The sequence below is a fragment of the Melopsittacus undulatus genome, chromosome 1, assembly GCF_012275295.1.
Source record: "Melopsittacus undulatus isolate bMelUnd1 chromosome 1, bMelUnd1.mat.Z, whole genome shotgun sequence".
In the NCBI taxonomy this organism is placed as follows: domain Eukaryota; kingdom Metazoa; phylum Chordata; class Aves; order Psittaciformes; family Psittaculidae; genus Melopsittacus; species Melopsittacus undulatus.
This window is the reverse complement of record NC_047527.1, coordinates 113296527-113368097: the sequence shown is the minus strand read 5'-3', so window position 1 is coordinate 113368097 and position 71571 is coordinate 113296527. Positions and strand designations below refer to the sequence as shown.

Genomic DNA, 71571 nt, shown 5'->3' with positions numbered 1-71571 from the left:
AGGACAGTTGTTAAGGAAGCATTGCAGTAAATGGGAGAACTGTGCCTGTTTCTGCTAAGAAATATGGTGATGTCAGACAGAAGGAATGAACAACAAAACCCTCCCAAAAATGAGAGGATCATACAGAACTGCAGGCAGTCCAGGTAATAAAATGGAGGAGCATCTTGATTTTCCAGTGAAAGAAATGAAATCAGCTAGTACAGAGGTAACAGCAGCAGGAATGTCATCTGTGTTTGTAGGGTTGATAACGAGCAGGAAAGAAAATAACACCAGGAGAGGGAGTGGAAAGCTTTCCTCACTTTGGGAATGGCAAAGAAAACAATTATCTGTGTAAAAGTCAATCTGTTGAACTGTTGTAATAAAGTTCTAGCAGGGCAGTGTTAAGATTCTGTTATAAATTCCTTAAGGTCAAGTTTGCACTGATAGCACTCTCCAGAGAGGGGGTAACAATGACAGTTTTGGAGACCAGCAGGGCTTTTCCTCACAGACTTACAAGCCAAGGTGCAGACCAGGGTGTGACACCCCTCCCTGCTCCCCTGAACCAGAGATCTGCCTGCCATGCAACTGCAGCACACATACCCACATCTGCCAGGTGTATGGGTGGGCAGTGCCATTTGCCCGGTCTGGATGCATGACAGATGCACACTGATCACATAGGAGGGAAAAAACACAGAGCCCTTGGTAGCCTGAGCAGCAGGGAATGGGCCATGGGCTGGCAGGGCAGTTCCCTGTCCAGGTTAAGTGTGGACAAGTTTACAGGCTGCGTGTTATACAAACCTCCACCAAGCGGAAGCTGCAGACACTGTTTGGAGAAACATCTCTCAAGAGAAAGAAAAAAGGTGTGGAAAGGCTCCATCCCTAATGGGATGATGTTAGTAGCTGAGTGAAGGTTTCAGGTGTAAGCAGGAGTCTATAGAGGCTGGGACAAGGGACTGAGCAGCTGAGGTCGTATCTCAGAGTGCCAGGGTAAAGTAAGAGCCATCATGAGGCAAGGCAAATCAGTAAAAGGACATCAAAACAAACAGAAAAAGTATGTCTTGAACGAAGTGGTGAAAGACCTCACTGCAGGAGCTCTTCCTCTTCTGTGCAAGGTCTGCTGCAGGATGCAGCAGTGCCCAGGGTGTTGCAAAACCCTGCAGCATTGTACAGACATTTTCCAAGACAATGTTTTTACTACATCCTCTTAGTTTCTCCTTAGTTCCAGTTTTCCTCCAGTTTCTAAGGAAGTCTGGGCATAAAGTAAAAATAGCCTTTAGACATGATCAAGGCTGGCATCAGCTGATCAGGTGCTGGACTTCAGTTACTATGTCCTTTTTAGGATCTGGCTCCAGACACCTTCCTCCTTTAAGCTTTCAGGAAATCCCCAAACTAGAAGGGCTGAAAATTAAACTGTCTCTGGTACTTCTGTACTAGAGTACAGAAAGGCACCTGAAAATGTAACAGAAAAAGAGCTTTTCTCTATATTCAGTTAAGTCTGAAAGTGTTTAAAGAAAACTTTCCCCACTGCTCACTCATTCCTACACTGATCTCGTGCACAAGGAAACATCAGCCTGAGACGGACTTTTCCAAGAAAGTTGTCAAGGGGATGCAGAATGGAAACAGGGAAGCAGCCCCTTGCAGCAGGGCCCACCTCCCTTTCCCTGCCTTGACATGGGTTCATGGTGCCTGAAGGGGGTTGGAGCCCAGGACAACTGAGTCACGGGTAAGGTGGGCAGAACACCAACACCCTGGTGCCCAAGGGTGCTCACTCCAGCTACCAGGAGAGCAACAACCAGCAGCAGGGAGCAAAGGGGACAAAGCCTGGGTCTCATTGATCTGTGCAGGAGAAGGCTGAGAGAGATTGCAGTGACGTGAAGACACCGGATGAGCCAGATAAAGTCATAGCCAGGGATGATGCTCCGAGGGTGGCTTCCACCATGGGGGGCATGGAATAGAGCCGAGGCAGTGGCCAGCTCCCGTGCTCTTCCGACGCAGCACTTCCCACTGCTACCAGTAGAAACAGGAGAGGACTCTCTGCTGCCGGTGCCCCAGCGCCGGGGTGCTCACTGTGCCTGCAATGCACACCCCTGCTCTGTGGTCCTGCTGTATTCCAGTGCTTGCAGCAGAAGTCCACGTAGCTCATGTCCTTATGGCCAGTTTTCACAGCTGGTATCACTCAGCGGTGGCATTCAGGCCTTCTCATGTTTCTTTATCCACCACTCCCGTTCCTCCTGCTCCAGGGAGTAGGGAGGGACAGAAGAGCTGGGGGAGTTTCTGTGAGGAGTCCTTTAGCTTGTGTTATGCAGAAAGTTAGACAAGATGATAAATTATCCCTTTCACTTTTAAGGTTTTTCAGGGTTCTGGACTTTTAAGGGGTTTGGGTTTTATTTTTGTTTTGTTGGTTTTTTTTCACTCTAAGATTTTTAGGTTTTCCTGTCTCTATCTCACACATCTGCTCTGTTAATTTTACCCCACACTAGAGCTTTCCCCTCTGCAGAGCTGGTCTGCAGCAAGGTCTGATCCCTGGGGCATCTCCACCAACCCTGCAGGGGCTCCACAAAGCCTCGCTGTGGTAAGCACCTCAAAGCCTGGGGAACCACAGCAGGGAAAGGCACAATACAGACTGGATCCTGTTGCCAAAATGCCAGCCCCAACCGGCGGGGAGCCGCATTCCCTCGCGCCGTCCCAGGGGCCACAGCTTTCCTCGCCATGAGTGCGGCAGGCTGCCAGCTCTGGCTCGCATGTGGACACACTACTCTGCAGACATGAGCTCTTCCTTCCCACGCCCCGTGAAGGGTGAGAGAAGCTTCAGCCACAAATAAACAAACATCATACCATGCTTGGCTCTCGACAGCAAGGAAATAGACTGAGGGCTCCAGCACACATGGCTGAGAAACCACCTACCAACAGGGGAGACAGGCTGTCCCTGGCAGCACGCCCATACAGTCAGTGGCGTGACACCGGGAGTCAGCTACGCACCAGGAGTGAGTCTGTGGGAGTTGTGGAGGTTGTGAATAATCCTGCATGCACCACCCTGGGATGGAAAGATACGTGAAGCTCATCACTACCAGCAGCATAGCTCCTTAAAGATGACTGCCTGTTGTCCCAGCAGGTGAGGGACAGACATGCTCCATATGGGGTTTCTGAACTTCATGCCTGGCACTACACTATCAGCTGCTGAGAAGGAGGTGGAGATAATTGTAAGGACCCTGTTGTAAATGAGTAACTCTGAGCTCAAGTGTCTGAGTGACAGGAGGCAGCTCAGCTGCCATGGCTGGGGCTGGAGCAGGAGCAGGCTCACTGAATGCAGGCAGCTTTCCTGTTTTGCTGGCTAGGTATCTCCCTACAAACTGCATGAGATTTGAGCATATGAAAGGCTGGGGGTATGAAAGCATCAGCCTAGCAAAGCTGAGAGCAGGGTGGCACAAACCAGACTGTTCCTTTACATAGAGGACAGGAGGGGTTTGAACTCAAAAGCACCAGCCTGCTCAGCAAGGTGCAGCAAGAGAGCTGCTAGCTAGTGTCCTGCGAAACAGATAGGAGGGTGCTTGATAAAGGCCTGGAAGAGACTTATTTCAAAGAAGAAACCATGTGTGCATGTTATGGATAAATGCACTAGTCAGATGAATATGGTCAGACTACATCCTGTGTTTCTGGTCAGCTTCTGCATCCCCAGTGCCTTTTTGGTGCATGCATCATCCTACAGCTTTGATTCATGAGTTGGCAGTAGAAATGCTCTGGATTTACTGTCTCATGTCCTGAGAGGAGACGAGTGGAAATAAACTTTAGCTTTTCTGCTCTGTATTACAGCAATACCGCAGGGCTCCTACAGGAGATACACTGGGTGCCATGCTCTGCAACAGCCTGTGGGTAGCACAGGACCCATTCGCACAAGGGTCAGCTTCTCAAAGTGCCCGACACCTGAGCCAGATCAGCACTGCCAGCAGGCTGGCTCAGGGCAAGCACAGTGTACAGGCTACCTCTGCTCTTCAGCACGTTCTGGTGACAGTGCAGCTATGCCAAGTATTGTCCCCTGCTAAACACTTGTACCCTTCCAGGCTTCCTGCCTGGCTCCTCTCCCAGAAAATTTCCCCTCTCAGGCTGGCAGGAGAGAGGAGAATAACCCTCATATCACAGCACTGGTGCTTAGATGGACTTTTCTGCTCAGAAAGGCACTAAGGTCCTGGTAGTTCTTCTCCCAGCAACCTTAGAGGAGATGGGCCAGAAGATGACCAGGCCTACTGGGGTCTGGTGGAGCTGCTCTGATAAAGAAAGGGAAGAGTGGCTTTGCTGGGAGGCTTGCCAGACTTGTCAAGGATGCTTTAAACTAGTTGTGTTGGGGGAGGGGAGCATCATTCCATCCCAACACACCCAGTCAGTTGCCAGCCCCTATAATAAATGCTCTGAGCAATGTAGTAATATTCTAGCCGCTCCAGCCACTGAGCCGGCTTCATTTGGAGCTCGGATCAGATGCCTCTATACAAATGTCCGTAGCATGGGGAATAAACAAGAGGAATTAGAGATGTGAGCACATCTACGGGGCTATGATATAATAGGCATCACAGAAACATGGTGGGATGGTTCCTATGACTGGAATGTTGGAATGAAGGATTACAGGCTTTTTAGAAAAGACAGGCCCGGTAGGAGGGGAGGGAGAGTTGCCCTTTATGTTAGGGATAGGCTGGAGAGTATGGAACTCTGTCTGGGGACAGGTGATCAGTTAACAGACAGTTTGTGGGTCAGGGTTAAGGGGAAATCGGTGATGGGACACATTACTGTGGGGATATGTTACAGACCTCCTGATCAAGAGGAACCTGTGGATGAAGAACTCTACAGACAAATAGGAAAAGCCTCACACTCACAGGCCCTTGTTCTCATGGGGGACTTCAACCACCCTGACATCTGTTGGGGCGACGGTACGGCCCGGCACAAGCAATCCAGGAGGTTTCTCGATTGTGTGGAAGACAACTTCCTTCTGCAAGCAATAGAGGAGCCGACGAGGAGAGGTACCCTGCTTGACCTCGTGCTCACCAACAGGGAAGGGCTCTTTGGAAATGTGACTCTCCAGGGAAGTCTTGGATGCAGTGATCACGAGATGGTTGAATTCGAGGTCCTCAAGACAGTGAGAAGAGCGTGCAGTAAGCTCACTGCCCTGGACTTCAAGAGAGCAGACTTTGGGCTCTTCAGGAACCTGCTTAGCAAGGTTCCATGGGATACAGCCCTAGAGGGTAAGGGGGCTCAAGACTCTTGGTTAATATTCAAGGATCACCTGCTACAAGCTCAGGAGTGTTGCATCCCAACCAGAAGGAAGTGCAGCAGGAGGGCCAGGAGACCTCCTTGGATGGATAAGGAGCTGCTGAGAAAAAATCACAAGAAAAAAGAGGCTTATAAAAGGTGGAAGCCAGGACAGGTGGCCTGGGATGAATACAGGGATGTTGTCTGGGTAGTTAGGGACCAGGTTAGGAAAGCTAAGGCCCAATTGGAGCTAAACTTGGCAAGGGATGTTAAAGATAATAGGAAGGGATTTTATAGGTATGTAGTGGCTAAAAAACAGACTAAGGACAATGTAGCCCCCTCCGGAAGCTATCAGGAGAACTGGCTACACAGGACTTGGAAAAGGCTGAGGTTCTGAATGGCTTCTTTGCCTCGGTCTTCACTGGCAAGGGCTCTGACCACAGCACCCGAGTCTTGGAAGGCAGACACAGGGACTGTGAGAATGAAGACCTTGGGCCTACTGTAGGAGAGGACCTGGTTCGAGACCATCTTAAGAATCTGTAAAAATACCAACTTAAAAAGGCAACTGACCTTATTAATCACTTGAAATCGTGCATGCAATCTTATGCACCCAGTTGGTTGCTTGTGTTTTCAAAACTCTAGTCTAAAACTGTTATGTCACTGCAAGTGTGTGACTTCAGAATAATCACAGCCTCACAGGACTTGGAAAAAGAGCACCCAGCCCGGAGTGTTACAAAGATGAGTCAGCCTCAACAGGCCGATGTTTAATGGCTGGACATATTTCCCTGGTGTCTAACCTCTGCCTCATTTCATAATCTTTCAGGGGCAGAGGTGATGTTCCCTGAGATGACATTTGCAAATAGAACACAGACAATATCAGTCTGGAGAAGATGATCTGTCTTCATGGCTTCTGGTACTAATTGCTTCTGCAAGAAGCGTGACTCTCCCATGACGACTTTTCACCTACCAGCACTATCCAGTTCACTAGAACTACTTCTTAAATGTAAATAAGACCTTTTCTGATTAAAAAGGCACAGTGAAGTACTGTAATCATCATTATTGCAATATCTTGAAGAACAGTATCTACTGAAATATAAAGGTTGGGCATGCAAGCCAATAATATCTAAGGGAATGCAAATTCCAGTTTAAAACAGCTGGAGTTAGCTGAAGTTTGTACGGAGCTGAAGTTTGCAAGGAGCACTAAATTTCCTTGCCTAAACCCAGAATTTTCCTCCATTCCCCAGCAGCTGGGGGATGCAAGGTCTCTGTTGCTGATTGTCCTCAGCAGGCATACCTACCATGCTTGTTTCATCTCCTACATGTCCTAACAAGTGGTCTGGAGGCATGCATAGAAAGTGGCTCTTGCCCGAGACCTGCTTATGGAGGGGTTTGATGGGTGGGCCCTGCTGTCCTCTGGCATGCCAGAGCCCAAGGTGTGCTGGGATGCCTGCTGACAGGCACGTGAGCTAATTCTGGCTTCAGGTGTCTGAATGCACAGTGCTACCCAAGCACCTGCTTGTTAAATTAGCGCTGGAAGTCACCCGCTGCTTCATCACGGGTGAAGGAATGCTTCTGGCCCTGCTTACAGACTTCACAGGGTGCAGGAGGAAACACCACACCTCTCTGTGAGATGTGCACGCTCAGGGACACACCTTGGGGCCTCCTCCTTCCACGTCATTTCTGAATTCTTATAAAATCTGCACTTATTCATGTGCGCTACAGGGGAGGATGAGAGCAGATGCCGCAGTTAATACCGGAGCCTTGCTGCAAGGCTGGAGAACACAGCTAACTGGTGTAGTAGTTGCATAAGAATGCAGAAAGGGAGCCAGACCTTCCTGAACATTTTTGTCATTATTTGGGTCATTTCCCTTCCCTGAAATGTTGCTCTTTTGGCAAGATGAGTTACTGATGTGTTGCAGCCAAATACGTTCTCATATTTCTGGGGAGGAGTCAACCTAACTTCAAATGGTACTCCTTGATTGCCTGAAAAGATCTTTTCTTACACAGGAAATGGTTCAGTTTTCCCTGAAAATAACACAATGTGCACATGAAAACACCGATTGGCTAACTGCCTGAGACAGTGAAACATGGTTCTTTGCTCTTTCAAAACCAAGTACATTCAAAGCCACATGGATGCAGCATACATGTCCCTCCACTGCAGGTCTGCAGGTTGAGCAGGGAGCCAGTTAGACCAGAAATCATTGCACAGCATTTTCAGCTATTTTTCATGCACATCCCTTAGTGGAAGCCTTTGCTGGCATCCCTGGTGCCCTGGTGTTGCCATCTCTGTATGCCAGAAAGTGCAGCCGTAGTCCTCGCAGGGCTCACCTGGTGGATGCTCCAGGTGTCCAGGCCGTCCCTGGGCCACCAAATGAACAGGAGAACAGCACCACTGGGCTGCTTGCATCCCTGCAGCATGGCCATGCTCCTGGCCCTGCAGCAGGGTGTGCTGTACACATGGTGACTCGCAGGGACCAGACAACGTTGCATAGGGAGAGTGAAAGCTATGGGATAGGTGGGAAGCTGGCACGGGTGATGGGAACACCAAGTTTGGCTTGGAAACTACTATCAGTATGGACAAAAAAGATGCACAACCACTCAGTGGTTGAGGGAGTGTTTACTGCAATGGTGGATAAAGGATCCTGAAGCAGCACCTGTAGTGATGGTGTGGTACAGGCTGTTCTCAGGGTTAGCTCTCCCATAAGCATACATGTACCAGGATCATACACAGCAGCTCCTCCTCAGTTGCAGTTTAGACAAGCAAGAGAGGAGCTGCCAAAGGGAAAAGACCTACCCTGGGAATTTATGCACCATTTTGAAGACTTCCTCCTTGGAAAAACTGTGGGTTTCCTTTCCGTTTCCCTTTCCCTTCCCTTCTTTTCCTTTTCTTTCCTTCTTTTCTTTTCTTTTTTCTTTTCTTTCATTTTCTCTTTTGCTTTCTCTTTTCTCCTATTTTCTTTGGGGCTTTTTTCATTTCTTTTCTCTTTTTTTTCTTTTTATTTTCTTTTTTCCTTTCCTCTCCTTCTCTCCTTTTTCTTTTTCTTTTCCCTTTTTCTTTTTTTTGGGGGGTGAGGGGCAGGAAGAAATGTTGACCTTGGCTTACTGTGAGCGTGAGTCGAGAAGGCAGCCCCTTGCATTTGACAAACTCCCAGGCTGCACATTGGCTCCCTGGCACTTGGACTATAGAGGGTTGATGGACACCTTCCTGCCAGCCCCTCCTCTGAGTCTCTGCACACATCTTGCCAAATCCCTCCCTGCCTGTCTTTCCTATCCATCCCTCACCCTTATTTGGCTGCATATCACTTCAGCATGTGACTTGCTATCATCAGCACCAGGAAGGATTTTAAACTTTTCAAACCCCCATTTATTTGACTTCTTCATGTTGGCAAAACTATGGTTGGTGTCATAGCCTGCAAGTGGGGCATGGTCCCTCTGTGCATGGACATCCTCCTTCTGAAACTGACTCCTGCTGACACCTGAGACCCAATTTAGGTGTGAACATGGCCCTGCTATTGTATGTAGCTTTGACAAAGATCAGCTATGCACACCCCTTTTCTCTTGCACACCTCACTTTGGAGCATCCCCAGCTCTCCTCCTTGTGTCAGCCTCCCTCGTGACAAGTCTACCTTGTCCTGGGCACGCTCAGATAGACCCCATGGCTGTGCCACCCTGCTGCTCAGGTGGCACGTGGTGAGGACAGGTAAGCAAAGGCTGGCGGCTGTGGCAGCAGCTCGCCTCCTCCCCAGTGAGTCACCGTGCCCCAGTATCAGTCGGCAGGGTTATGTCTGGTGGCCAGCCAGTGCACCAGCACGAGTGCACCCATGGGACTGTAATGAGCCACTCCCAAGGTCCAGCTGGATTTTTTGGGCGTTGCTGAGTTGGTCAGCATGCAGTGTTTATGAAGGACTTGTTTTCCCTTTGCCCAAATAATTAGCTTTGGATGGTGACAGTTTTAGGAATGGGCCTTGCTAGGTCTTTTCTGTAAGGAAAATAAAAGGATGTTTGGGATCCAAATAGTCCTTTGATGCTTGTTTACTGGGAATTTGCTAAGTCCGTCCTTCCTGGGCTTGGGATGTAAAGCGAAGTGTAGAAAGCAAAGCCTTCACCCCAGCCCTTCCCAACCAACCTACTTGGTCTTCCCAGCTGCTGCAGAGGTCACAACTCCAGCATCCATTCCCCAGTTGCTTCTTTGATTCTGCCATTTAGCCAGAAGAGCAACACAATGTTTTCCCCAAGGTATCAACAAAGGGACTATGGCTTGGCCAAGGGCCTCCCCTCCCCATCCTCACAAGCATCACACACAGGGAAGGTCTGACAAACTGCTCTGTACTTCTACTGCAGCTCCTCTCAAACTTCATTTGGGTTTACAGGGAAGCTCATTTAACCTCCAGGCAAGAAAACTTCTGGTTGCTCTTCCCAGTCTCTTCTGTCCAATGACATTTTTGCAGGATTAGAAAAACAAGGGCCTGAATTTAGGAGCTAAGAACCCCCCAGGAACCAGGCAGCAAGTGAAACCCTCTCTCTTGCAGGAGGCATGAGACAGGATGGGAGCAGGGGGACAAAGAAGCAGCAGCTACAAAAAAACATGAAAAAAGGGACTTTGACTTCCCTGTCTGCCCCCATGTGTTTTCAAAGGCATGACCTAAACCAGATCTTCCTTCATGAGCAGAGTGAGGATCTCAGCATGTCTTCAACCTCCCAACCCTCTGTTGGCTGCTTACACCAGGAAGCCCTGCAGAGGAGCACGGTGGTGGGCTTAGTGTCAGGGTCACAGGGTGATCTGAGGACAGGAAACCTGCTAAGCCCAGCCCAGGGGGAGGAAAGGCACCTCTAGCTTCCCCATTACATCAGCTACTGCAAGCAATGGGTTTCTCCACACACTTGTATTTTCCTTTGCTGTTAGCGCAACTCACAGTATTTCCCCAAGAGAAAACGAAACTACACACCAGAAACCAACAGAGACAAACCACTTGCAAAATCCCACAGTTTAGCACAGATCAGCCATTCCCCTGGGCCTTGTGCTGACAGGGTTTTCCCCCCATCCCTTTTCATTCCTCCCACCTCTCCAGCCTCAATTGCCCCAATTACACAGCTGCTCAGGCAACCAGATTAGAGAAGCAGTCTTCCCCCATGCAGGTTATTTCTAACCCAGTGCATTGCCCTGACATTGTTCCCCAAGCAGTGGCACAAACAGGTGAATTTACACAATGCAGGGATCAAGTACTGTAGGACACACTTGAGGGATGTGATATTCTCACCTATGATTTATTGCTCTGGAGAGAAATCTCTGCTTAGCTGCAGCCTGAGGCTCACCTGAAAAATAGCCCTCGGCTGTTAGAAAGCTCACAGAGCCGGTAGCAATGCTTGGTGTTCAGTGTACCTGAACAGCTACTTGTTGATTGTGTACCAGTCCTCTGAAGTGGTATTGACATACAACCTCACACTGTTTAGGCCTGTGGATATACCTATGAAGAGCAAGACTTGTCTGGTTCACTCAGCCGAAACTTATCACCCATATCTGGCAATACATAAACTGTAATTACTTAGATAACCTGGTCACTTATTACTTGCTAAATCATTTGACTGGGTGGGCGAGAACAACATGGCATTAAAGGACAAAAAAATAAAAGAAGAACAATTAGTGTAATATTTTTCAATGGTCAAATTCCCATAGCAGCCTGTAGTTTCAACATGGACCTCATTGTTGGGAGTATTTAGGCACTTGATTAGTGGCTGGATGTTATCCAGATACCTTATAGTGGGGAATATCAACTTAATTTCATAGAAGGGAAACTGGGGAAGAGATTTTAAACCCATCTCCAGTTACCTGAAATGTTGCAACCCACTAATTCTATGAATCTCATTAAAGATCAAAAGCCATCAGCAAAATAGCCGAAGATTGAACCCAGTTCTCTCAAGGTGAGCACCCATAACATTTGGTCATGTTTTCTTCCAGTCAGCTACACTAGAAGTCTGATCCCCAAATATCCTGATCACTACAGCCAGTACAAACACAAAGAAGATTCCCTACACAGCTCTCTTCAACACAGCTAATTATCTAGTGATTTTATACAGAGGACTGGAGCACATAGGTTATTCCCAGCAGGATTTTTTTTTGCAGCAATTAACATCAGCACTGAAGTGCTGCATGCACACAACCACTGTGCAACATCCAGGGGGTCCAGAAGGAGTGTTGAGGTCTGAGAAAGAGACCTCAGAAACACTTACCTGTCACCAAAGTCCAAAATCCATCAACACTGACCTTCACTTAACTCCCCAGTAAGCAGAATAATGCATGCAGTGCACCTGGGCCACAGTAGGAGAGGTTGGAACAAATACAGCCACAGCCCCATGCTGTTTTCATAGATGAAAGAAGAGTCACCACTTCTCAAGGCACTGAGCTAGATTTATTCCTCTGACCATATCAGTATCAAACTAGAAATTATCTCTTTAAGATCATGTGTTAGAAAGAAGCCACATTAAATAACAGACATACGAAAAAGAGACTCTGCTTCAGAAAAGATTCAGTGTACAACATACATAGTATGCCATTTTAACACAAATGCTTATAAAGAGTCATCCTAAGCAACAAAGAGAGTTTTATAAAAGTTTACGTTCTCATCCCATGGGATGTACAGAACTATGCAGTTTACATAGTTTTACTATTATCCAAAACATCATGTTTCAAATGCACGAGGCACAGCAAGAACAATATAATTCCATTTCCATAGGAACATGAACACAGCCTGTCACTAGTGACATGCTTTCCAAACTATAGCACTCAGCAGTTATACACGTGTACAATTTTAAAGTATTAAAAAGCAAGAGTCTGGAGCCTGCCCACTGTTACCAATAGGGAATAACATTTGATCTACCTTTGAAAACTAACCAGGATATCCTTGCAGTACCTGTAACATAGAAATTGGGTTGACTCACTGTTGTGCTTTGTCAGGGCCAGCTTGCTGTGCTGTTCCCAAAACTAACTGCTACAGAATTCCCTCCACCCATTGAGAGAAGGACAGCACTCTGCTTAGCTCCAACAGCCCAGGGAAGATGCAAAGCTAAAACACATCAGTAACCAAGTGACGTTTTGGCTCCAGAGATAGCTGATAGAAATTAGTTCAACATAAAGGAGGCCCTGATTTCCATTAAGCATGACCAGCAACTGGCCAAGTCTCAAAGACAGAACAAGACTGAACCACCCTTTGACTGGTTACATCACAGACTATTTTTTTCCTTTGGAAGGTTTTCTAAGGACAGCTCGGAGAGACTGAACCTTACAGCCCACATGTTCAATTGTTATTATTTTTTCATGGCAGTATTTGCAAACATTATATTGTAAGTTTTATGAAAGTGTGAGTCACAGCACAAGAAGATATCCCAGACGAAGATGTTCCGAGCAGTGTTCTTTCTCCCATCTTCTTGTTGGTCAACCAGCAGATGCAAAAATGCTTGGGATCAGCTTATCAGAGCCCCTAAGGGGTTTAGCTTAATAATCTGTGCAATTAAACACTATTCACATTTGACAGCCTACAATGGCAATATTTTTATGTACAAATTTGAAAATCAAGTCTTAAAACCAAGTTTTAAGAGGTAGAGGTCCATTTCTGACCTGCCAACATAAAATGTTACTGGGTCAGTCATATTCCAAGGCTGGTGGTCCCCTAACAATATTGAAGTAACCAGCTAGAGCTCCAAGATCTATGTAGAGTGATCTTTGCCTCTTTAGCAGGTCCGACTCTTCCATGCTCCCAGTACACAGTGAGGAATCTAAAAAGGAAAGAGATAAAGGATGCCATTATTGCACAAATAGCTACATTAGTTCAATTTCATGGCTGTAGACATTACATTGGCTTAAAAAGCTTAATTTTAAAGACAACATAGTGCAAACCTCATATAAAACAAAATAAAAGATAATAAATCAACCCACAGCTCTAGGCCAAAGAAAGGTAAGTAGTTCGCTACTAAAAAGAGCAAGTGTGTTCAACTATTTAAAAAACCAACTCCATCAGCTGGGACAGCTATGCAGAGCTTCCTGCTCCTCTGAGCCATAGTTCTAAAGAAGAGCTTGGTGCAGGGAAAAAACTGCCAACTTTCTACCAGCTGAGAATTCCCCTTCATTACAGGGCAATTTTCCTCTAAACAGATGACGTCCTCTCTGTGTGTAATGATACTGAACAAATATGAGACCATCAGTCTCAGGTTATTTTCTTTTTCTTTTAAATCAAGGTCTGAAGAAACCAGACCTGGTTTGCAACAGCAGAACTCCCCTAAATGCTTGTATAATGAGTGTTCTGGAATCTCAGGCATCTAAAGTTCCAGTTTAATGGTCAAATATTCTTTCATCTTCAAAAAAATTAATTCAGATGGCCTGAAGCAGTCAAAGGATTATGCACCCACAAGGCAAAATCCAGAAGGAGCAATGCCATTCTAGATGCAAAGGCTGTGATTGATTTCAATGTTAAGTGGATTTGTTGCAACACTTATGCATTATGGCACCCAAAACTTCACATAAATATCTTTTCAAATACTTATCACAATCAAATAAACCACTTGTCTGTGGTCAGTTTTTAAATGCCTTTTGTCAGGACCCTCCTAGCATAGCTATAAGTAAGAAAAGCATTTTGAAGTCTTTTAGCAGGTTACTGGCACTAAATATCCCTTGGGCTTGATATTACCTAAGGACAACACTGAGTTTCTTAACTGACTCATGTATTATCCTTCATAAAACACTTATTAATGCATAAGGTGAACCATGTTCTAGCCTACAGTCATTTTTGGTTTTTAAAACAAAGAGCTTGTACTACTGACACTTAGCAACATTACAGTTATGGTTTTACATGTGCCTTTTTCTATAAGGAGGTAAGAAGTGTTGGATTTGGTCCTGATGGTGGTTGTTGAAACTTTTGTTGTTGTTAACAAATGGCTATTATCAATAAAACATCTCTAGTACTGTGGCAAATTAAGGCAATTTGGCACAACAACCTTCAATTCCCGAAGCGCCCTGAATGACTGCCAGGGGTTTTTAATGAGCCAGCCCTTCCGGAGCTGCAGAATTCAGGCTAAGTTCTTCCCCTGTTGAAGTCAATGGGTGTTTTACATAACACTTAATAAGCTCTGGGTCTGATCTCATCTGATTGGGATTTTTACTGGTCTCTTTCAGAAGCTTTTGGAGTTTCATTTGTTTCTAAACATTCACTCAAATCAAGTTTTGACACAAAGTAAAACCTACAAAGCACAAGCTAAGTAAGCCCGATATCATTACCTGTAATGTTTTCTGGCAACTGCAGCTCCTTCCTTGCAAGTAGTCTTTTCCGTTCAAACAACGCCGAGTCCAGACTCTGGCACCGTGGCTGCTCCTCTGGGGGTGGGTGTAAAGCTTCGTGTTTCAGTAAGTCTGCTGCAGACAGCCTATGATTAGGATTCCTTTCTAGAGCTGCTTCTAGCATCAACCTCATGGCAGTGCTGCAGTCTTCAGCAATGTCCTCCAAGGGGGGGGCTTGCTTGTGTATCTGTTGGGGGAAAAAAAAAAAAGAAGACCACTGAAACAGTTATTCCAAAAACAAAGAAAGAGGAAGTCACTGATAACCACATGAGCAGCCTGGAAATTCCCTGCTTACAGCTCTTCATCACCTCCCTAAGCTGCACTGATCAATTAGAACAGAACATGGAGCTGCACAAAATCCACCTTTTCAAAATCAGATTTTATCATAAATCTAAAAACTCAAAGCAACTCCAAGCAAGCCTAAAATCCCATGCAAGGCAAATTCACCAGGTTTCTGTACCACACTGGAAGAACCTGAGAAGCAAATCTGTCAGTTTTTATCTACATTTTCTAAGCAACTAGAACACAGTGGACTTGTTTCAGTCAAGGTTTTCACTGTTCTAACCCTGTTCTTGCAGTAAACCCAAGGCTGTATATTGTCATTCAAACCAACTCAGCTTCTGTCTTCCCCTAAATGATCAAAACCCATTTCTTCCCTCCCTCCCCTGAAGTGAAAAAAAGGATGATATCATCTCTCTGACAGTTTTTATATGACTAGAGCTTTCCCAACAACAGTACCGAAAATCTTTCAACTGAAACCGAGCTACGGCTTCACTAAGGACACTTACAATATAGAGATAGGATGGATATGCAGAACGAGGATATCTGTTCACCCAGGGTGGGATGCCAGTTTGCATATGAATAATGGTAGCTCCCATGCTGTAGATGTCCGCTTTTGTTGTGTGGCCTCTGCAAAGGATAACTTCAGGGCTCATGTAGATCTGTGAAGAACAGTCAAAAGAAAAGATTAATCAATAGGCTAAAACAACAAGCAAAGACAAATTGTGACATTTTGTGATCCAGGAAACTCCCCTCTGACGGGATGCATCACACTAGTACCTGCAGCCTAAAGATGAAGCACCATCTGAAGAATAAGAGTTTTCTGCTCTGCACATTACCACAGCCACGGAGATTTTCTGGTCTAGCACCTGGACAAACTCCCTGGTTTGCCCTCCCCAGACAGGCCACAGCTCAGTGGCTATGGGCTGAGCTGTGAGAGACTGAGATTAAAGCCATGGCTCTGCTCCATTCAGCAGAGTAGCAGGAAGCTCATCCCTCCACAGCAAAAGGAGGTGCCTGAATTGTCAGTTTTGTTTTGTGGGTCTCTGCTGGGACTGCCCATTCTGAACAACATGGGTATGTGCTAGGCTAAAAAGGGAGGGTGACCCCCACTGCTAGCCACCTAGCTGGGCACAGGAGCCCACTTCCCAAATCCCTGTTACATTGGATACTACACAGCACGTCTGAGCAGAATTGATGGATGTATACCTTCCTTTCTTCCTTAGTCTTCTCTACCCCTTAGCCAATAATCTGCATGTTGGGGCATTATCCTAAGAAACGGGATGGTGAGAAACAAGCTGGGTCTAAGGCAATACATTAAAATTAAAAGCCAGGTCTGTTAATTCCTGCTGCATGCCCTTTCCACCAGGTGACCCCCCAGAGCAATTATTAAGGTAAGCATCCCTCTTCCACCTTCTTTTTTTTTTAAACCAAAAATTCTGATCTTGTCTAAACCAAAATACAGTTTCCATCCAAACATTGTACTGAAATGTTAGGATTTGTCAAGACTCTGTAGCAGGATCTGTTGGGAAGCTCCTACCAGCTCCAGGAAGCTTGGCATGTAGCCAGATTAGAACCAGACAGGCAGGATGCAGAAGGCACACCCCTCGGCTGGCAGGAGCTGCCCACACCACTCTGCCACCACCAAGGGAGTAAGTAGGTTTCAACACAACATGGGCACAGCCCACAACACACTAGGTTAGCAAGCCGCCCTGTTTACTTCTGGTTTCTACTTTTCACTCACCCAGTTTCCCTCTAAAGGAGCCAAACAGAACTTTTAATTAGTTCATGTCATCGTGCCACACAGAATCACGTTAAAAGCCATTAACTGACATAAGAGCAGGAAGTTAAGTCACCCCCACATGGTTCGACTACTTATTACTACAGACAGAGAATGGCTGTAGGGCTCATGCAAATTCCAAGAAATATTTCCCAGTAAATCACATACCATTATCTGCAAAGAGAGCTTCCGACTGAAAGTGTGTGCAAAGGTTCAGCAGGGACCTACAGCTGCTACTTACAACCACACATTCCTTTCCTCAGGCCTAAGACAGAATAAGTGTATCTGCACTTGCCACCTTTAAGTTTCATAAGGAGCAAATAACAGAATTTCTATTCTTGTAGAGTCATTAGCAAATAAAGCACAACTTGAGTGAAATCTGTATAAACAAAAAGCAGCTGCCTTCTTGAGGAAAAAAGGATGCTGAAACAAGAACTTGTCTGCAATTTCAGTCAGAGTAAAAACGGTCAAGTTGCACCTTGATTGCAGAGGGACAAAAAGCAAAAATGAGATGTGCACCAAAGCTGTGATTTCAGACTGATTTAAGCTGGCCTAAGACTGTTGTCAACCAAAGTAGGCAGTCCAAGCCCTGGATACCTTCCCATTCTAAATCCCTCCTACTGCTGGGCTGGCACTTATTTGCCAGTCAGACCAGAGACACAACCCAGCTAAAAACCAGTCCTCCTCTTCACGCTAGTTTAGCATTCCTGCAAATGAACCACACCTTCCACATTCAACAAAGCTTAGCAGACAACCTTCTGTCCCCTCAAATAGTTGTAATTGAGGCTTATGTTTTAACTTAAGCTTATATTATACTTTAACAAAGAAACAGAAGCATAGCAGAAAGTGTAGCAAATGCCTAGAAAAACTATTTCCTGAAGAGCAATTTCATCACAACCATGGTACATTGTGCTGCATGCCTTGTACACATACTGTTCATAAACCCCAGGTTTATCACACTATACCAACCAAACAAAAGTATTTTTCAGTCATTCTGTCCAGAATTTCAATAGTTCATTTTCATAAACACAAAGAAGATTCACTATATTCAGACTTTTTGTGCTATAAAGAAGCAAATAAAAATCCTAAACCCCCAGAGGAAAATATGCACAGGAGAAAGACAACTCCAACTGCCACTTCCTTTGTGGGCACAAGACCCTGCCAATACCAGACCTAAGAAACCAGCCAGTTCACGGGCATGATGCTGCATGGCACTAATGGAGCCCTAGCAAGGGGTTGCACAACTACATGCAGGCACAGCACTCCTGGACAACTGCAACACTTCTTAAGGCTGCATAATAAAGGGTGAAAAACTCAAGAAGACTCTGGAAAGTCAAGATCTTACTTTGAAAGAAATCAAAGAAAGCTGGTGTTATCAGACTACAAAGAGGACATTTGTATGTGACTGGATTAGGCACCCCACTAAGCTGAACACAGGCACTGTGGAGAGGAAGATGCCTAGGAGGAAGACTGTGAAAACCTTTAGATTAGCATTCGTCATGTTCCTGTGAGTCTTTGGTATGTGAAATACTCTTTTCCCATCACTCTCTCTGAAACCTTACTCTGGCCTGTGATGCTGCAGCAGATGGCAGGATTGCTGGTTCTGAGGACTGGATACCTCTCCTCTGAGACAGCAAAAACCAAGCAGCACCATGTTTCAGGGTTGTGAGGATTATCTGCTTTTTGAGGACATGACTGCATGTGATCAACAATAGAGAATAATTTTCTTTCTACTAAATGAAGAATTAAGTGCTCTTCACTGTCGTTCTTACCAACGTGAACTTGGCCTGTCCTTCAACACACAGGAGTGGATCATCACCAGCCCACCCCACAGACCTGGAAACTTCCTGTTTATATACATCTCCATCATTGGGAAATACCCTACAGGTCTTCCAACTCATTCCCACCATTTTTCTTATTCTTAACAGCACACAAAACCCTCTTAAACAAACAAAAAACCCTACCCAAACCAAAATAAAACCCCATGAAGCACATACATTAAATGCCTGAAAGCATGTTGCCTCCAGTACAGTAAGCATTTTAAGCTCTTAACTCCCCTGAACAGAAAAACAGTGAAAACAAATGTTCAAGTATTTTTCCAAATATCTTGAAAAAAAACCCAAACAAACAAGTCTGACATTCTGTGAAATCCTGGTTTATCCCACCCTTCCTAAGAGTGAAATGTGCTTCATCAGTTATACAAGTATCTCCTCTAAATACATGCCTATGCTGTGGATGACTATCTGAGTGGTAAGCATCAACATTTCAGCTTAAGTGTTTCACGTAAACAAATTCCTCAGGCAAGGGAGAGCATGCAAAGCCACATCTGCAGCAGCTGTGCAAGCTAATTGCTGCTGCTTGGTTGTTTGCTTAAAGCACCAGCCCTGGGAACACCTTGACATGAGTGCAGCCCAAGTAGCATGAGGGACCTCTGTGCGTATTCAGCATCAAAGTCATTGAGAACATTTAAAATTGCCCCACCTCCACCACTGTAATGCCTAAGCAAGTTTACCAGATAATCATCAGCCATGCCATACATAAGCCTTGAAGGACAAGGGGTTACATTTACATAGGGAGCGGAGCTTAGAAATGCTAAGGGATGAAATCCAGAGTTCTGTACTTTCTGTGGTTTCAAAGGAGGAGTCATAACACTGTGTTGAGCAGGTCACCCCAGTCCATAGATGGTATCTCCAAAAAAATCTTTGCTAGAGGAAAGAATAAATTCCTGTCTTAAGTGTCTCTGACCAGCAGCTGATCCACTACAAGCAACTCTCCTCAGAGTACTGTTCCTTTAACTTCAGTGAACCCCAGTCTCAATTTGACTTGATTTAATAATCGCTAATGAATAGGACTGCAGCGAAGGTGACATGGCTTTTAAAGTGTAACACCTGATTCTCTGTGCAGCAAGTTGAAAATAAAAATATAATTGAGATTATATTACTGTTTGTAACTTTTGGGTAAGTTTATTATAAAACTCTTTTGCCTAAGCTTCTACCCTCAAGCTCCAAATTTGAGCCTAAGCATCACAACCATGGGAGTAATAGAGCAGAACAGCTTTTGCTCCTCCAGCTTCTTACCTCTGTTCCTCTGAGGTCTTTGGGATAGTAAATGTCTTCAGTCATTTGAACACTCAGGCCAAAATCCACCAAAACAGCCTTAGTTGACATAAAGACAATGTTGCTTGCTAAAAGAAAATAAAAAAGTCGATATTTAAGTTTCTAGCACATTCCGCATTTACTTTACAATATGCCTGTTTCACTTGGATGTTGGCCTGAAAAGGGAGATTAGCACAACCTATCTCTATAACCGCCAGTCCTTCTCCTAGCTAAAACCAGTCTGTTAGTGATTGGGTCTAATTTTAAATTGTATCTTAAATAAATCAAACTGGACGGGTTTATGTAAAAGCATAACCAATGTTTGGTCATTTTCCTAGCTGTTAAAAGAGAGAGAGAGAGAAAACGGCTGAGGTAAGAACAAAGGTGGAAGACAGGTAGGCCCCTCAGCACAAGACTTGCTCTGAAGATGTTTAATGTTATTCAAGGTAGAGAGCTTGCTGTGCAGCTCTGGCTATAAACAACGTAACTGTTGAACACCAAGACGTTTCTCTACACTAACAATTTAAATGAAGACAGAAGTAGAGAGTAACAAAGGCCTCTCTACAGCAGCCACACCAGTCTTCTGCACTGCAGTCAGCAAGAACAGCTCAGTGTGATGACAGAGGACAGACTATGGCTGAAAGAATAAAACAAGACAGTTTCGAACTCCCACTGAATTACTGCAGCATGTAGGCAATTTAATTCACTTTCCTTCATAAAACTCTGCCTAAAGCACAACTTTGTACTCAAGAGGCCTTCTTTGAAGTTGTATTTCTGATCAGATATTTATGAAGGTAGTGCTCTGCATAAGCCTTGAGAAATTCTTGTTTGCTCTTTCAAAAGAAGTGGACAAGTGAAGTCCCCAAGTTACACAACAGAAACACATTTTTTCCAAGAAGAAGCTGTGGGTCATTTTCCACCTTGACAGCATCCACCACAACCATCCAGTGGAAAGATGCAGGCTTGATTTCAGCAGCACCTGAAGCAATCCTTCACACTGCTGCCTCCTCACCAGTGCTACAAAATTACATAAATAAATATGTAATTTTAGGGCTACCTTTCAAGATAAGGATTTTAAACACCACATAAAGGATAAGACAGAGGGCCACACTGCCACAGCACAGGAAACTCTGCTGCCTGTTTGGGACTGTTCCCAGCCCAAGGTTCAGCTGGTTTTGGACTGAAATTCTCCCTAACAAACACCCTAATGATTTAACTGTTTTCCAACCAAGGGTTAAAATAAGTGTCAGCACTGAACTGCCTAAGAGCCAACAGAAAGTTATCCTCCCCTTCCTGGCTCAGGGCAATCTTTCTCTCAGTAAAATCCCTACCTCCTCTTGCGTCAGCATGACAGAGACTCCACAGTAGCAGCTGATGCAGTAAAGAATAGATAAGGGATGTTTGGGAAACAGCCTTTCCTATTGATTTTGCCTGTTGGGGAAAAACCCTCGAGAAGAGGACATCTCACTAGATAGAAAAGAAGGAAAAGGCTGGGAAAAAAGCTGAACACACTCACATCCACCATGTTCAACAGCAGGCTGGTTCTCCTCTACACTATTTAGGTGTAGTGGGTTGGGGTTTTGCTGGTTTGTTTTTTAAATGTTTTAATTAATGTCATTGTTACTGCCAATTACAATACACCCATAAAAAAGACCTTACTACAAGAAAGAAAGCACAACTAATGGAAAAATGAAGCAGTTTTATAGTTGTCAGAATCACAAAGACTTACATCTAAAGAACTGACCTACATTAATAAAAAAAAACAAAACAAAATGGAGCCAAAAATTTAGCAATTCCTGATAATCATGTTCTGACAACTGTTTATTGTAACAGCTCAGTTTGAATATTTATATTTTAAACCCTCAGGTTTAGCAAAAATTAACTCAGAAGAGATAACTTCATTAGAAGCAATGTTACTAAAAAGGCAGAATTTATCTGTGTGCAGGGGGAGGTGAAGCTGGGAGAAAAAGTATTTAATATTAAATGTAATGCTTTAAGATTTTAAAGCAATTAATGTATTTAATTTAGGTTTAGTATCAATACCAACTGGTAATACCCAGAGCTTTTTAAAAGTAAATGTACTAAAATTTGCAGCAATTGTTGAAAGACAATGACAGTACAAAATATGTATTTAGCTCCAAAGTATCTCAAACTGAAGAAAAGCCATGCAGATACATAAAACCTAAAAAATGGTGCAAGTGGAAAGCGTGCATGGAAACAGTTCAGGATGAATTTACATGGAAAGAGGGAAACTTCTGTCTTAATACAGGTTAATAATTTTGTTCATTTTCATTACGTTTTTATTTCAAATTGAGTTTCAGAAAAGAAAGGCAAAGGAACTATGGCTTTTGAGACATCCTCTCCCCTGAACTGAATTAATAAATAGTGTAAATAACAATTATATCTAGAATCCTCCCAGAGATACAAGGATATGTGCTCCAGCTCAGTCCCAGGATCTCCACCACAGCCTGAGCCCAGCCTGGACCAGAAAGCACACCAAAGAACACACATACGTTTGATATCATGGTGGATAATCCTCTTGGAGTGGAGAAAGTCAAGTCCTTTTAGAATATGCTTTGTCACCCAAATGATTTCAAATTCTCTCATAGGACCACAACTCTCCAGCTTTTCCATGACAGATCCTCCCTCTCCAGCTTCCATAAAGAGATGGATTGTCTCATCCCACAAAATAGCACCGTATAATTCAGCAATGTTTTCATGACGGAAACATGCCTGTATTTCAACATCTGAGGGTTTGAACTGTTCCACTGGGACCTAGAACATTGAAAAAAAGCCAGACAAAACCAGCTCAATACACAAGTTATCCATAGTAACACTATTTATTCTACAGATTAACAGGGAAGAAGGAAGTAGAGCCCTTGCATCCAGTTCCTAAACTATGGAGCTTTATTTTCATCCTGTGACTTGTTCTTCCTTTCCACTTGAGATACATCCTGTTAAAAGTTGAGAAAGTTTTTGGAATCACGCCCAAATAAAAAGTGTAATCTTCCAGAAAAAGCAATGTAGCAAGAGTTATTCCCATCGAAATCTGGTGGTTATGCAAAAGCTCTATGCAAACTTCCTGGTGAAGGAGATAAAAAATCCTTCTGCTTTTTCCATTAGCTTTGTGCAGTCTCATCTGCTTTATCAGAGCTGTATACGTGACACATGAATCAGTGCTTGCAGCACCCAGCACAGTATACAGACTAACCATGCTCAGGACCTTCCTGACCTCGATTCAGTCCTTATCAGCACTGATTTATGGCTTTATGAAACCTGCTTGAAAGCAAGCACCCAGCAGCACAGTATTTCTTTAACAACAGCAGATTGCAAAGACAATAAAAGCCGTGTTTACTTATATGCAGAAAGGCTGCTACCACTCTTTTTATTCTCTTTCCCTCAAACTTGTGGCTGCGAACCAAATAGAGTGCTAATATTTTTATTGCAATGAGAAATACTCTTTGTATATTCAGGAACATTAGGGCGCTTTAATTCTACAGCTGGTTATGCAAGAGCAACAAACTAAATCTGTCCCTATGTGGATGCATTGGCTGCAAGGGAAGGACATACAACTGCCTCCCAAACTCTTTCACACACAAAAGTAATACAGGTTTATGCACACACTGGGGGATACAGAGCAATGTCCCAGATGAGCTTGTACTGGCCCTAAATATTTACTGCTCAATTCGGAATAATATGTTCAAAGGTAAAGTTGAAAGAAAACACTGGTGTGCTTAAAAATTGGGGGATGCTCAGCAGTTTTCTTGAGACATCTCTCAACCTTAAGTTCAGTCAGGGCCCAAAACACACTAAGAAATGCATGTAAGCTGAGCTCTCAAAGACATTAATGGCACTGGAGTAAAGGAAACTTAAGCCTAAGGACCTCAGTTAAAGTACAAGATCCTAAAACTTTCTGCAGCCACAGGGTTTTGCTATCACCTTCAGCAGAGACATGATCTCATGCTGGTATTTAACCACTGTGTGCACAGTAGGACTAGTAGAAATTCTTCTACCCCCACACTGCAGCCCATGTAGCAGTTACACATACTTCCAGATACTTTCAAAATGCAGAAACTTTTGCAGCCTCAGAGCCAGAAAATTAAAACATTAATTTTTCCTACCTTGTGTAGGGGAACAAAACCAAGTTGATTATCAGCCTAACAGTGGAATTTGATGCAGACATGCTTGAAAACATAGTGTATGCACTATGTCATACAATATTTGCTCAGAGATAAAACTACTGAACTAACATACCAGTTTGCATGCCATTCGTTTCTTGGTTTCTCTATCTTGGGCTAAGTACACCTTCCCAAAAGCTCCCCGAGGAATAAAATCAGAGCCAATGTTCCTGTAAGTTAACTTCCATGGAAACAGGAGCACATCTGAGTCAATTTGGTAGCGCCCGTTCTTGGGTGTGATCTGTGGAGTTGAATTAAAAACAACAAAAAAAACCCACAATGAAATTAAAACTACTTCAAGCCTAATTAATTTAATACATGTAGTGGAAAAGAAAATAATATATCACATATATGTGCATGATGCATGTGATCTGTTCAGCAGTCTTTATTTAGAAACACCAAATGGGAACAGCATGTGAGGTGTGGCATTCATTCACAGCCCAAGCATCCATGGTTCTCTCCAGTGACTAACTTACAAAGTGTAAGTTGCAATTAATTGTCTTGAAACAACAACAACAGCTGCTGGGTTAATGAAATTACCCACCTCTTGTTATTAGATTTACCTGCACATGTTTGCCCTTCCTGTAATCTGCTAACTTGTTATGCCACATACCTGTTACTCACAGGCTATCTTATACAATGTGAGCAAGAGTTTCAGCATTTCTTAATATCACATGTACTGCTAGGGGAATACATTTTAATTTTCCATCTTGTATCAGAGTTTCTGGTGCTTAGTAAAAGAAGACTGTAAAGTAAAGAAGTCCAACAGAGTTTCATCAACCACCTTCTCCTAGTTTTATGCTGTTGTTGAAAAAAAAGGAGCATGAGTCACACTGTCTGCTTTTGGTGGGTAATGTTGGGAGCTTTGGTTCTCTGTACTGTCAACAAGGGAAGGAGGGCTCATCCAGGAGCAATTCACAGCATCTAAGCCAGTATCTTGCTCTAAATCTTCCTCTGAAACAGCCCTCTCCCTCTGCACATGACAAAGACCAAACTCCCTAACTACAGCCGTCTGAGTACTGCCTTATGTTTGATGTTATTTCTTCAATCTCTTAATATTCTCTAAGGTAAAGAACTAGTAATGTTTCCTGTGAAAACGCTTCTAAATAATTTAGGGATATAGAGTATTGTCAGTATCTGGGAATATGATTAACCTGTTTACTGCTACTTTATCAAGATTCTTGAAGACATGTAGAAGCACATCAAAGATATTTATCACTTCACGTCTGTCACATGGCCTCACATATGCAGCTCTTCAACTACTATTTTTAAGATAACAGCATATTAGTAGACTATTTGGTTTAGATTTCTTTTTAAGATGTAACACAATCTTTCTGTGCTTTAACACAATTTAATCTTCATGATTTTCAGTTGGGAAAGCATCTTTTTGACTACTAAATCTGCCATTTGTGACTAGTATCTACATGAACTGAGTTAATTCTTTGAAGTTCTTAATTTTGTGGCGGGTAAGTTCTTAACTGTTGGGGGGAAGTGGTATATTTAAGAAGAAGTATTTTGCTTAGGATATACAGAATGAGCCTCCCCTCTACTTATCAGACTCAAGGTAATGACACTAGCAATCCATACATCTCACCTGCTTGCTTCTGCATTTCAAGGGGTTGAGACTAGCTAATCCACATGGGTTACACCTATCCTGGAAAGTAACACAGATGGAGTGGATTGGATTCGCAGAACAAGAAAGCAGTGACCAGCACACCATTCATGTTTCCAGGAGACTTTTAGGAGTAGTTCCTCAGATTGAGTGCTCATCTGTGGCTGTAGTGTATCCACCAGTTTAGTTTTAACTGAAAGAAATCCAGCTTGTGCACTACAAGACTTTGTGACATGAGCCATGGGTCAGTAGGGGTCACCAAGCAATCAGAAACACTCCTGATTCTAGCTAAAATGCTGTAGATATTTACAATGTAGATGCACCTGCTGGAAAGCATGTACAGGTAATGCCCTGCCTCCAATTCTCAGTTGCTTAATGGGATCACGTGCACCTAATTGTACTTGGTTCATACCAATTGCATGTAGAAGCAACATGCAAGAAAAACAACCATGAGTATGTAGAACAGTGTCTATCCTATGTATAGGAAACATTTAATATTACTAAGTGTCATTTCAATGTTACAGAGTTTAAAAGTGAGGGTTTTGCAATACTGCAATGTTCTCTTCAAAGAGGGCTAAAACAACACCCTGTGCTACTTCACACCCAAGTAAGCAGTACACCCCAAGCAACCAATGTTCACATATAAAACATATTGCATGCAAGATATTTAAGATTATAGATGCAGAATATCTGAAGAAAATAAAGCAGCAGCAGAGGCATATATGAATAAACTTCCATTTCATAACTGATTATTTCCAGCGCAACTGTTTCTAAATAGAAGTCTGATGATGGGAATGTCTACAGATGTTTGTAGAACACAAATCATTTTAGGGGGGAAATTAACATCTCTCAAACTAAAGCACTCATACTTTAATTTAGCAGTGTGTGATATTATGCAATATTGTAACTCGGAAAATCACTGCTGATACTATATGCTTTTTCTCCTTACTTTACTATATTTTACATTTTGTGCTGCTAGAATGAACTCAGTAAGTATACCAAACTAGATCCTAGACCTTTATTTGGAAGTTTTGCATAGTCAACTCTTTTTAATGCATAAGACATTGGAAAATCCTTACCATCTCCCACCCCTGCAAGCCATCATAGTTGTGGCTTTTGCTTTTTTACTGCATGCTGGAAAATGTTTTCTAATCTCTAGGGATATGAAGAGGCAACATAGAGGGGCACTTGCTGAACAACAGACCTTTCTCCATAGCTGCCTGAGACTGTAGGGGCTAGACTTCATGTCTTCAGAGAACCCCTCCAGTCCCAGGGCTGTCCACGGAACCACAGCCTGACTGTTACTCCCAGTACTGAAGATGAACTTCGTTTAGATTCATTAAAAACTTCTAAGGTCTACTAATTTTCAAGTGAAAAGAAAAGAGACATACCATATTCAAGAGGATTCCAGATTCTTGCTGTCTGCATCCTTTAAATTGTTTTGCAGTGTTAGACACCTGATTTGCAAAAGCAAGCAGGTCTTCCACAGTCCCATATTTGACAGAAGACATCAAGGAAACCTCCCTTTCACAAAACAGTAAAGATTCCGCAGTTTCTTCGTTCTGATTTGCTTCTTCACACATTGCAATTAAGCTGTCTTCATAGACTGCAAGGTCTCCATCTGGATAAAGGTTTTCCATGATGTCTATCACCTCAGACATATTTAAATTAGTTAGCAACAAGTCAATCTCCTCTTTGCTATCACTACCCGTGCTCATATACTCCATTACTGTTCACTTTGCAAAACCACTCCTGAAAAAGAAAGAAACAAACCTGAAAACACTTTTCACCTAAATTTGTTTTAGCAAAGTAAGAGTGAAAAGAAGTGATAAGGGTGATAGGTGATAACTCAGCATTATAAAGTTAGGTTTAAAATTATTATGAAAAAAACCCTTGTAATTAGTAGCCTGTGTGAATAGGAAATGGAGAAAAGAAAGTCTTTGCTAGTGAAATCTTATTTAGAATTTATTAGTGAATCTATCCTGTCATTCGTTCTTGGAATCTATGTTGATAAAGCTTTTTGTTAGAGGAACTGGACAGTAAATAAGCACAAACTGGTTATATTTTGCTGGATGTACAAAAAAGCAAGTAGCATTCTCAATACAAATGAATTAATTAATTATTTGGAAACACAAACATACTCAATTAGTTTATCCCCAAGTTTTTATGAGCAATTTATGTAATGTCTCCAGAATGTGGAGAAGGTCATGGAGCAAGACCACTCCACTAGTAACAACCAGCTGTTAATATCATTGCTTAAAGCACAAGTAAATCACCACCTGACAAATACAATCCATCTTTTTAAAAAAATTATCTAGAACTAGACTGGAACCGAAACTTTCACCAGTTTCAGAAGAAAGTCAGAAATTGAGTTATAACAGCAACGACCTTTTGAAACAGTTTTCAGCAGTTTGTCCTCAGCCTCAATAGTCCTAAAAATTACTTCTTAAGATAAGTCTTGATCATTTTGCTGAAGATGATTTTCACTACAAGAAACTGGGTTCAACATCCCAAAAAGTCCCATCCCAGGTTCCTACTTTAAGTCAGAGAGAGTTACTCTATTCAAGTTAAAAACATACGCATGGTCAGTAATTAAAATACTTACACAAATAGTTTTCAACACGTAAATGTCTAGAGCACTTACCTTGTATTTATCCTGGTTACATCACACAAAACCATCAAAAACGCTTCAATATAATCCCTAAAGTCGTCATGTTTCTTGAACCCGTATTTACCACTGATGACAATTTCACAGCGTTCTGTAGCAGTCTATTAAAAAAAGCAAAACAAATAAAGCAATGGCATACTAGCTCAAGCAGAAGGACTGGTTTATGTTCATACGATCATTTGCTTCACAGGTTTCATGGAAAGAAAAACTAGTAACCACAAGGCTGAGATAACAGGGGATTTTTCTGCAGAAAAAGATGACACCTCTAAAAAGAATCAAGCTATGGTATCATCATCCAGATTTCCAAGTAGTAGTGAAAAATAATTTTTCCATGGTTAGGTCCTGAGTTTTAGTCTCCCTGCCTCATGCTTGCTAACAGTAAAGAGAAGGATCTCTTCTTCCTTTAGCAGAGCCAAGCAGAGCATGCCCTATTTAGAGAGCTCTCACTTCCCTTTTTCATAATCCACTGCAACCATCTCTTTTGGGTGAAAGACAGCAACCATACAAAAAGCTAATTAAAAAAAAAAAAAAACACCAAAACCAGACAAACAAAAAAACCCAACAAGAAACAAACCCAAAAAGAAATCATAAAGAAAACAGAAAAGCAGCAATCATAGCCTATTTATCTCAAGGACAAACAGCAGACTCAGTCCCCTGAGGCCATGAAGCAATGCCGGTTACCCAGGTACAGTTTCTGGTTATGATTATTATCTTTCTAACCCTCCCCACAAGGATGTGGAAGCTTTGTGGCACGTATTTCTCATGGGTTAGAGTATTTACGTCAGCTCTAACGTTGAAGAAAACCAAGTAAAATGACGCGTCGGACTTGGAAAAGAAACTCAGACCATGTGCTGCAAGTTCAAAAGGCAGGACAGGACAGCTCAGCAGAGGCAGCACAGGAAAAGGCAAGCGGAGTGCTATGATGTAACACGCTCCTTTCCAAACCCCCAGGGGTGACAGTGGCAGAGCAGCACTGTGCCCCTCCCTGTCCCCCCAAGAGAGACACAGCGATTTTCATCAGCACTCTACACCAGCTCACCCAAACCTCAGGTCAATTTGACAGCAGCCCAGTGGGAAACCTTGTGGTCACTAGCACTAATCAAGTGGGGAGACCCAGGTTTTATATCTGGGATGCTGAGAGAGGTCAGGTTTTTCCAGCCTACACAAGAGAAAATAGGTATCAGGGGTGTTTTCTAACCTCTATCATCCAACCTTCCTTATCTATACCCAGTCTAAAATCTGTTGACAAAGCATTTCAGTGTGTTTACTCTTTATTGTAAAGGAGATTTCTGGGTTTCCCCACAGCAGTACTTTTATTCATTGCTCTCTCCCCGCCCCCCGCCCCCCTTTTTTTAAGGTGCTGAATTATCGGAGGTGGAGAGAAAAGAAACAGTACAGTCATAAAAGGAACTGAGAGACTGCAAGTGTAAAGTCAGGTAAAGTTAGAAACCAGTCCCAAGGGACTTTCTAGAGAAAAACACGACCCCCTAGATGCTTGGGTCTTTTGGGAATAAAGACAAATATGTATCACAATTAAACTAATTCACTCTCTGATAACATTTGCATGCATGAGGCATCTGTACAGTTTAAACCAAATGCAATTTTCTGTAAATGCCAGCTCTTCTCAAAGTGTTCCAAAACTACATTATAATACTAACAATACTCTTGACAGTGTCACTATTACCCCAAAAGCTCTGAATAACAAGAAGAAGTTATTATAACCCATGCATTCTTAGTTCTGTGCTTTTAGTGCTTGAGACAAGCTGCAAAACCTTCATTCACATTTGCGGCTACCTGAAAGGAGATTGTAGCAAGGTGGGTGTCAGTCTCTTCTCCCAGGTAATACAGGGCAAGAGGAAATGGCCTCAAGTTGCACAAGGAAAAGTTTAGATTGGATATCAGGAAAAATTTCTTCACTGAGAGGCTTGTCAAGCACTGGAACAGGCTGTCCAGTGAAGTGGTTGAGTCACCAAGATGTGTACATGTGGCACAGTTTAGTGGTAGGCAGTGTTAGGTTAACGGTTGGACTCTATGATCTTAAGGACCTTTTCCAACCTTAACAATTCTATGATTCCATTTTCCCTGTATCTAGCAAACTTTAAACACTAAATGTTGACACAAGAGCAGGGACTAGACTTTTTGTCTAGTCTAAAAATCTAGCAAAGCTGATTTTTTAAATTATGCAGCAATTTATGCATTATATTTTCACCACCAGCAAAAAAAAAAAAAAAAGTGTTCATTTGCAAACAGGGCCATCCTTCATTTTTATCCCTAAAATCCTGTACTAGAACCTGTATTGAGGACTCAAGTAATATTCTAAATTACTCAATACAACACAGGTACATACAGAAATTATATCACTCAGTCTGATTTACTTAGATTCTCAATTAAAAAAAAATGTTCTTACCTACAGTGGAAAAATAAAACTAAATGTAAGCACTTGAGTCAGTTTGTAAAGCACAAGACTCTTGCTCCAGTTCTGCCATTATTTCAACATTGCCACATGAGTAATTTGCAAGCCAAAGGTTTACTTCTCTATTTATCACAAGTAGCTTTTCCTTAAACCCTTTTTTTCTTTTTCTTTTTTTTTTTTTTCCCTTCTGAGAAGTGTGCTGCTTGACTGCATCCTTACATCCACCATATCAAATGCACAGTAACTGGACACCAGCCTTCTGAGACCCTAGCAGATTTTTGTGTGTCAAGAATCAACAAGGCAAAAAAGCCCAAACAAAACCTACCCAAACACACATCCCCCCAAAAACACCCTCCCCATCCTTTGCCTCCCCCCCCCCCCTCAAAAAAAAAAGAAAATAAACCCAAAAAACTAAAACATCAAAGCACAAAAAAAACACAAACCCATCTAATCAAAACCTGCACGGACTGGCTTAATACGATCCTACACCCATAATAAATACTTCTTGTGCTGCTTTTAGGGAATAATTTCCAATAAATGGAATGGCAAATAATTGTCCAAATTGTCCATCAGTGATGAAAACAAGTTACTATTCGCTAAATCCTACCGACAGACCTCAAGAACCACAATCCCTACGGAAACAAAAAAAGGGGGGGGGGGGGAGGAGAACTCTGCTATTAAGAAATACGAATTATCAACAATTTCATCCTTTCATCCTCTACATTATCGCAGTTTTTCACTCGTGCTACAGAAAAGTGTTCGTGTGTCCCCTCACCGCCCGCTGCCTGGGCAGAGCGTTTCGTGCTCCCCTGCCCTGCAGACCCCGGCAACAGCAGCACAGGTGCTGCGGATCAAACAGCTCCAGCACAGACACGATGCACTGCGAGCGGAGGGCAGCCAGAGGCTTGTCCGGCTCTATTCCCGCACCTCCATCCCCGCTGCCAGCCGGCCGAGCGGGGAAGTAGCCCAGCCGTCTCCTCACCGGCACCGCAGTTCCGCCCCTTCCCGTCCCGCCGGCGCTTTCCCAGGGCTACTCCCGCCTGACCCGCGGCCCCGATGCCCCAAGCCCGTTCCCGCTTACCTGCGGGACGCCAGAAGCCGCTCCGTCCGTCCGCACGCCGGGAGCGCCGGGCGCTCTCGGCCGGGTCCCGCGGGCAACTCCCGGAGACGGGGAGGGCGCAGGTGGCACCGCCCGCTCCACGCCGAGGGGACGGCCCCGGCCGGGGTTTCTATTTCGGTTTCCTGGAAGGGGGGAGCTGCACCGCCCTGCTCTGGGCGCGGCCACGGCGGTGCCGGAGTCCCGCTGTCATCCGTGAGCCCCTGGGTCTCCCCTGTTGCCGTGCGCATCTAGGGGGTCCTGCCAGCTCCCTACGCACACCGAGTTCAAGCATTATTAACGATTGGACTTGATGACCTTTAAGGTCTTTTCCAACATAGTTGATTCTATGGTTACAGGAATAAAAATTCAGCTGAAACTGGTGGAATACAGGACAACAATGTGAAGGATTTGGTAGCGGCAGTGGGATTGAAATGCTCTTGAAGACAGCAGCATAAACTTGGTAATTGCTAAAATTGGGCAGGATTATATTTTATTTCTTGTCCAAAAGGCAGTAACTCCTGCAGGACTGCGCTGCCCAACTGTTCCTCTTCCATGAATTAGCTTTTAAAGAGAGAAGTGGCACCTCTTGATCACCAAACCCAGTTGCCGCAGCACTAGGAGTAGATGAGGTGAACCTGTCTCAAGGTCTCATGAGACACAAACTGTATTTTCTGTTTATTATCTGCACTATAATGAATATTTGCTTACTGAAGTTGGTGGCAAAACTTTCATTATAAAGCTTCAGAACATTCTCCTTAGGCTCCAGTGTTTATTATCAGTACATACAACTCCTTTTCCATTTCCATTACCTAGACGCACTGATTCCCTTGTTTAAAGGTTGCACATTTGCTACTTGTCTTGTGCTGTTCAAAACTGCCCAAAGTATGGCACAAATGACATTCTGAAATGTGGAGGGAACCAGACAGGCTCACTAATCGATTTTGTTTGCCTTAGCATCACAACTTAGCATGTGGAATACTGCTAGAAGTGTTAACATCTGTTCACACAAGGTTTCTTCTCCAAAAATAGACAGATGATAAACACATTGGCAAACCTCCATAAAGAAATACACATCTATGTTGAGCTGGACCTTGCCCAGTTGCACTAACTACTCAGTGCATTTACTAAGAAACACCTGTGAAAAAATGCAAAGCAAGCTGAAGATCATTGAAATAAAACCAGAGGAAGGAAACTGAAGGAGACTAAGGAAAAAGGCAGGCTACAGGAGAAGTAAAAAGGAGAGAGGTCAGGCCTAGATGGTGGCAGAATTGGGAGCACCTTGAACATGGAAGGTTAAAGCTGAGCAAACACATTTTTACACACAGCATCTCTCAAGCTAGGAAACCTTTGGTATCCTCTTTGAGAAATTTGCTTGGGTTATTAGCGTTCCTAAACCCACAATTAATTTTAATGAACCCATTTTCCTTTTTTTAGACCAGCTTCAAAGGGGAAAAGGGGAGGAGTTTCTCTCCACATCAGTGCATTTACGAAGGACAAGTCATAGGATTCCAGAGGAAACTCAACATGGAAAGATGGAGGAAACACAGGTTTCTGCTCCATGGCGTGTATATGTAGGGTATAAACTGAAATGCAGTATTTAAAAAGCAATCTACTCAGATTCAGTATCATCCTAGGATACAAACCTGAGGTAGGTCATAGTGATTATTTACAGACCCTGATTTAGTGGGAGGCTCCCAAGGGTACAGCTCTGCAGTGAAGACCTGCTAACACACAAAAGAGCCACACAGCCCAGCCTAACATACATGTGTGCCCCTAAGTTTTAAAAAAAAAACCTATTTTTAAATACTAAGGAAAATGGCATTTTCATCAGTCCATACCTGGGAACCATGCTGTAGACCACTTCCTGGGTGCCCTGCAGCAGCTCTGTGACCTAACCACTGCATTTCTGATCCTGCAGAACGTGCATACTGCCTTCTCTATAGTCCCTCCCTTTTCTCACCCCTGGCACGGGACCAGACAAATCACAGAATGGTTTGGGTTGGAACAGACCCTCTAGATCATCCAGTTCCAGCCCCCTACCATGGACAGTGACACTTCACACTAGACCAGGTTGCTCAAAGTCTCATCCTGGCCTTTGATCACTGCCAGGGATGGGGCAGACACATTATGTATTTATTATTAAGAAATAAATTCTTTATTATTCTTCCAATAATTAAGCCCTAATGCATTTTTGACTGCACCTAAAGCTATCACCAGTGTTCCCCCTTCTTAAACAGCCAGTCAGCTGAAACCTGCATTCGGCCCCATCACTTCGGCCATCGGCCCCTTCAGGTTCACCTCTATGTCCACCTTTACCCTCCCGCCTTGGCTGGGGGGTCCTCTGAGGGGCGGCCGCAGGCCCTGGCAGATAGGCACGAAGGAGGCCTACCCTGCTCTATGCTTCCTCATATGGATAAGCAGCTGCCGGCACCCACACGCCCTGGGACCGGCCTGAGCTGGGCTGGGTTGGCCGGTTAGTTTGCTCTCTCATGCTAAAGCAGGCAGCTGCCTGATCTCACACGCCTTGGTGGTGACACCAGCTCTTCCCGGCCCGGGAAACGTCGTGCCGGTAACCCAGGGGCAATGCGGGAGTCGCTCCGCTGCAGACGAGGAAAGATTGAGCCTCACCGACTGCCGTCCAAGGCAGTGCGAGCGCCTGCGCAGAAGCAGCTGCCGGCCCGGTAATGGCGCACCGCGCGGGCGGGCGGGCGCTGTCTCTGCTGCGGAGCCACCTGCACCTCCCCGGCCCGGCGACGACGGGCGGCTGCGCGGGACACGGGCAGCCCCGCGGGCAGGGCCGGCCCAGCTCCTCCGGCGCTGCGGTGCAGAGGGCGCCGGAGGCGGCCAGCCCCGGGGAGGCGGGTGAAGGTAGGGGTCGCCGGGCCGTGGCACGTTCCCCTCAGGGTGTCGCCGGTACGGCTGTGCCTCCCGGGGGCCGATGAGGTCAGGAGAGGCCGCGGGGAGCGGACTGTCCGCCTGTCGTGTTTGCGGCGGCAGTTCGGCCTCGGGAGAGGCGCCTGGGCTGTGCCTGTGTCTCAGGCTTCAGTACTTTCTGAGGGCCCCGGAGTCCCTGCAGCGACAGGGGCATCCCGAGGCAGCTCTGTTGGCCTGTGCTTTCCAGGCCGTAGTGCCAGGGTGCAGTCTGGAAGGCTAGAACCTGCTAGCGTTGTCTGGAACTTGGTTTTTGCTAAACGTACTAATGCCCTAGAGGTGAATGAATTTCACCGGCCATTCCACTCTTGTGAGACCCTGAGTACTCCGTTCAGCTCTGGGCCCCCAACATAAAAAGCGCATGGACCGGTTGGAGTGTGTCCAGATTTCGGTTAATGATCCTTTTTTGGGACCTGGTTTGCTACATGACTGTGCGTATACTTGCATTAGCATCAGCATGCAGAGGGCAGCATTGGAGTATTTGCAAGCACCATGTGGAGAATGGTGGTGTTCCTTGCAGCAGGAGTACTGGTGTATACCTGTTTAAAATAACTGTAAAACTTTAGCACTAACTGGAAACGTTGTATGGAACAGAGGAAGAAAGCGAAATGGACTGTCCCTCTTGCATTTAAAATGCTTACAACCACTTTTTGGATGTGATCATCTGTACCTGTGCTGTGCTTAGACTGTGCAGATGACAGCGAAGCCAGGAAGAGATGTCAGGGCACATCATCTACTGTAGTAACTTAACTAAGCATGTACAGGCAGTAAATCAGGCAGGAATCACATGGGCAATCTGGCATAATGCTGTGGGAATGAGAAGATTCAGGTTCATCTGTGATTATGGTAGTCATCCATGTGACTTGTCCTTTCTGTATCAGAGTTACTTCATACTGCTCTGCCGCTAAGGAAAATAGGATATTTATCATCTTCATAAAGTGCTTTTTTTTGTCATGAAAAATGCTATATACAGCTAAGCCATCAAAACAACTTTGTTGCTTCATATTTACAAGACTATGTAAGAGCTCAATACATTTGTAAAATAAAATCACAGAACTGTTAGGGTTGGAAAGGACCTTAAGATCACCCAGTTCCAACTCCTCTGCCATGGGCAGGGACACCTTCCACTAGACCAGGTTGCTCAAAGCCCTGTCCAACCTTGCATTGAATACTGCCAGGATGGGTCAGCCACAACTTCTCTGGGCAACCTGTGCCAGTGTCTTACCATTCTCAGTAAAGAATTTTGTCTTTATATCTAACCTAAATCTACCATTTAAGTTTGATTTTTTTTTAATAATAATAAATACTAACAAATGTTATTAGGTGATAGTCAAGATTTTTGTGAGGTCACAATATCCCATGGGTTCCTCAAAATCAAGACCTTAGAATAAAGTGGTCTGCTGAGCCTTCCTATATCAGACAGTAGCTGCAGGGAAGTAACTGCATGTTCTCCAGTCTGACTTACAAGTGGCAGTATTATCAGCAGCTTCACAGGCTGTAGTAATGTGCTGTGGTCAGTAGGTTAGTTTGAGAGTTATGCAGGCAAGTGATTATGATTTCAAATTTCAGGATACGTCCCCTTTTCACGTATGCAATCAAGAAGAAAGTGTCTGTGTTCAGTGTGTCTCATTTCCATGTTAATTCTGCGGGCTGTCAGCAGCAATGTAGATTGCCAGTAGTGTGGCAAGATATGATTGATCTGTGGGTTTATTGTAGTAGAGCAGATGAAAGTATAGTATTAAATGAAAATTTTGAGTAGGAGTTTACTGTAAAAGAAGGTGACAAGTTGCAGAAATAAGCCAATGTTGAATTGTTCCGAAGGTGAAAGTGCTGGTTTTGTGGTAGCTGAGAGATTATCTTTCCAGCATAGCTTGCCAAAGGTCTAGCTCTGCCTCATATGCTAGCTGGTATTTCCAAACTCATATGTAGAGTCTCTCTCTGCGTGCTGAGTGTTTTGCTGGTGGACAGCAAATCAAAGGAGAGAAAAGATTCCTTGTATTATCAAACTTCCTGTGGCATCAAGGGAAGTCAGTATTGTTTTCTTCCTATATTTGCTGTTCCTTGTTATTACAAATGTAGGCATTTGTGACAGACATACAATAACGTTTGTATCTTTCACTTATTCTTGGTTGCTTTTTCTTTTGCTGTGACCCTCTCAGAGAGCCAGGACAAACCTTTGGCCAGTTGTTCAATCCAGAGAAAGAGACTAAGTGTACTAAAATCAGTTTTAAACCTTTCTATTTATTCATATAGAAGAGTCTTCATGCTTGCTTCTTCTCACAGATGCTGAAGTCAATACCAGAAAGAAGACATTTGCTGAGGTCCAAACAGAACGATTGGAGCAAGCAGAAAGGACTGTTTTAATTAAGTGCCCACCAAAATTGAATGAAAAAAAATTATTGCAGTATTTATCCAGTCATGGAAACATTAAAAGTCATTTCTTTTTTGAAAATTGGGTAAGTAATTAACTAAATAAGTAAAATTTAGACTTAGACAAAAACGAATGCCAGGATTTGGTCAAGGCCTCACACATGCAAGTTGAGAAAATGATCTATAATTAGTAAATTAATGTTTTATCTTTCTTAATGTTGCTGGGCAACATACTTTTATTCATAAATCAGCTAAGCAACATTTAAGGCATAGCTAGCAACCTGTTTTACACTAAACCTTTGAAACTTTCACATATCACTGTACTGTGTGTTCTGACAACAGAGATAACTCTCTTTTATGTGTTTCCTAAGTGTTGCAGTTGTGAAGATAAATACATTTTAGAACTTATATGTTTAGTGCTTATGGCCAAGAATAGCATATCTTAAATATTTCTGACCTCCTGTGAGGAAGTGCCTAAAAGTTGTTGAAGTACAAGGCCTTGCATTCATCTTCAGGTCTGTCATTAAACTGTCTCAGTGCTCCCAGCAACATCTAAATAGTATCAGTTCAGGGCTTGTATGCATTCATCTAACCCTGTCTGTTTCCATTTGTCATGTTTTAGGGTATCCATGCTTTAATAGAATTTTCGGAAAAGAACAGTATAGCCTCGTTGCAGGATGCCATTGGAGTCCCCAGTGCTGCAGAGTATCACGTTGTTCCATTTAAATCTAGACTTTTTAATTTCATGCTGAAAAACCCAGTTAGTCAAGCTGCTGAAGAGACACTGCTTCACCTCTCTCCTCAGTCTCACATTCCAGTGAAAGAGCTTATTGAAAAGCTTTGTCATGCAGACAGTGTAAGTAGAAGTTTGTTGATTTCTTTCAATGAGAAATGAACCATGCCTAATTCAGATTTGCAAGTAGACATGTGCAACTTACAAAACAATTTATTTTTATTTTGTAAAAAAAAAAAGAAAAGCAAACCCTGCATAGAATTTTGTGGGAATGGTTCCCCTTTACTGAAATATGTGGATGAAATTAGGAATTTTGAAAATATTTTTTCTGTATGAAATAAGCACATTTGAGATTAAAAAAAAATCTTCCAGTTGCAATGATGTTAAGTAGATGTAAATGTATGCTAGTAGACAGAAGATGGGTGATTTTATATTTAAAGTATTTCTTTTCTCACCTAGATAAGTAGTCAGATGTACATCCTACTGAATGAGTATCAGCTTACAGATGAAAATATCAAGCTCCGATATCTGGTCTGTTCGCTGGTTCAGGATTTTGCACGTGCTTATTTTCCGGACAGCACAGTAAAGCCATTTGGCTCTTCGGTCAACACCTTTGGCAAATTGGGATGTGATGTGGACATGTTTCTGGACTTCCGTGATACACAAAAGCATGCTGCAAAAATGGTAAGATTATGCTGTGCATCTTCAGCCTATTGGATTTCTTCAACAGAGCAGCTCATTTGCTGTTTCACACACAGGAATCAGTTTGTTTATACTTAGATTTTACATGAGTTCATACTATAGACTGTGAACAAGTTTATTTGAATGTTTGGATTTGAAGACTTTCAAAAGCTGGATGTGACATGAAAGACATCTTCCTTGCAATAGGAAGAAAATGATTTGGTGTTTACGTAGACTTTGTACTGGTAGGGTGTATTTGCCTGTGAAAAAGGCCCTCATTGTCTGAAATGGATGCGATGTCAGACCTTCCATTCAACTGTCGTTTCATTTTCATGGGTGAAAGTGCTGGGCTTCATCCATGCTCTTGTAAAGCTTAGCTTCGATTTTTAGGGTTTTCACTGATGCTGAATGGGTAATTAACTAAGTGATTCTGGCATTTTGAAAACTTTTATTTGTATGATGATAGTTTGGGAAGAACTAGCTTTGTTTTCCTTAAAAAAAATAAAATCACGATAGACTCAAGCTTTCGAAGATTTACTCAGCTTTTCTGTACAACTTGTATATTGCTACATATGTTACTTTTAAAGAAATACACCTTCAAACATACATAGTATTTAATACTATTGCAGTGATCAGACACAGTGAAAGCAAAATGTCAGCTGAAGAGTTCACGCACACATTGTGTGTGAATTGTTAAAATCTAGGAACCCTTTGCATTTAAACAGTAAAGTTGCTTCTTAAATTTTGAAGGAAAAATCTTTCAAGTATAAAATTACCATTTTCAAAGCATATTTTGTAACTAGCTCTTTTGTTTTGTATTCATCCCCTGTAGAAATAGAAGTTCTGTTGTGAACTTTATTGTTATTTGATGATGGACAAGTTTACTAGCAGTTGTGATTACTTGTGGATAGTTCACAGGCTCATTACTATGGGGATGCTGCAGCAAGAAGCCAGCAGGGATACTAGCTGAGTGTGTGCCTTCAGATTACATGGTAGGTTAATAGGCTGTGTGGCACACTGATACTCTGTGTGGTGCAGCAAAGCTTTTGTTTTGTGTGCAAGCACAGACTATATGCACTGAAGATGATGATCTTGTTCGTTTTGTTGACATTTTAGACTGTTAAAACATGGATACATCTGCTTCATCAATGTGAAAGTATGTAAAATAAGGAACATTAGAGCATCACTGATGGCCTCAGCTTTGGCCCACGGCTGGAGCTGGCTAGAAACTGTCCAACATTAGGAGCAGCTTCTGGTGGCTTCTTAAAGAAGCCAACCCTGCAGCTGCCCTACTACCAAAATCTTGCCATGTAAACCTGGTACTAACATGGGGCCCATCACCTGTAATGGGCAACAGACATATTTCAGAAGAAGGCAAAAGTCTCACATAGTTGACAGTGTGATTTGTAGGGAGAACAATATTCTCCATGGCAAATTGTGTGACTAGTATATATAACTTGATTGTCTTAGAACAAGTGAAGACAAGGGAAGGTGACTTTAGTTATGATAGAGCAGCAGTAAAATGGGTATCCTCTGATTTTTGCTTTATTGCAGCCTTTTAGGAGGTATCAGCAATGGTACCAGGCATTTCAGTACCTATTTACATTAAATAACGTAATTTTTAGTTTTATGGTAAACTGATTTCTAGCTGTGAATTTAAAAAGCAGCAAAAGTGGGAGCATTCTTTACCAAGATTATCAATGCAATGTTTGACCATGGGTATGGCATTTTGAACATGTGGGCAGTTTGGGATATTAGTGAATGACATAAAACAGAGTTCTGTGATATTTTTAAAGTAACAATTTTTTTTTGTGTTAAAACAGTTGTGCTTCTTGCTTAAGGTACTGTATCAATTTACCCCTGGATTAATAGTTTACTTTATGTACATTTGCTGTTCTGAGTGACATGGCAAGAATAAGTGGAGAACCTACTGGGGCAAGTGTATCAGTACTTCATCCTGCCCAGCTGACACCAAAGCTATGTGAGAAGGTCCTGTCAATGATTAAGAATACCTATTTTATCATTACAAAAGAAAAGTTTTTATTCAGCTTCTAAGAGATATTGAGCTGCTGTTTGGAAGGCACATTGTGATTTTTGTCACAAACAGAAAGGTTCAAAAACCAGCACACCTACATGTTGTCAGAGTTCCCCTCTTTTTCTTTCTTGTTACTTGCCTCAATGCTAATAGTTACAGCCTTTTTTTCACTTTGAGCCAGCCCTGCTGTAGCATGCATACACAGCTAAATGGAGGAGGAACCCTCTGTCTTGGTATGGTCAAACACATATGCTGTCTAGAGAGCTGTTGGCAAGAGCAGTCCACCTCAGTGATTGCTGGAGCAATTCAGAAATTCAGCAGTTAAATTGACTTTATGGGAACGGTTCCAAGGTCCTTAACTTCTTAATTGTTTCTCCTGTCTGTGAGCCCATGTTTCTTTTGCACTAACTTGGTGACAACAAAAGTAACCTCCCCTGTGTTTCAGAGGACTAGTTAGGTCACTGTAATGCTGTTAGTAGAGAGTACAGTTCACTCATAATGTGTTTTAAGGTGGGTAATAAATCAGTATCAGCTATTGAATTAGCAAGCAAAATTAGCTGCTTCTTAAAAGCATAGAGGGACTATAAAGAGAATAGAGATTTCATAGGTATGAAGTTATTTTATTGAGATACCCACTACAAATATGACAGTTTGAAATACAAAGACCTACAGGAAAATCCATTTCTGATGTTATCAGAATACATCTTTACAGGTGTTTTTGTTTGTCATAAAAACTGTATGGGTAGTGAAGTGATTTTTTTAGGTCTTACAGAAACTTATCTTCATTTTGAAGGATTAAGTTACTTGCATGTTTGGGGATTTTTTTTAATTATTTTTTTTAAATGAAAAAGACATTGTCCTTTGCACTGATATTTGATTCACTAATAATGCATTGTTCTTTGAGGATTTGAAATGGAATTACTTGTGCTTTGAAATTAAGGGTGTTCTGGTTGTTGTTTGACTCTCTAATTTCACTGCATGCTCTTCTTTTCAATCAGATCACATATGCTCTCAGGAATTCCAGAATCACTTGTTGTAGGCAATAGTGATATGTAGTAGTAGTATACTGTAAAGTTACTTGTTCAGATGAGGATAAGTTGATTACTATTAATCTGGAAAAAAATGAGTCACTGAAAAAGAATATAAAAGATAATACAGTATGTTTTTACCTTTTTCAAAGTTCTGCACGTTGTCTTGAATAATTCTTGCCTATCAGTCTTTAATTGAAACTCTTTTGCAAACTGTTGTAGTCTATCACGAGTATTCTTAAATATCTCTGGTTCCAGGGCTAACACTTTACCGTTAAAATTCTGTGTTAGAAAAAAGGTCCCTTTGACATGGAGTATCAAATGAAAAGATTACCATCTGAAAGATTAGCAACCCAGAAAATTCTGTCTGTGATTGGGGATTGCCTTGATAATTTTGGTCCTGGATGTGTGAGTGTACAGAAGATACTCAATGCTCGCTGCCCGCTGGTGAAATTTTCCCATCAACCGACAGGATTCCAGTGTGATCTGTCAGTGAGCAACAGGTAAGACAGTTTTAAAAAATTTAGAAAGAATACTAATGTAACTATGTTCTGAAAACCTGTGATGAAAACTGTTTTGTCTACTTCTTTCTGTGTTAATAGAAGTGAATGCTGGCTCTGAAAGTAAAAAGGATATATTTGACTTTATAGAGCTTATTAGCTTTTGATGTAGCTAAGATATCTTTCTCCAGCACAGGAAATACATGCTGGCTGAAACTGAAGACTTGAAAACCACTCTATACAGTAAGATTGACTAATAAGGAATTGAAAGAAGGCAGTGCTTGTTAGTTATTACTTCGTTTATATGGGCTTATGCACTGTCTTCTTTTGATTAGTTTTCAGATTATGCAGCTCCATTGTGTTAGTTTTCAGTTATTTGGCTTCTAGTTATTTTGGTGCCCTTTTTCTCTTAAGGGTCTGCATACAGCTGTTTGCTGGCAAGGTATCGTGAATGCTAAATTAACTTGCTGAACATCTGAAAGCAGAATCTCAAGTGTTACTGTCGTTTTGGACCTTTCACTGCAATGTCCAATAGGGGGAGCAGGCTTCTTAGAAATACCTGTCTTTGCATCTCTTTTTTCCTCTTACAGCTTGCCCTTGTTTGGTTGATAGTAAAACGTATTATTTGGTTTGCTGTCGCTTATTTATTAAGAAGTAGCCACCGCAATCCAGAATACATCCGTAACACTGGTTTAAGGGTACCATAATAAAAAAATTAGTAACTAGCTTTTCCGTTGTTGTTAGGGAATAGTAGAATGTGATTATCTTTCAGAATACTTTTCATAAGAATTTTAGTGCAGATTTTGTGATTTGTGTACATGAGATACAGTCAGATCCTAGCCTGAATTTTCTGAATTACCCAAAGTTCTGTTTCAGCATATGCAGGAGTTGTTAAGGCAGTACTGAACAAACGTCTTGCAATAAAATTACTTTTGTATACTCACCCAGAGTGAAAGTCAGCATTTCCTTGTAATTCTCTGCTGATGGTTTGGCTGGTTGGGACCATGTGTGTTGTCCTGTTATCATTTGGAGTAATACCAAACCTCTGGGCACAAGGAAGCACTTCAGAGTTGAAGTTTTAGAAGTCCAGGTGTTAAACTTTGACATGGTAAATTTCCCCAAAATACCATGGTGGATTTTTAGAATAATTCAGTGCAAGATTAGGAGTAAAAACCTCCTGCAGCTGTAGTTCAACAAGTACTTTAAACTGAACCCAAAATAAGTTTTACTCTCACTTCATGCTTCCATTTTTCTTCTACTTTTTCTTGTCCTCCCATTTGTACATTACATGAATGTTTGTACGACCGTATGATGATGCAGATAAAAGCCTGATCCATCTGAAGACCTTTATTCTTCCAGATTAATAGGGTTATCTAGCAGGACCAAATATGAGTAATTTGAAAATTGGCTTGTTTTGCAGATTTCATTGTGTCTCTGTACTTCATGTATTTTTTAATACATTGTTAGGATAGAGATACTGTCTAATGTACCTCAAAGGCAATTGTGGCTAAATTGTGTTTTTTGCCTTCATTATGTATAGTTTCATTCCTGAGTACTTGATGGAACTTTGTTTCTTTCTTTCTTTTTTGCTTGTTTGGTTCAGTTTTTGTTTATTTGTTTAACTGACACTGTGATGTGGAACAAGGAAACAGTGCAAATGCAATCTTGTTATTTACAATATACAACAAGTATACAACTGTATACTTTTTAGAGTCTTGCATCTGGGGAAGAGCAACCCCATGTACCAGTACAGGTTGGGGGCTGACCTGCTGGAAAGGAGTGAAGGGGAAAGGGACCTGGGGTCCTGGTGGATAGGAGGATGACCATGAGCCAGCAATGTGCCCTTGTGGCCAAGAAGGCAAATGGCATCCTAGGGTGCATTAGAAAGGGTGTGGTTAGTAGGGCAAGAGAGATTCTCCTCCCCCTCTACTCTGCCTTGGTGAGGCCGCATCTGGAATACTGCATCCAGTTCTGGGCCCCTCAGTTCAAGAAGGACAGGGAATTGCTTGAAAGAGTCCAGCACAGAGCCACAAAGATGATGAAGGGAGTGGAACACCTCCCTTATGAGGAGAGGCTGAGGGAGCTGGGTCTCTTTAGCTTGGAGGAGACTGAGGGGTGACCTCATCAGTGTCAACAGATATGTAAAGGGTGGGTGTCAGGATGATGGAGCTAGGCTTTTTTCAGTGATATCCAGTGATAGGACAAGGGGCAATGGGTGTAAACTGGAGCATAGGAGGTTCCACGTTAACATCAGGAAGAACTTCTTTACTGTGAGAGTGACAGAGCACTGGAACAGGTTGCCCAGGGGGGTTGTGGAGTCTCCTACGCTGGAGGTATTCAAGGCCCGCCTGGACAAGTTCCTGTGTGATGTACTCTAGGTTACCCTGCTCTTGCAGGGGGGTTGGACTAGATGACCTTTTGAGGTCCCTTCCAACCCTCGGGATTCTGTGATTCTGTGATTACTATGGAAAATTACCAAATATTTCATCCTGCACAATTTCAAATGCAATTTCAAATTATTTTTTAAATGCATAAAAGTTAAATGTGGGGTTTTTTAGATACCCTACTGATGCTGTAGGGCTGAACAATGAACGCTGCATCCAGTATTTCACAGTTCTCTCATTATTTACATGTCTCTTACTTTTCTTTCCTTCTTCAGCATCGCTATAAAAAGTTCAGAACTCTTGTACATCTATGGCTGTCTGGATTCCCGTGTAAGAGCACTAGTGTTCAGTGTACGATGTTGGGCCCGTGTTCATGGACTTACAAATAGTACTCCTGGCACTTGGATTACAAACTTCTCTCTGACTATGATGGTCATGTTTTTTCTGCAACAGAGATCACCACCTATCATTCCAACACTAGATCAGCTTAAAGAACTGGCAGGTAAGGACAGCTATTTATGTGTTTATTGCACTGACTTTCACATTTATTTTCTCTAAAGTGATGAATAAACTCAAGCAGTTTCTTTATGTCCTCAAATACTAATGTATATTCTACGTGCCTTATGTTTAAGCGAATATACAGGTTTTAGATGTATTTTTTTGTGAAAATAATACATTTTAAAGGCAAAAAATTGATTTTCAATACAATACTAAATTCTGTTTAAAGGGGCTAGGCTTGTTCTGTGCCTCAGATAATTAAGAGCTCATTTATTTGCTCAGTTCTCCCATGCTAGCTCTTTCTTTTATTTTCTATTTTGTTTGTTTTAGAAGACTTGTAGTGTCTCAGATGTCTCTTCAGTTCTTAAGAATTTTGTGCAGACTAATGTGTATTGTTTTATAGATGCCAAATGTTTAAAGGAAAGTCTATATTTTTTCCTCACAATTTAGAATATCCTTGAGACTGTCTAGGTCATCTGCAAATAATTCTTTTATCTTCCCAAACAAGCTGTTCTGGCTGTTTCATACATAGCTTTCAGGGCATATTATGTTCAGTAAATCTTAGAAAAGCATAGAGAATGATATCCCAAGTCCTTGATTCCTCACTCATGCTTTCTGGTTGTTGACATGCTTCTCTGGAAGCTTTGAGTGCTCTGAGTGGAGAAAAACATTTGTGTCCAGTTGCTTTAAAATCAGTTTAAACATTCCATCAGAATTCTACAGATTTTTTTTTTTTTAATACATAAGCCAAAACACCTGCACTGAAATCTTACAAGAATATTCCTAAATCCCTATTAAGTTTTTCCAAAAAAAGGCAATGGACACTTTGTGTCTGATTTTTTGAAACCTTCACAGTTATTAGTCTCAGAGATTTGTGCTGTTTAGTGTGTGATAAAGCTCTGTATGCAGAGATATCAGGTGTGTTACTTAAAATAAGTAACTTAAGAGATACAAAGATGTCCTATACCTTATTCCGGTAGCCTTTTAAAAATATGGCATTTACTCATGCTTCTTTTCCTTTGCCTGTCCATGTACTTTTTTCTTTTAAATCTTTAACCACTTTAACCTGAAAGTTCACTTGTGAACTCCTAATTTGATGTATTTAATATGAGAGCATTCATCAAATTCAGTCATGTCTGTTACCTGAATTTTATTAAACACAATGTCATTTTATTATATATCACTTACAATTATGCCCATGATTTTTGTTTCAGATCAAAAAGACAAGCTTGTAATTGGAGGATATGATTGCTCATTTGTTAGTGACTTAAGCAAGATTAAATGTACAAATAATACAGAAACACTTGGTAGGTAAATTGTCATCAACATTTTAAAATTGTTTTTTATGAACATGTTGAAAATAAACTTTCCATGTTATTGATGGCTGTTGTTTTTCTTTCCCTTAGATGTATTGTTGGGTGACTTTTTTGAATACTATGGAAACTTTGATTTCAGAAGGAATTCCATAAATCTTCGAAAGGTGAATGAATTTTAATCTCTCATCAGTATCAACTGAATTTCTTTGTTTGCCATGTCACAAACTACATATGCTAAGCAGAAGTTTCTGTCATTTTTAATTGCATGTACAAAGTCCATTTACATTGGTTATATCCAAAAATAGACTCCTTCATGTGAAGTAAGAAGGTTTTCCTCTCAAAGCCTTATCACTTATAGCACCATTAAGGACATTTGCAGTGTCATTACTTGGGTATGTTGGAAAGCACAAACTGATGTTTGTATGATTTTCCATGAAAGCCCTGTAATAAAATTGGCAGTTTTAAAAATGGAAGCTATTTTACTACATATATAACTAGCTGCCGTAACTTCCACCTGTTCCTGATGGTCTTCTTACAAGGGTTTTGGTGCTATGTTGCTGTGTGGTCATTTGTGTTCTGTTTCCTACATGGGCACTGTGGATTACTGGCATTAAGAGATCTTTTTGCTGCTGGTGGTTGATCTTAGAAACTGATTTATTAAGCTGGGGAACTTTTGTTTGCCATTAAGCCTTAAAAAAGGCAAGCAAAAAATATATACATGTTGAAGCCTGAGCTTGTCAGGGCAAATGTCTGTGCTCCTGATGTTTTTCTGTTTAACTAGTCAGTCCTCTTGGCCCTAGGTGGGTGTATGTAGCATGTACATGGACACTTCTGGACTAGCAGTAGCTCGTAGATTCCCACTACAGCTTGTGGTAGAAGGCCTGAAGAGATTCCGTAATATGGAACAGGTCAGCCGAGTAGCACTGATAAGCACTGAGATGGAAGTGTGTTTAAATAGCAAACAACATAGTTGTCAGCAACTTGCCCAAAAGTGCCCATGACCTGAATACATCTGTACTTAAAGGACAAACTGAACGGGGAGGAATTTCAGCCAAAGTAATAATCCTGTTTTGTTATACTAGCTCCTAATGAGTACTGAAAGAGGAGTGGTTTGAACAGTTTAAGTGCTTGTAGTAGTTTATCACACTGGGCTATGCAGGTTAATATGACACACTCATGCTGCCCATACTCAAGTGGAGATAGGAGTAGGAAACTGCAATGAGTGAGGTCTGAGGTTTGTGGAAAAGCAAATGGGAGAACGGCCAGAAAGGCTAAGCTGTAGTTGTGTGTTCTTTACCTTGAAGGAAATCTAAGCTGAATGCGGCAAGGAAAACCATCACTAAGAGGATTCAGAGAACAGGAGTCATACAGTCAGGTTGACAGGAAAATTAACTTGATTAATAATAACTGGGATTTTTTTGCAAAAAGTTCTCTACTAGGTCAAAATATGTGTCATGCTAATGTAATAACTCAAGTGATTTGTTATTTGCTTGGCCTATAATACACATATGCAACTTTGGCTTTTTCTTTACACTGTCTGCAGGGAAAGGAAGTAAATAAACCTGAATCATCTCCTCTTTATATCTGGAATCCCTTTGAACAAGACCTTAATATTAGCAAGAATGTTAATCAACCACAGCTGGAGAAATTTGTAGCTATGGCCAGAGAAAGTGCCTGGATTTTACGGAAGGAAGAGAAAGCTCAGCAAATGGTCAATAAACAGCCTTGGGGACTGGCAGCCCTACTGATACCATTTGGAAAAAGTAATTCCAACAAGATGAAGAATAGGATGAAAGGAATAGGAAGTGAAACGATCAGAAACCTCTTGGACTCTTTAAAGTTAAATAATCCAAACAATCTACAAAAAGCAGTGGGAAAGTGACTTTCAGCACAGCAACACAGCAGCTAATATTCTGTTTTAGGAATTGAAGGTGACATACAGTCTGAAGAACATTACTTTTAATATTTCTATTATGGTGAAATGGAGAGTAAAATTACCTTTGTTTTCCATTGCGATGCTTTTGGTACAGGTCTGCTTTCTTTCTGTACATTTTTCTCCTTGCTCTTCACTTTTCCATCTATTTTTATGAATGAAGAGCATTCAAATGCAAGTTTTACAGATACACTTTGGAAGTAGTCTTCAGTTGGGGCCTGTTTAAAAAAAGGCTGAGAGGAACAGCATGGGAAGAAGCCTTTGGGAATTCTGTTGGCTAACATAAAACTGATTTGCTAAATAAAAGCTCAAGAAACAACCACCTTTCAGTAAAACCTCAGTGTGAAAGATTAATGCGCTTAGAACCATTGCTTCCAATCCAATCATGTTTTGGAAACCAGTAAAATCAAAGTGCATGTATCTATTTTTGCAGTTGTTTTCCATTCATGTAGATAGTGCCAGAACAAAATAAAGAGAATGGAATTAGATAGTAGGGTTTGCCGTTTCATAAAACATTGCTCTCCAAGGGTAGTGCAACTGTTGCATGGTAGAAAAATTGTTTTGTTCTTGTATTTACCATTGGATTTCAAATTTCTTCAGTCACCTCTTTTGTTGTCTGTACCGTAGGACTGGTTCCCACCCACACTTGTATATACACTCATGTTTCTCATCATGCCTTCAACTTCACTTTAAACCTGTCTTTCAGGTTCAGGCAGGGGCTTTTGCATGTCCTTCTTGCCTCATCACTCTCCTCAAAAGCTGCTGCCTACTAGACAGCACCAAAACTTTCCTCTCACTATACTTTGCAGAAGGATTTATTCCCTGCAGAGATTTATAGGGAATCAGGTATCATGCTGGAGTCCCGTTCCCAGGCTTGCTGTATTTTTCAGATACTCAGCTAACAATGATTGTCCCCCTTCCAGATCAGTTGGTCCAGTGAGAGTCAATCCTTCTCATTAACTTACAGCATTGAGTTCTCTGTCCATCTGCCACGAAAGTGTTTTAGGAGGAAGGGGGAGAGGGGAGGGAAGAAAGTCAGGTAAGTGGAGAGCAGATGTGATGGTAAGCAAATGTCACATAGATTTTCCAGGTACATTTGTGAGTATTCTACCTGTCCAGTTTGAGAGCCACTCATGCATTGAAACTAAATGGCAATAATGATAACTCTGCAGATGGCTGTCTTTATTCTTAACAGAAATTCTGTACAATAGCTGTAACTTGCAGATTATCATACAGATGCAACATTGATGCTAATGAGCACTTTCATTTTCAGTGTGTTCAGATTCTTTTATGTTGCAGTAGCACATGATATTATGTAGACTTTCTTTATAATGGTATAGTCTGCAGAGTTTAGAAGTGTGTTTTCTCTTTTCCCTGAGGTATTATTTGTTGGAAATACTGTGGCAGTAATGTGTACTGGAAAAGCACTTGTAAAAACTGGGCAAGGAAAAGTACTTCCCAGCAGTTGGCAGACTAAAAGGTTAGACTTGGAGATCAATTTCATACTAGTTTATTTGGAGTTTAAACTAATATTCATGTGTCCATTTCTGATTCAGAAGTGCTTTCTTGAATTACAACTGGCATAGTCATTATCTTGGTTACAGGAATTAATTCTTGTATAAATTTCTTCAAGATTGAGCTTTGAATTTCAGACTTAGTTTTCTACCTAAATCCTGGTGCTAATGTGTGAACTTCTTTTTGGTGGCTGGTATGATAACTTGTTACTGGTACTAACCCAAAGCTTTTAATGTGAAGCTTGGCACAGATGCGGTAAAGAGCCTATTGTTACCTTAATCTTTGTAGAACCTAGAGATAGACTTTTTTGCCGTTACCCTTAGCAAAGGGCTCTGAAGCTTTTTGAAGTTTTTCAAAGGCTTGGGCAGTACTTGAATACTGGTGAGTTTTCTTTTTTCCAGCTAAACAAAATGGGTAATACTGCAGTGCAATAGTAAGACAATGGGTTACTGGGGACAGAAGCATACAGCAGAGCTGTGGCAGTGTACATCTGCTTGCAGTACATTCATGGTGGTTCACCCTAATTGAGCTTTTGTAAGAAATTTGACAACTAGACACAAGATGCTTGTAGTCAAATACCAGTAAACTTTGTATTTTGGATACACAGCTGAGCCGCACTGAAGCACTTGCTTCATTTGTAAATATGTATAGGTGTTAAAGCTGCTTTAGTGTTCCTTGACAGGGCAGAACATGGTTACTGTACATGCAGTGCCTTGCAGCATCACTTTTCTGTTTAGACTGACTGTCCCTTTTGGGAATAGTTCTGAACTCTTGTTATGGCTGCAGGCCAATTTCTGAAACGGAAAATGAAAAAAGAAGCCAAAAGCAGTTGCAATGGAAATGCACGGGTGAATGGTTCAGATGTCTGCAGGTCCAGGGAGCTGCAGACTAGCTGCTTAGTGAAACCTAGAGACTTAGGGGAGGAGGTATCATTGATATAAATAAGCCCAGTGGGCAGTTCTCACAGAGAAAGTTGCTACCAGGGGTGGGGAGCCAATGCTAAGCTTCCCTAGAACATCAGCTATGTCTGGGAAAAGAGCTGTGTGACACTGGTGGAATTGAAGCCATTTATGGCAAGAGAACTGGACTGAGGAGGGCCAAGATTTGAGGGGTGTATTTAGCAAATTAAAAGAAATGGTGTGATTATAATATCCTGAGGGCAGCAGCCTTATCTTAGAATCATAGAATAGTTAGGGTTGGAAAGGACCTTAAGATCATCTAGTTCCAACCGCCCTGCCATGGGCAGGGACACCTCACACTAAACCATGTCACCCAAGACTTCATCCAACCTGGTCTTGATGGTTAGAAACAATCAATATGGTTCTGTCAGTAAAAACAAGGTTTGGCTATTTGTCAAGAAAGGGCTGTGGTGTGACGGTCTGGATTTGAGAGCTCATTCACATGGTCCAAACCCTCTTAAAAATGTCTCAGCAAGAGTCAGTAAGTTTTAGTTGCTTCCCAAATGCTATATTGTAGGGTAGGCTGTTGGGGAGGCTGCATGTAAGGAACATCAGTGAATCAAACACATTTTTGTCCCTCTGCCCCTTCCCCTTGCTGGGAAGGTTTTTTTAGTGCATTCTCACATTCCCTGGCTCTTTAGTGGTTAGGGAAAGTGAAAACATTTAGAAGTTCCTTGCCCTGAGAAAATGCTCTTTGAGACCATGACTTCGAGTTAACATTTGTTGCCAGCGATAGTTTGGGTTTTTTTGGGGTTTTTTTTGTTTGGTTTTTTTTTTTGTCCCACATGTGTGATACTCATAAGAGTTGCAGGAATGAATTCTGCTGCAGCTGCCAATGCTCCATCTTTCTGCTCTGACTTCCTGGAATCTGCAGCCTTTGTCTACACTTGCTTGCTGGGTGAGCATCTGTGTGTGATGCTCATGGATAAGACAGTCATAAAACTGAGACTTCTTGGTTGGTACCAGATGCTCTATTCCTCTGCCTCAAATTCAAATCTACAGATCCTGTGTGAGATTCTGTCCCATAGACTTTGGATAATTCAGGTTCAAAGAGACCTTTGGACCTAGTCCAGACACCCCTAGAGAATCAGCTGTGAGATTAGACCTGATTCTTCAGGGTTTTCTCTAGTCAATACTTGAAAATCTCCAAGGATGGAGACTGCACAGCCTCTTTGGGTAACCTGTGCCAGTGCTTGGCTGTCCTCACCACCCCAGTGGGCTGCTCTGTAATACACTGCCACATCCTTGTCACTCTTAGTGGCTTCTTTTCTGATCCTAACCCACACTCTCAGTCAGATTGCCAACCGTCACAAACATTCAAGCTGCTTCTTTATGTGAAGAGACCCCCAAGTCTTCCTGTCTTCCTTCCCTGTCTCTCCTAAGGAGCCTGTATCCATCCATCACAGTGCTCCTACCATACATGAGCTATCCCACCACATCTGTTGTTCCAACAGTGCTGTGGTAACAGCATGAAGGAGCTTTAGTTCCTCCTGTTTGTTCCAGGCTGCCATACATTCATGTCTATAACTTTGAGGTGGGTACTTGTTCATCCTTTTTTTACTGTTCTTGAGATACCTTTTGTTTCCATCAACCTGTATTTTTTGCTCTCAATCTATGTTCACTGCTGCCTCACTTAACCGTGAGTTATAACTGTGCTCTCATATTGGTCCTAAATGAAACCTTTGTTATGGCCACTGCCCTTACCCAGCTGACAAATTCCCTAAGACATTCAGATTTGGCCTAAAACTTTCTAAAAGGATCTGAAGGAAAATATGAGGTTGTGAGTTCCAAATTGGCACTGCAGGAAAACAGCAGAAAACGCATTTGTGCCACTGCAGGAGAGCATAGTGGAAGCATCAACTATGCTCAGCTGAAGCACACAGTACAATATAGAGACATTTCTGCAGGTGTGGAAGCAACAAAGTCCTGGAGACATGGCACTGCATCCCAAGGGCACTACTGTGGAACAGGACTGCTGCCTAGCAGAGCTTGTCAGCTTGGACCTGGCATGTTGCTGGTACTGCGTTATCTCTGGGTCCAGAGCAGTTGGGCTCTCAGCTGCAATGTAGTTGTGCTCCATCCTTGTGCTGGGTCTGTGGTCATCAAGGAAATATGTTCTTACAACAGCAGGTCTTTGTTCTTGCAGATTTATTTCAAAGTTCAATTTCATTTATACTCTGTGGGGGATTTGGGCTGCTTTTTGTATTTGTACCTTTGGAAAAAAGAAAGTTAGACAAAGAACCTTCATTTAAATAATTTTTCCAGCAAACTAGTTAAAGGTCCATGCCAAGTTCAGCTGAAGCAAGCTTAGGATTTCCAGCCTTGGCTGCTTTGGAGATCTAATGAAACAACAATTATTAAGTTCTTCAAAGTGAAATCATCCTGTGCACTGGAAAGTTCTCTCTTCCAAATGCATATTTTGTCTTGCTTATTGGAAAATTACCACCAAGGTTCTATTCTAGTAGAAAATTCTTCTACATGTCACAGGTAATTTGGGGTCAGTTTGTTTAAAACAAGGGTTAGGATTTATACAAGGCCAACCTGTGCCTGGAGATAAAATCTCTTTCTCCATAAATCCTTTCTAAGGCTTGCTTTACTGATTTTGCAGACTTGTTTCTAATACTTTCTTTAAGTAAAAGGTTGGTTTGCTTTCTTTTGCAGGACCTTCATGCAAAAGGTTTTCCCCCTCCCCATTGTCTTTTAAGCATCTCTCATCTGCTCTGTAAAATTTGGCCCATAGTATTTTTGGAACAACAGTGAATACAGCTGCATTCAAGAAATGGGTAGTTTTAAAAAATGTGGCTCTCACATTGCAATGTAACCTTTTTCAACTGCTTCATTTCTTGTGTAGATTGAATCTCCATACTGCCTTTTCCGTGGCTTGTAGAGGGATCAATGAGCTCGGCTTGATGGGCCTCACCTATACTGAGCATGTATGTTTAGGAAGTCTGTTCATCAGAGACATCTTTAACACGGTCTGTACCACTAGAAAGTAGCAGTTCCCTGAAATGTTTTTGAGAGATGCTTTACCCTTCAAAATAATTTGTTTCTCCTGTTGTTATGGCGAAAACTATGTTCAGTTTGTTTCAGAGAGAGACTTCAGAGACAGATGGGGGTTTGTTCCCATGCTGAGCTCTCTTGTGCATACAGATTTGTAGTCAGTGTAAACAGTGCAGCACTGTACAGGAATCTTGCATGGAACAACTCCCAGAATATGTCTTCTAGGTATTATCCTCATAGCCTGACGGGGGAGGTAAGAGCCCCATGAATTACAAAGTTACAGCCTCCTATTTGAGTTTCTGATTCCACAGGATGGCACAATTCCCGTAATTCTGTATTGCTTTTTCTCATGTTGGACACAGGAAGAAAATCTGCTTTCCTGCAGAGAAAAGGTACATATGTTAGAAATTGGATTGCTAGGTTGAAAAACGGGATTAGTTACATTCTTCTTGAATATTTACATCTGAAGTTTGGTTTTCTAAAATCCTTCTCTAGGAGCTATTGTTAGAGCTTCTCAAGATGAAAAGAAAGAACCAGAAGCATACACAAAGGCTTCATATTTAAAGTAATTAGATAAATAGTAATTACTTGTATATTACTTATAAAAAACAATGATATGGTGGAAAGTAATACATCTAACAGTGCAGCAATAACAAGGAACACTGCACTGCCTCTCTTTGAAATGGTTTCCCTCCCCTAATTTTCTGTAGTCCTCCCAATGGTGCACTTCCTCTGTAAAATGATGGGATTTGGAAGAGCATGCTCAATGGAAATCACAATATCCAGTACATGGGAGGGTGAGTATTTAGCCACTGCAGTACATAAAAATGAAGCATTACTGACTCTGTCACGAAATGAGATTCAGAGATTTTGTGACTCCAAAAATACAATATAGAGAATTGCTCTGTGGATCTTTGGGTAGTTCATACTTCCTCCTTTTGAAATTTGTCTTTGGACACCTATCAAAAGAGGGCTTGCTATAATGCTTTGATATCTGAGCTTGCAAAGCAATGTCTCATTTGAAATGCCCATGATCTGTTTTGCTGAGACACTAAAGACCTCTCTGCTATTACAGTTCTGCACTAAAATCCATGTTTAAGAGGGTTTGCATGGCAGTTGGCTGAGGAATGTGGAATATTATCATTTTCAATTATCGTATAAATGCAAATGCTTACAGATAGCAACAGACTTTCACACTGCTCCCACTTAGGCTGTATGATTTCTGTTCCACTTTTTACTGTAGACAATATTTTAAATCTTTGAAACGTTTTGCAGCAATTAATTTTGTATTTCTTCTAGGAGATAAATGAAGTAAAAAACCTCTTCTGTATTTGTTTAGTAAGTCACTGTTCCATTGTGCTGTTGAAGCTGTTGATGAGATAAAGAACAGAATACCTGTCATCTTCCTCCCTCAGATGTGGGCAAAGGTTTGTAGCATAATGAAACAGGGATGGTTTTTGTAGAGCAATGGTTTTGAACTGTTGATCTCTGAATTCTCAGTGTCCAGGGAACTATGTCCAAAGAGATCACCAAAAAAAAAGAAGGAAAACAAATCCCCGAGAAAGCCAACCTGATGTCAGCCAGCCTCAATTCACCCAAGAGAGGCTTGTAACTTTGGGGATTTTCCAAACAAAACAAAGGTCAGACCAAATGCTGTTGAGTCATGGCTGGAGAAGTAGCATTTCTTGCATTCCAGCATCCCTTTATGATTAATAATTTGTTTAAGTCAGTGGTAGCCTCTGAAGAGTATGTCTCTCTCACTTACAAAATGTGGTCGCTAATGAAGAGAGCAGAAATAATATTCTGGATGTCTGACAAACTCTGAAAGATATCTCTTTATGGGGAGAGAAGAAATATTTTCTGGCAGGATATCTAAGTTTCTGAACCCTGCCTTGCCAAAAACTTGCCTTTATACTTATAAATTATAAAGGGGGAATACGGGCATCTAAGTTTGTCTTGATTTAATTTTATCCCACATGTATAGGGTTACAGGTATGTGGCAGTTAGGCATAAGTGATAGGATTTTATGCTCCAAATGCTGGTAAGAGAGAAGCTTCAGATCACATAGGTTAATGCAGGTTTGATTCAAAGGCACCTAGCCCAAATCTCCTCCACTTTTTTTAGACCCTTCCCACCACTGCAGCAGAGGACTGTAAATATTGACTACTGCCAGCTGCTCGTTCTCAGTAGGGATGCCTCTCCCTCGAGTTAATCTTTCTGTTTCAGTGGGGACCCAGGGACTTCTGAAGCCTGAGAAGCTGTTTGTCACCCACATGTCCCATTCCTGTCAAGTTTTTATTCTCCTCCAATAACAGCAGGACACAACTCTACAATTGTTCTCTGACACGAGAAAAGTGGACAGTGATGTTATAGCATGGTCATTTCTATTACTCAAGATTTGTGCAATTTATGTTGTTGGGAGGGGGGAGTACATTTTTGTTTAGCATCTTTATTTCTTTTTTTCAAGAAAGACTGATGAAATTATTATCTTTTTCCCCCCTGGAGTTTGATAAGCCAGAGCTCTCAGAGCTGGGCTTCACTTGCTCCCATGTTTGTCCTGGCAAAGAACAAAATTTAAAGGCAAGCCTTTTTCTGCTGGGTGTTTTTCTTTTCTGCGCTAAACACAAAATATGCAGTTGGTGTCATGAGAGCAGTAGGTGCGGGATTCAACTGATGCTTCGCAGCAGAAGGCTGTCTTGCCAAGCCATTAAGAGGCACGACAATGATCCAATTCGGTGATAACACAGCAGGAACACAAGTCCAATTGTTTGCTATGTAGGTCAGAATGGGGTATGTTGGCATCTCTGTTTGCAGACTTTACAAAGAAGTCTGGGAATGGAAAGCATGACAGGAAAAACCCTATCCTGATACTGCTTAAATTGTTCCCCTGGCAGAGGTAGGCTATGAACAAGTTTGCTGTCAAATACTTGCTGTCTAGTTGTCATAGCTGGACACTGTCTGAATAGGAGGTTTAATTTTTCAGATTAAACAACTCATTTACTCTTTAGTCAAGCTCTGCAATTAAAGGCTGGATCTTTGTCAAGGAGCAGTCCCTTAGAAATACTCAGTCATGCTCTTCTAGCATGAGCTCCTGACAGCAGTTTATGTTCATGTAGGTATTTAATGTACTCAAGAGTCAAGGGAAATTGGCAGGTAACTTGGTTGGCTCAGGACTATTCTTGCAGTCCTGTCTTTTAATGTCTGTAGTAGGGCTTTAGAAACTTGTTCACCAGTCAGTTTGTGGTTTGCCTATTCAGTCAACATGGGCTTTGCAGACTGGCATAAGATGAAGTTGTCGGGGACACAATTTTGTCTAATGTATTACAACATATTTTTGGACACCCCAGTGCACATCATGGCAACATGTCTTCTTCTTCTGGGAGTCTACCAGCTCTCTCCTTACATGTCTTCCTTCCAGGAAAACCTCTGCTTATTGAAGATGAAGAACCAAAGTTTATTTCTTTCCTTATGTGAGTTCTCCAAGGGAGGGACTGGGGAATGCTTTTGTTTGGTAGGTTTGGAAGGTATCATGTGCTCTTCAGAGTATGGTGTGGCTCTGCATGTGCCCATGCAAGCACCTCAGTCTCTAGGTTCCAGGTTTGTCCCTCTGGTCCTCCATTACCACTATATATGTAAACAGTACCACTACAGCTAATACTGCTCTATAGCTGGGAGAAGCTGAGGCACACATTGTGCTCTCCTATTTTGGTGAGAATAACTCTTTCCCAAATGATGCATTTCCTTGATACTGATGTCAGTTTTTTTCTAGTACCAGTGGGAGAAATGTGTGATGCCTTACAGCATAATGTTACAGCAAACATTACAGCCCAAACTGTACTTTTTTTAGCTTCCACACCACACACATTCAAGAATAAAATTTGTCCCATATCTTGAAAGCTGAAAAGATTTTGAAGCAGCTGGAGGCAGTGTTCCAAGGTCAGATCATGTATCCTTTTTTATCTTTCCTCTAGAAAGAAGGAGATAAATCCTGATGGCTGGACACAATGTTGTCTAATGGTCATACTTTTTCTTGGCATGTTTATTAGCACATTGTGGACTTTTATGAGACTGTTCTCCTCCCTCTAACAGTCCTAATCATTTATAGCAATTCTTTTCTCCAGGGTTCAGTTAATTACCTTATGAAAATCTGTCTCATTCAGGAAAGTTACCAAGTTAGCTGATAATAAATCTGAGGTAACAACATGTGCAATCAAAGATTTTAAGTTACAGTAGAGTTCAGAAGGGAAGGGGGTGGTAACTCTGATATGTTTATTTCAGCCTCATCATAAGAATTTTTTTTTATTGCTTTTGATTCTTAATTAAAAAAAGCCAAAAAATCCCAACAGGGAAAATTCTGCCTACCCGGCCAAAGGTCAGATTTTTCTTCTAGTAAGGCTAAAGCCCTAGCCAGTGTTTGTGTAAATATCTGTAGCTTAATGGTTTTCAACAGAAGTCGCGAGCTGAGGATCTTGGTTATTCCTGATTATGAATAAAGGCATAATGAATAATAATAATGGAAGGGACTTTGGCTTCCGCTACTGCACTCTTACGTGAAATGCATGCAAACAGAGCAGAACATCATGTTCTGACACAGAGAAGCATCTGATGTAAACAAAACTTGAATTTTCAAAGGGCTTCAGTGTTGAATCCCAAATCCTTTCAGCATCTTTGAAAAATCACTGAAAAATCAATTACACAGCAGCTTATGTTGGGAAGAAGAACTGAGCATGTCTTCCGTGGAAGCATCACACTGAGATGAATGGCCAGTATGTCGGGTGAGCCAGTCATCTGTTCCAGTCCGGTCTTTGTTTCTGTAAATGAGCCAGTGTATATCTGGAAGAATGGGAAGTTGTCTGGAACCTTGATCCAGTTGATCCAACAAATAGCTCAGTTGATGCTGTAATAAAAGGATAGTGATTATTTCAAATGTTCAAATAATGGTAATACATTTAATTAAACAAAATATTAAGCCATTACTGTTTATTGCTAAAAGAAGTAGGAAAAAAGTAGTAGAAATCATGAGCTACACTCTAATCCTCACATTTAAATAATTGTAATACCAAAATAAGGAGTAGCATGATAGGATGAAAAAAACATCTTTTGATAAGACCATACACACTTTGACTGCAGGCTTAAAGACTGTATTTATATTTAGATGGTGTCATAATTACTGTTATATTAAGCTACTTTTATATACATCTATTTAGTGTACTAACTCAAAGTTACTTTAAGAAAGCATTGGATTTGGTCTGATTCCTATGAAAATTAAGATAAACTCATTTTTACCTTGATTTTTTCATTGACACTAAGGATTCAGCTGAGAAGGTTCTCAACTTCCCCCCCAAAAATGTTCAAGGCTGTATTTCTTGGTTGGTCATGGAATTTTTCTCGTTCCTCCCTCACACTTCTAAGTCATTTTATGCATATCTATGTTAAAGTTTCTCTGGCATACATAATTAATGAAGGTAGAGTAGGGAAATTTACCCATAATGAGTAAACACAAAAACGTTTGGATTAAATCCTGCTGTAGTTTAACCTCCTGCAATTCTAGTGATACCAGGAGGTGACTGTCTTCATCCTCTAGTGACAACTGTCAACAGCAGAATACATACCTGCTCAGCACAGGTCAAGACAAAGAAACACTGTAGACTGTTAGATTTCCCCGTGTCCTTGGAGAGAAACTTGTGCAGTGCCATCCGGAGCGAGTTCTGGCTGTACCTGCTCAAAGGCAGCAGCCTTGCATGCCTTTTGGCTGAGATTTGCACACCCTTTAGTTAAAGTTTTGCACACCCTTTCGTTTGGGGCTGCCCTTCCCTTATTCCTGCTCCTGCATTGCCCTCTTGTGTGGGCACAAGCATTGCACAGCCCGGCAGCGATCATCCCTAGAATAGGGGCCATAGGCAAAACCCGCGGTCCCCCTGCCCTTTTCTGTTTAATGAACACAGGAAGCTACAAGCTTGGTTTTCTTTTGCTTGCATGTTCTCTTGCAGCCTGTCAGCAGCAAATACCGGACCAGTTTCTAATAACTTATGTTCTCTTCACTTTTTAATCGGAAAAAGGCTGACGTGGGCTTTATTCCCAAGGCAACCACCCCCACTACCGCTGTACCATGCCTGATGCCCACACAGCATCCCGTGACGCAGAAAGCTGCACTCCTTGTTGGGAAATCCCCCTTCGTAAGGCAGTCCCCCTTGTGCAATAGCATGGACCTCGTGGCTTTCGCTTTTCTAGCTGCAGAAGAGGAAATGTGAAAGCTCTGTCCTCATCCAGCGTGACTTCGGAGCTGGGAGCAATTATGCTTCAATGCACAAACAAGCTGCAGCCCTGCTTGGGGAGCTTTAAAATGTCTTGTGCTCTATCAGGAAGTTTTAGGGTACATGCTGTTTCTCACAGAGACCTTTTCAGCATCCTCCCCCATTGCCCCTACCCTAGGGCACGCTGGGCAGCAGCATTCCCCTAATCATCCAAGTCCCTAGGAATGAGGGAGCTGGCTGGTCTGCTTTCTGTTGGCACAGAAAACCACCCCTAACTTTCCAGTAAGGGAGGGAGGAAATGCTGATTGCTGTGATGCTCCTGCATTTTGCTCCAATTCCAAAACCCTGGGCAAAGTGCTCCGTTTCTCCCTGCAAATGGAAATTCTGGCCCAGGAAAGTGAATCAGTCTAATAAGTGAATAAGGGCCTGACTCCTTCCTTTGCCCATCTACTCTGCAAAGCCCATTGAGAGTGGTTCTGTGCTGTGAAACACTGTTAGAGATACAAAGCAAAGCACGTATTCTCTTGGTGTAACAGTGGAGGGAGAAATTCCTTCCTACATGGACAGCATGAAATGTGGGCTAATTCTGTTTCCGTGTTTTAAGGCATTTATGCAGCTTGAAGAAATTTCATTTGTATTTCAAAACCAGTGAGCAAAGGCAGTAGGATGGTTGCTGTCAGTACATGGGTGACTCCATAGTGCATCAAGCCTAACAAAGCTGTATGCCTAAAAGCAGGTATGGCTGATGCACCTGGGTTGAGGACCTATTTGCTACGAGCATCTACATTTCGAAACAGGCTGCTGTGATTCAACTTTCTCATCATTGACTTCAATTCAAACAGGAGAAATTTCTACATCATGGAAATTGGTTGCTTTGTGATGTGTCATGGGATAGGCTGCAACAGAACCTCCCTCTGCCTTTCATAGAGGCTCATCTTTTGGTCTAGTGGGGCCTGAAGGGGCAGTTTGTGAGACTGCAGAGTGCAAATGTAAAGCTTCATCTTTGTAAGTTATTAAATTCACACAGGATAAACACAGTCCATTTATCCATCACCCATCTGAAACACCAGTGCTTTGCGAGCTAGAGCCCAGCTCCCCTCTGAGCTGAGGTCCTCTGGGTCCTCAGCAGTTTGATCCCTTTCCACTCTGTTACTGTTCTGCCCTATGTGCATGTACTCACGTGCTCATTTTACGGGAGCCTGGCAGGGAGGTGGGAATGTGCCGAATGGTTGGATGCAGCTGTGGCTTCCTCTGCAGTCAGGGGCAGAGCATCCTGCTCTGAGCCGCTCAGCAGAGGGTGCCTCCTGGGAACTCAGGTACCCCTATGTCTCTGCTTTTTACTTCATGCTTTTCATGATGCCATAAGTTCACAATCAGGGTCTGGGCTGTGTACTCTCCCCCTCTTTTCTGTCCTGTTCACACCTTCCTCTGAACCTGAGTGTCCTCTCTCCTTCTGCTGGGAAAAGCCCTGAGTAGGTTCTTCATTAATATGGATAAATCCTGCTCTCTATTTTCCCTGTCACTTGCCAGATTATTCTGTGTTGGACTGCTACATCACTTAACACCTTTCTGGTATTATGTCCATGTCCTGGATAAATATTTTCCATCTTCTGCACATTCAACAGCTGGAAGAAGGGCAGACCTTGATAGCCAGAAGGCAGCAGAACACCACCTCCTGTCATGGCCTTGAGTTTATCCCCAGCATTAATAGAAAAAAACTTTTATCTGCATGGAGTTTAACCATAATCAGTCCTTGATGATGGCAAAGGTAACGGGCTGAAAAGCTCTCCATCCTGTAGTGTGTCAGGACAACATGTGGACTTGGCCTTGCGGTAGCCTGTAATAGTCTGAGAAAGACAGATTGGGTGGTCTGCTCCCAGGAGCAGCAACTCAGTGGGTGGGGAGACGCTGCAGATCATAATTTTGGATGACTTCAGCACAGCACAGAGGACTAAAACTTCACACTGCTGTTCCTTGTCACAAAACATTTACTGCTTAGCTGAACCGCAGCTGAGCCTCCTCATCGCTACTCCATGAAATTACAAGGTGGTGCCATGGGGTGCAGGTTGTCCTGCTGTCAGAATACATGACAGTGCACCAGCTGAGGTGCAAGCTGCTGATGAAGCCAAGCACATCTCCCCACCATGGTGTGTGCTTCCAGCCAAGCAACGACTGGGCTGATGGGCTTTACTGGAGGGTGTTTAGAAACATTCCATCACAGTGCTTGAAAAAGTCTGAAAAGCAAAGGTGCCTGGCTCTGCCAGCAAAAACATCTCCTAAAAGGAGAAGATAGATTACTCTTTCTGTGTGGTAGCTCACTTTCCAGAAAGACAAATGCCACCAAAAGTGGTGGGAGGCATAACAGAGGCAGCTTATATAAAGAGGTGATTTCTTTCAGCATTGAAATTACGCATCTGTTCTGCTTGCCACAGACCTCGCGGCATTGGCCCTCCCTCCCTCAGCTCAGCCTCTTTCTCTCAGTGTGAGGCTGCAAGCTGCTGTGTAAAAAATACATATTTTTAACATGAAATAGCTGCTTCTGCAGAGGTACATGTCAAAGGCACCAAAATACTCCTTCCAAGCTCTGAACCAACCTGCCTGGTCTTCTGTTCCGAGCATGCTAGAGCATGAGGCCATTGATTAGAAAGGGCCTTGCTCCAGTCCCATGTGAGCTGGGAAACCTTTCCCATTCCTGCACTGATTTTTCTAAAATAGTATTTGAAAAAGAGTCTTCCTGGGAGATTTTCCATACTCTTACAAGCATGAACCAGAGTAATGATATCATTTGTTCCGTGGCATTTCCCTGCAAAATTCTTGTTATTCCAGAGTAATTCTTTCGAGCCCTGTTACGTACATGTTGTAGCTGCATTGTTTAATCCCTGTGAAGATCTACAGATTTTTCTGTTAAGGAGGAGAGCTGATAAAGTCAGATGCTTCTTAAAAACAAAAGACTTATCTGTCATTTACTAAAAAATCCTTCCATCGGCAGTTGGATGAAGAGACTAAAATCGTACCAATCTGAAGTTGGGCAACACTGGAATCACAGACTAATAAGGCTGGATAAGGCTGGCAGGAGTATCTGGAGATCAGGCAGTCCAACCTCCTGTTCAAAACAGGGTCAGCGAGACCTGGTTGCCCAGGACTGTGGCCAGTTTATGTTGAATGTCTCCATGGATGGAGCCTTCACTACCTCTCTGGACAACCTGCTCCAGTGTTTGACCACACTCTCAGTAAAACAGTTTTTTCTTGTTTAAACAGAATTTCTTGCATTGCCTATTTCCTCTTGTCCTGCCACTGGGCACCACTGGCTCTACCTCCCTTAAGCTCTCCTATCAGGTATTATACATAATAGTGAGATCCTCCCTGGATCTTCTCTTTTTCAGGCTGAACAGTCCCAGCATTCTCAGCTTCTCCCTCTTTAAGAGATGCTCCAGTCCCTTAATCTTTTTCATGGGTCATCACTGGACTCACTCCAGTAAGTCCACGTTTCTCTTGTATTGGGGAGCCCAGAACTAGACACAGCACTCCAGGTGCTGAGTAGAGGAGAAGGATCACCTCCTTCAACCTGCTGGCAATGCTTTGTCTAATGCAGCCCAGGACACCATTGATCTTTGCCAAAGTTTCCCCAATTTTTTTATTGCCTTCCTAAGGAAGAAGGAACATTTGCTTTCTGCCAGTCTGCAGGAATCTCTCCTGATCACTATGACCTTTCAAACATTATAGAGAGTGGCCTTGCAATGGGCCTGCACATGTACAGTTTGTTTAAATGTTCCCTAACCTGACCACTTCCACTGAGGGTAGGTCTTGCCCTGGTCCTGGGGGAGTCTAGAGCACTGTTTAGTGAAGTGCAATGTTCTTTTAATTCTCTGAAATGCTCACAGCACATTTTGGTTTTTTCCCCATTCGGTTCTACACTATTCTCCAGAAAAAAACTTAGCTCAACAACAGTGTTTCAGTGTAATTATAACTTCTATATCTCTACCTTCCTTCCATCCCTTTTCCTCCCACTCACCTCCAGCACCTTATTTCTAAATCCTCCTCCTTCCTCAGTGCCTGCAGGAGGAGATGGGCTCTGCAGCAGGTCTGTGGACTCACATTTCCTGCTCTGATGAGCACAAGACTAGCACGCTTAAATCCCTGGAGTGTTTACTTGAAAATTCCAGCTTCATTTCATTCATTTCAGAGCTCCGGTGAAGGTTTTCCATTAACCTCATCCCAGCAACAGATACCCTGCAAGGGGTTCTATTGCTGCACATTTGCACTGAAAAGGTGAAATGATTCTGCTTAAACAGACAAATTTAACTTGCTGCCCTGGGTGTGCTTTGGAATCCTGCAGGATTTTCCTGAAAGATTAATGATGTTAAAAGTGCTAATGGCAGGCAAGAGCAGCTTTTAGCTGCAGGGCTGTCAGAGGCTACACAGGCTGCCAAGCTGCTCCCTGCTGGGGATGGGGACCCTTGCCCTGGCAGCCCCACGCTTGGGGTGGCACAGCATGGCACAAGAGACCACGGTGAGCCTGGCATGCATTGATCATGCTCCCGACAAGCCTTAAGCAGGCTTGGGGAAGAGTTCCCAGCCATTGCTGTCAAGCATGCTGGTCCTCGGGCTTCCACAGAGCAGGCAAACTCTGAAATGACAGTTTTTTTCCAGAGTGCTTGTCTGTCTTTTATGTTTGCCTCCTCAAGCAGAAGAAAGGTCTCTGCACTAACACACCACTGCAGCTTTTCCAGAAATATTGGCCTGGCCTTTGCCTGCACTTCACAGAGCTGGGCTGGTGGAAGGGATGAGCTTCCTTCCCCATTTCTCTTTGCATGTGCCCACATCACCCCGGCAACCCACCTCGGCCCCAGACTGCTCCCCATCTTCCTGTCTGGTCTGAATGCCAAAAGCTGTCTCTCTGTCCCACGCTGACACTTTCTTCCTTCTCAGCTCTTTCAGTGAAACCAGATCCTTCCGCAGTTTCAGCCACGATGTGACAGTTGGATTTTGGACACTGCTAGCTGGAAAGATTTTTCTGTCCAAGAAAGAATTACCCACTGATCCAGGACAAAATTAAAAAAAAAAGAACAAAAAAACCAGGAGGAAAAATTTAGCAACTTACTTATCCCCCCCCACCGGAAGGCCCATTACAGAGGGCACAGAGAGCCAGACTTTGTCTCCACCTTGCTCCTACACACCCAGACCATGTTTGCAAGCACAGAGCAGGCTGCACTTGGCATAAACAGGGTGTCTAAAGCCAAGTACACCGTCAGCGGGATGGGCATACTGAATCCTCTAAACAGGCAGAAGTGCCTGTCTCATTTCTAGCCCATGCCCCTGCCAGTTTGAGATCCTTCTTAAAAGATTTCAATTAAATTCCATATTCCAGATCACACAGTTTTAACTTGGAGAGAGAGAATGTTCTACCTATTGGTTTGGCTAGAAAATGAGATACATTCCATGAGGTTTGGGTTTTTTTCTGCACGTAACAGAAAATTACTTACATGGTGTCATTTTCTATTAACCGGATTATGATCAAAGAGTCATTTCTACAAAACCCAGTGGGTTAATCCCACTGCCAAGGCCTGCCTCACTGTGCAGACTGCCCAGCGGGGCACCAGAAACTGTTGTGGAGGACAGTGGTGGGGCGGAAACCAAACTGACTATGCAAGTGTCTGCTCCTTGAAGAGCTGCAGGCAGGAAAGCCCCACCATGGTGAGCTAGGATGGTCTCTGGCACTGCTTTCAGAGGAACAGGCCAGATCCACACACAGCCTCCGTTTTGCCTCTGACATGACGAATGATAAGCACTGCAGCAATCACTTGTGCTCTGAGGTTGATCATGTCTGACTTTCTGCAGCCACACTCAATGGATAGAGACAATTACAGTAAATTCTGGTGCTCTTTTGGCTCTCCCCGGTGTTGGGACACTGATGAGCAGTGACAGTTACACAACTGCTGTCCTTTTCCATGGTGGATATCAGAGATGTAAGGACAGGGATGTGGCAGTATGTGCTGCTTCTTGCAGCTCTGTTCTGGGAGGTTTTTGGCCTGAAACATCATTGCTACAATGTAAGAAAAATAAGAATTGCATTGGAAGGTGCCTGGAAAAGCAGAATATTTTTGTTGATCCATAGATGCACATATCAGTGTTTTGATTCATCTTTCTCCAAGAAGATGTTACAGACTGGTTGCTTGCTTTGGGGAGGTGGAGGAAAGGTCAGAGCAGACACCTTACTTGGCTGTACCAGGAGCCAACTAATGATGCATTTGCTCTGTGACATGCTCTCTCTTCAGGCCTGTATCACCCTCCAAATGTCACCACAGCCAAACTGCCCCATGGTAACTCACATTCCCCCCACTCTGCCCTCCCAGATCTTCTATCTGTGCAATCCCTTTCCCTATCTAAGTACAACACAAATCATTACTGCACCCATAACCATACACCATTCACAAACCATTCAGAAATACAATTAAAGCATAGAAGCCTGCAAACAGTTGCAATATCAGGCACATGTCTGAAGGGTCTGTTTAAGGTGCTGTGGGCACACCGGTGTGCCTGTGCATGTGCCTGCTGCCAGAGAGCTGGCTGGAGACCAGGCACGTGCTGCTGCAAGGTGAACGAAAGGTGTCCAAGCAGTGCTATCAGCACAGTGGTATTTGGGCTGAGGTAATCCACCGCAGGCAATGTCAGTGCTGGCAGCAGAAAGGCAGCTTCCAGAAGTCTTTGGGCTTTGTTTACAAAAGCCTTAGCCTCAGTCAGTGGCAGCCATGCTGACATGGCCAGCAGGAAGGTGGTTGTATTCCAGGCTTCAAAACCAAGAAAGCCATTTTCCCATCTTCAAAGACACCAAACTGTATAGGCATTGTGTTTGCAGGAGATGCTCTTAGGGAAAGCTTTTAGTGAAATAGCTTCTCATCTAGTGTCAGTGCCATGTGAGACACTGAGCAGCAAAAGGACAGTGGTGAAACCAAAGTAAACGACAGCACATTTTGCTTTGAGACATCAGTAGCTGGTTACAGAGAAAAAGCAGTTTTACTATAAGGTCCAGTGCATTCAGATTTCACAGTGGAAACTGCCCAGTGCAGTTTTAGCTGTTTTATGTACTTAAGAACAGATGTGAAGCTGAAGTTCTGTTATTGCTGGGCATTTCTCAGCTATTCCTTGCCATGAGACATTTCATATGTTTTATACCCCAATATACTTCCCGTCCCATTGCTATAGTCTTGAAACCTTTAAATTAAAACTTCATTTTGTAGAAGTGGAAAAAGAAAATAGATTATTTGTCTCCCTTCACCCTCTACTCTCTCTCCTATCTGCCTTTTACAAGAAGTTATTAACCCAAAGGCTGCTCTCAGCTTTCTCTTGGTCTTTGTCATGCGTGAGATGGAAACTTGGTGCTGATTCTTTTTCTGCCAGCCGAGACTGTGGTCATTCCTCCTGTTCACTTCAGCTGTGCCAACACAGTTGCTTTTTGGGCTGTAGCACAAACTATGTCAGTGAAATGATTTGGGTGAAAAAGCAGCAAGCCAAAGGGGGAAAAGCTGTGTCTGATTAATATACATTCAAGCAAAGCAAAGAGTTTACTTCTCTTACAAGTGAACTAACTCCTGGCAAGTGAGGCAAGATGCTGGGCTAGCTGTGGCCAGCAGCTGTGCAGTCCCTGGGAACAGGGGCTCCATGCTGGAAGCTACCAGGACTCCTGGGAAGTTCTTATGATGGGGGCTGGTTGTGCTGACATGGTAGGTTGCTCCTTTGCTCCAAATACATGAGTTGATGTCCTAAGACATGCTTGGACACAGATGCCAGCTAATGAGGGTTTTGAGGTCCTCAGCACCAGGAATGGAGGTCATCAGCACCAGGAATCCCACCAGCAATGAAGTGTTGTGAAATGCATCACCAAGAGCGTGGCAAAATTAATAAAAAAGTGAAGTAATGAAAATAAATGCCCTAAAGGAGCAGTGGCATCACAGAGTCTCACAGTTCCTCCTGGCTCCTTCCAATGTGCTCCATTTACTGCCTCGGACCCTGTGTAATATCCTCCACCGAGTTTCTTTCTCAGATGTCACCAAGGGATGATGTGCCTCACCACACCGTCAGCCACTGTCACAGCAGTCCCTTTCTGTTTCATCTTTTTTGACCCTGATCTAAGCTTCTCTTCAAACATTATCAGCTACATGATGCCACTGTCATGGGAAAAAAAAAACCCAAAACCAAGCAAACAAAAAGTTTATCATTTCCAGTGGCCAGGAAGCTGGCATATTTCTAGTTATAACAAAAAAGTGTTCATAGCCTGTACATGATCTGTACAGATGGCTTCCTTTAGTTAGGCCAAAAAATGTGACTATTTCAAAACTGATTTATGTTTTTAAGTGAAGTTCAGAACCTTAATCTCTCCTGTTTCCCCCATCTGAACTATGCTTGGCTGTGTGCAGAGCAAGGAGTTAGGGTTAGAGGTGGAAGTCAGAAGGAAGAGAGATCAGTTGTTCCTGCTGCAAAAGTAAAGAGCAGTAAGTGCTTGTTTCTGTATTCTTTAATCGAATTTAAATTCTTAATTCTTTAACCAAGTGGGATTTTCAGACTGCTCCAAAGAGCCATCAGTGTGTTTGAGCAGCCCAGACTGAAACAGAATCAATCCACATTGTCCTTCTCTCTTCAGGTGCTTGTTTTTCCTGTCATCAGTTCAGGGTGAAGACAAGCTCCTTCAATGTTCTAGACCTCTATGCAGGAGAGGATTGCAAAAAACCTGTTTCCCAGTGGATCAGAATGGTGGTACCCAGCCCCAGACTGGGACAGGTCTGAAGAAATGTCATGAAATCCTGCAAGGCCACCTTCCTAGCGCAGCAGGGCAATGCAACTGCATGATCAGTCCAGAAGTCTAGTCCTGCCTTCACACTGTCAGCAACACCAAGGGATCATGGCACAGGGCACTGACCCCCTGACAGGCCTTGGAAGCTACAGGCTGAAAATAAGCTCATGCAAAACCAAGCTGTTTGGTGAACACAGGACAACTGATGCTTCATTTCCCGTGAGTTTCTGAATTGTGATTGCCCTGAGAAAGTGTGATCTCCTATGCCATACTTTCCAAACCTGGTGGGCTTCAGCCAAACCAAAGAAACAGGGCTTTCCAACAGCCTTGCTCCATTTTCAGCATGAGCAATACTCCATACGCCCTGATCCTGATGTCAACCAGGCTCCACAGGGGTCTCTATGTCTGGATGGAGGCAAAACACACAGTTTTGCACAGCACACCAGCACCTGCCCAGTGCTCTCACCATCTGCAGCAGCTAAGCACCATGGAAAGCATCACCCATTTTAGAATCACATAATAGAATTATCGAATAGTTAGGGTTGGAAAGCACCTTAAGATCATCAAGTTCCAACCCCCTGCCACGGGCAGGGACACCTCCCACTAAACCCTATCACCCCAGGCTTCGTCCAACCTGTCCTTGAACATCCTTGCCAAGGATGGAGCATTCACAACTTCCTTAGGCAATCCATTCCAGTGCCTCACCACCCTAACCGTAAAGAACTTCCTTATGACTAACATAAACTTCCCCTTTTTAAGTTTGGGCCTGTTACCCCTTGTCCTATCACTACAGTCCCTAATGAAGAGTCTTTCTCCAGCATCCTTATAGGCCCCCTTCAGATATTGGAAGGCTGCTATGAGGTCTCCACGCAGCCTTCTCTTCTCCAGGCTGAACAGCCCCAACTTTCTCAGCCTGTCTTCATATGGGAGGTGCTTGAGCCCCTCCTCTGGACTTGTTCCAACAGCTTCACGTCCATCTTATGTTGAGGACATCAGAACTGCACACAGTGCTCCAAGTGGAATTTCACAAACACAGAGTACAGGGACAGGATCGCCTCCTTTGACCTGCTGGTCACACTTCTTCTGATATGGCCCAGGATACAGCTGGCTTTCTGGGCCCTAGCTTCCCGGACAACATCCCTGTATTCTTCTGAGGCTGCCTGTTCCCACTTCCATCTTATATAAGCTTCTTTTTTCCCCTCCAAGTTTTCTCCTTATCCATCCACTGAGGCCTCCTGGCCTTCTTGCCCCATTTTCTTCTTGTTGGGATGCAACACTCCTGAGCTTGGAGCAGATGATCCTTGAGTATCAACCAACAGTTGTGGGCTATATCTCTATAGAGGCTATAGCCTCTAGGGCTATATCCCATGGAGCCTTACTATAAAGAGGCTGCTCTCTTACAGTCCAGGGCAGTGAGCATGTTGTGTGCCCTTCTCACTGTCCTGAGGGTCTCGAACTCAACCATCTGATGATCGCTGCAACCAAGGCTGCCCTGGAGCATCACATTCCCAACCAGCCCCCCTGCTGCAGGGCACCTCTCCTTGTAGGCTCCTTTATCACTTGCAGAAGGAAGTTGTCCTCCGCACAATTGAGGAACCTCCTGGACTGTTTGTGCCGGGCCGTACCATTGCCCCAACAGATGTCAGGGTGGTTGAAGCCCCCCATGAGAACAAGGGCCTGTGAGGGTGAGGCTGTTCCTATCTGTCTGTAGAGCACTTCATCCACAGGTTTCTCTTGATCAGGCAGGCGGTCTGTAACAGATCCCCATAGTCATATCCCCCATAGCTGTTCTCCCTTTGACCCTGACCCACAAAATCTCTGTTGATTCATCACCTGTCCCCATACTCTCCAGCCTATCCCTAACATAAATAGCAACTCCCCCTCTCTGTCTGCCTGGCCTGTCCTTTTGGAAGAGCCTGTAACCTTCCATTCCAACACTCCAATCATAGGAGCCATCCCATCATGTTTCTGTGATGTCTATTATATCATACCCCCATAGATGTGCACACATCTCTAATTCCTTTTGTTTATTCCCCACACTACTGGGGTTTGTATAGAGGCATCTGAGCTGAGCTCCAAATGAAGCCAACTCATTGGCTGGAGCAGCTGAAATAGCTCTGCATCATTCCACACATTTATTACAGGTGCCAGCAACTGACTGGGAATGTTGGGATGGATTGATGCCCCCCTCCCCCAACACATCCAGTTTAAAGCTGCCTTGAGCGGCCTGGCAAGTCTCCTACCAAAGCAGAAATTCCCCTTCATTGTCAGATCAGCTCCACCAACCTCCAGTAGACTTGGCCTCCCAAAGTGAGTCCTGTGTGCTAAATAACCAAACCCCTGACTGTGGCACCCCTGTTATAAGCATTTATTAACCTGCCAATCCACCTGGCCTTTTCAAAGTCCTCCCCTTTGACCTGGAGAATCAATGAAAGCCCCAGAACTAACCGCCTTTCACAGGGCTCTGTAATCCTTCTAAATGTTCTTCATCTTACTGCTGCCTATGTCACCCACATGGACCACTAGAAGTGGGTAATAGTCAGCAGGACTTACTAGGGCAAGCAGCCTCTCTGCAACATCCCTGATCCAAGCCCCTGGTAGGCAACACCTCCCTTGAGATCTGGTCAAGCCGACAGACGGGTGCCTCTGTGCTCTTCGAAGTAGAGTCACCTATTGCTATGACCACCCACTTTTTCCTGCAGGCACCAGCAGTGATGCTCTTTAGTGGTGCATCAGCAGGTTGTTCATTTGGTGCAACCGCTACCTCCCTGCAGAACTGCAAAGTGGTTCTGAGTGACGACATTGGATTTTGGAGGAAGCCCCTTGCTTTTAATTGTCCTTTCCTTCATTTGTTGTTATTTTTTGTTACTAGCTCCCAGGGCAGACACTTTTTGCACTCTCTGGAGCTGCTCACCTCAGCAAGTGACCGTTAATGGACAACCATGACCTCGGCAAATGAACAAGCCCTCATCAGAAAGCAAGC

At 42.9% G+C, this 71571-nt stretch overlaps 2 protein-coding genes across 2 annotated transcripts; one reads left to right on the top strand and one right to left on the bottom strand.

Annotated features, from left to right (window-relative positions):
• Window positions 1-11599: 11599 nt before the first annotated feature.
• MAP3K8 (mitogen-activated protein kinase kinase kinase 8) lies at window positions 11600-31776 on the bottom strand. Its single transcript, XM_031052497.2, has 9 exons — window positions 31646-31776; window positions 28128-28252; window positions 26875-27235; window positions 23948-24112; window positions 22207-22468; window positions 19676-19782; window positions 15328-15480; window positions 14480-14726; window positions 11600-12984 (listed from the first exon to the last, which is right to left on the bottom strand). The coding sequence occupies exons 3-9, from the start codon at window positions 27208-27210 to the stop codon at window positions 12851-12853; spliced, it is 1404 nt and encodes a 467-aa protein (XP_030908357.2). The 5' UTR covers window positions 27211-27235; window positions 28128-28252; window positions 31646-31776; the 3' UTR covers window positions 11600-12850.
• A 2424-nt stretch (window positions 31777-34200) lies between these two features.
• Window positions 34201-48560, top strand: MTPAP (mitochondrial poly(A) polymerase). The gene is made up of 9 exons (XM_034067652.1): window positions 34201-34531; window positions 36878-37050; window positions 37587-37820; window positions 38157-38381; window positions 41733-41944; window positions 44601-44827; window positions 46038-46130; window positions 46230-46303; window positions 47683-48560. Exons 1-9 carry the CDS (start codon window positions 34348-34350, stop codon window positions 48019-48021), a joined length of 1761 nt encoding a protein of 586 aa, XP_033923543.1. The 5' UTR covers window positions 34201-34347; the 3' UTR covers window positions 48022-48560.
• Window positions 48561-71571: the final 23011 nt, after the last annotated feature.

Excerpts from the sequence above, each read along its gene's own strand:
- MAP3K8 (XM_031052497.2), bottom strand. The coding sequence starts at position 27,210 with ATGGAGTATATGAGCACGGGTAGTGATAGCAAAGAGGAGATTGACTTG. Across the intron at positions 24,113-26,874 it reads CTGGAATCCTCTTGAATATG|ATCACACCCAAGAACGGGCG; the intron begins GTATGTCTCTTT and ends TCAACTCCACAG. Across the intron at positions 12,985-14,479 it reads GTTGCCAGAAAACATTACAG|ATTCCTCACTGTGTACTGGG; the intron begins GTAATGATATCG and ends TTTCCTTTTTAG.
- MTPAP (XM_034067652.1), top strand. The coding sequence starts at position 34,348 with ATGGCGCACCGCGCGGGCGGGCGGGCGCTGTCTCTGCTGCGGAGCCAC. Across the intron at positions 34,532-36,877 it reads CCCCGGGGAGGCGGGTGAAG|ATGCTGAAGTCAATACCAGA; the intron begins GTAGGGGTCGCC and ends TTCTTCTCACAG. Across the intron at positions 37,051-37,586 it reads ATTTCTTTTTTGAAAATTGG|GGTATCCATGCTTTAATAGA; the intron begins GTAAGTAATTAA and ends GTCATGTTTTAG.